The following is a 62275-nucleotide window of genomic DNA, read 5'->3' as shown; positions in this document are numbered from 1 at the left end:
GCTATTTGGTAATCCTGCAGTATTTATATAATTTCCTGTGATTGTGGAAGCAATCATTATAAAACCATTCCTATCTCCACCCCCTCTCTCCGGCTCCGACCAATTGGGATTAAAATTGAATATTTTAAGCCAAAGGAATTAGGAATAATGGTAAGATGCCACTTTTTTCTCTTTCTGGCGAATGTGAAATAGCGGCTTCATACCCATCATCTTGTTTACTGCCTCGAGTTCGAGTCTCGAATTCCTTTATTTGTAAAGAATGCAAATTGTTTAAGTTCTCGTCCAGCTTATTAAAAACAATAGAATGCATTATTTGCCAACGGCGACCAATCAGAGGCAGCGAATTGGGTCACGTAGCGAGGGAAATTTGAAGCATTGATTTGGGCGTGCTTGAATACAACACACATGCAGTCATTCAAAAATATTCGTTGTTGAAAGAAGACGTTTTGGGCAAATTTCTGCGGAGAAAACTAAAAGAAGCGAACGTTTCATGATCAACGAACAAGACGTCTATCTTGTTTGCGCTGTAGAAGGGAATATCTCTACAGGTAAAAGCAAGTGATTTCTAAATGTTCTCCGCTACGGATCGACGCGTTTTGTTGAATTTGAACGGCAAACATTAGCATTGTGCTTTGGGCGTGAGCATATAAAATAGGTTTACGAATTTCTTTTCTTCTGTATTTGGAACTATATGTAATGTGTAAACTTACAATGATTTTGTTTTGCTGAATTTGGTGAAATTTATTGATTTTTTTAAACTAAAACTAAGTTTAATGTTGACGCAGTGAAGGACACGAAGCGTATATAGTCTATACTCAGTCGGGTTTTGGTTATCATTCTATGGTTTTGCCTATGGCCATTAAGGCAGTCGATGTGGAGGCCGGGTATAAATGTAATAGAGATGGACAGTTTTTCGTCTAAGGATCACTCTAAGCATCTAAGATATAACTTTGAGTCTTTGACGGATAAAATATACCCACAGTGCCGATAAAGCCAAACTTAAAACCCCCATTAAACTTGCATAATTAACGTTACTGAATACAGCAATATCATGCAATGGCGTGTTATAATATTACATCAGAATATCTGTAGTTCCGCACGCGTAAGGTCCAGATGATAACTATATAATTATAAATTATTTTGATATGCTTTTCATCAGTTATGTATATTTAGATTTAATTGCGAAATTTGATAACTAATTTCGTTTCCGTTTTTCGACTTTTTAGAAAGAATCGTTCGCTTCAACGAAGGAAAAGCCCTAAGAAAGGTGACTAGAGGCAATCCCTAAGTGCACGCAAATGCGAAAACGTTTCTACTAAAAAATTACACGTGCCACTTTTAAGGTCAAGGAAATTGATGATAGCAAGTGAGACTTCAATGGGGTGAGGGCTTGTGGGTTATTTTATTTTTGTGCATTGTTGGCCTTTTGTGCAAATTTTAGATGCTTTCAGGATTTCAGTTGTGCTCTTGAAGTAGGAATCTTTGTGGTCGTTCTTGTGACCTCCCAGTTCAGTTACCTGCACCAAAGCATGCTTCGAACGCTTGACTGTGTTGTTGATTTTCCCCGGGTGTCAGTTGTGTGCATGTGGGGGGAGGCGCCGCCTTTCGTGTGTACATCTTTCGGGAGGCCTGCGGGCCCAACTGATATTCAGGGAGAGTCGGCATCACAGCCGAGTGTCCGGAGCGTGTTTCGGTGCAAGCGACTGAACTGCGAAGTCACTGGAGTGTTTACGAAAGCTTGTATTTTAAGAGCACATCTGAAACCTCAAAAGTATCTGGAATTTGAACGGAAGGTCTACAATGTACAACGATGGAATAATTTGCAGAAACTTTCCAGATTGAAGTCTGGCTTGTTTGAGTCTTTGGAGATGTCCTTTTGATTGGCATTTGTACACGTTCCCAGACCTTTGCTATATGCTCATGGTCAAATATCAGCCTTTTTTTCCAGACCTTGCTAAATGCCCACGGTCATTTTTGAGATTCACTTTAAGACAAAGCTCTGTGCCTTCGGTGACTGAATATCAGACCTGCTTTTCGGACCACGGTCATGTTATGCATTTTTGCAGACCTTAATAAATTATATGCTCTCAGCCATTTATTTATTTGTACAATTTGTTATACGAGTTAGGGTAGAAATTCAACACGCGAGTCATTTCTAACGGGAACATTTTCTCTCCTTGTTTGGCATTTGATACGAACATTATTCATGAGGCATGCAATGTGATGATGCCTCGACTATTGCGTTATATTCTGTCTACCTTCCTTGAGTTTCAATTTTCGAACTAAACAGTATAAGCTTACAACCAGTTGGATTTGACTGACTGCTTCTATGATGAAATACGGGTGAAAGGGGCCCCTCATTTGTATTTCTGTGTTGAAGCAATAACTATAAGCAAAACTATCCGCATGACAAACGATCTTTGCAAGGGGTTTACAGTATATAATGCTTTAGTCATGCACCATCGGTTTAAAATGAAAAAAAACACACGCAAGTATTCATGATACATGCAGCTTGCATCAAAATGCCTAAAATCTTGAGAAACTAAATGTAGGATTTCCAGTTGCGTTCTGGCTATATGCAGGGGAAAAAATTCATTTCAACCATCTTGAAAAAGAACAAGGAATTTTTAAGTATTATTTTGGCTTAGGATTTTCAACAAAAATGTAGGTCAAATTGCATTTGCGCGCGTGTGTGATTGCCTTTACATCCGATCTTAACATAAAGTATCAAGTGGTGATGAAATAAAAAGTGAATGAAATCATCAGCCATGGAACAACATGTGAGGAATGAAGTCAAGATATCGGATGAAATGAGGTCAAAATGTTTCTGTTGGCTAAAACTGAACATTCTAAAGATGTTAACACTGGTCCAGCAACAAACCGCACAAAACTGGATTGATGATCTTTCCACGCCAGAGAAAGACTGTTGACGTATCATATACTGCTATCAAGGTTCTATGCTGAGACCTGAACTGAAGTCTGAACTACGCGAACTGAAGTTCTAAAAGCGACTGAACAAAATTTCCGAATAACGAACTGTTCACGATTTTTCCACGCGTTACCTTCCAGCAAGACGACCGACGACGAGTTTCGACGGCGACGACCGAGGACAAATCGACGACCGATCGACCACCACCGATACGACGACTTCCTGTGAGACGACGTCAAAGAGATGACAGATGAAGATGATGACTACTCTCAGGTTCATACTACAGGTTATACTACTGTTGTTCAACTCGAATCCAGGACTTCAGTTAATTTGAATTTCAATCAAAAGGCTATTGTGAGTCCGGTTCGAGATCTCCTGGTGGTTTAGTCAAATTTGTTACACACTTGGTTAACTCTTCCCCACCTCTTGGCATGCACGTTAAATTTGATCTGATTGTTGAAACTTGTCCCGTGTAAACATTGGCTATCGTAAAATTTCAAAACTTGGTGCATGGTTTTCAAGGTAAAATCTGAAATGAAATTGAGAGTTAAGGTGCATGGTTCCTCGGTCGCACGTGCGAGGTTTGAGTTAGTTGCATGCATGCATGATACCTCAACTAGCTATGTTTGGCATAAAGGTTTTTGAAAAAATTTCGGCCGCGCAAAAAGAGTTGGCGGAATCAGATTCCAACTTGGTAATCGACGACGACTTTTTAAAAGCAGCGCGCGTAGTCTTTTAAACCACCAGGAACCTCTGAGGAAGACCAAGCACAGCCGCAAAATTCGTTTAAAAACTGGTTTGCAAACATTTAGCTTGCATGGTTGTTCTTGATCTTCAGTCAGACGAGCGGTATCGTAGTGCGCGCGTTCGGTCAACGTTGTGCTCCGAGATATTTTTCACTTAGAATCTAAACTGAAAGCTGTCTTCAGGAATACACGTTATAAGCGCCGTTAGCAGCATTTTTCCATTTGAAAAATTGTTGTGGCGCCAAGTACCAAGCTGTAATGATTTTTCGCGCTGGAGCACCTGCTCTGTAGTGTTCTCAATATGGAGCAGAGTGTCTTCAGCTGCACGCTGCGCACTTTCGGATGAAGATTTCTGCCTTTAAATCTTCGCCGGAGTAAGTGGAGTTCGCACGGTCTGACTTAGGAACTATTGACGACACGATTAAAACAACTGTCACAATACGTAATCTGTTTCGGCCGACAACGACATTCATGCATGATCCGGATTCATTCAGACCGTTGACGCGGCGCTCGCAAATGCAGCGAAAATTAAAAAATAAATGAAATGAAACGGGTGATATCGATACTTGGTACTTGAATACTTCCGTGAATCGTAATTCTGCGGGAACATACAATTGTGTAAACGTTGGAATGAAAATTCGATGAGAGTATGCGACGCACTAAATGAAGAACGGCATTTTAAGGCTAAAATGTTGGTTCTGCGCACGAAGGATGGATGGGAGTTTGACTGACGAACAATCATCATATAAGGGAATGGCAACCCAGTTTGTGGAGGATCACCAGGGTGCGATGTAGGATGCACTATAGGTTAAGTTAGGTTAGGAGCATGATTGAGAATCCACATCTGGGTTTATCTGACACGACGTACATTGCGCGCGCTAATTCCCATTTCAACCTTCAAAAATGGCGATTCAAATATTCGAAGGGGTGACGAACAATTTTTTTTCATCAAACAATATATTTACGTTCTTTTTTTCAGGCTGTAGTTTGTAAATAGATATGTAAATTGTAAATAACAAATTAAAATGTAAACTTTTTATGTACATTTTTGAGGGGTTTAATGTTGGGGGTTCCCCATAGGTTTCGGAACTCCGGTATTTCAATTTCGGGACTTCGACTATTTCGGCTTCGGCATTTCGGCATTTCGGCATTTCGATTTCGGTGGAGGGTTTTTCTCCGGGTACTCCGGTTTCCCTCCTTAAAAAACAGTGTCCATGTCTGGGGCCAAGGTTGTTGACCCGGTTTTCGATTGTGAAATAAACCTGTCGATCCTGATAGTACACAAAAATCGTTTTCATGAGTGGTCACTTTGATTATTTGGAGACATTTCAGAATGCTACATAGTGCTACATATCAGATGCGTCTGGCAAAAAAGTACCTATTTTTCGATAAAAATGATAAAGATTAATACGGCTCAAACTGAAAATCTTGCTGCAAATATTTGTTACTGGCCTCTGGGTTCAACTCCCAGAACACTGAGTAATAATCGTGCACTTCAAAGATCTCCGAACAAAATTCTGGTGGCCAATTAGCCTTTCTCACGATGACGAATATGCCACCATTTTGGGGGTACTTTTTAGCAACACTGTGAGCGAATGACTTAGTAACGGCGGCTGCGTTTAATTTTTGGCTGGAGTTATTCAAATATGGTCGGTTGATTATATTTTTTGATCACATTTGAGAAAACGCCGTACCCCCAAAAACGCGTACCCCCAAAAACGTCATCATTAGAAAGGCCAATTAGCTGGCGAACCAAAAGGGGGACGTTTAAAAGCAAAGCTTTTGCAGCCTCAGAAACAGTCGAAAATCCAAATGCTCTTTTCAATGTAGCCTCTCAAAAAGTCGATCGATGAATCATCAACTTCTCTTTACTTCGGGAAGAGTGTAAGGTTATTTGTAGTTCGAAGCCGCTCGAGGAGTTAAATCATACGAAGAGTCGAGTATTATCAGCTTCTTTTGAGGAAGAGGCCGGAGGCTGAAGAGGCGAAAATGATGTAATGTAATTTTTTATTCTGTGCTTTTGATGCCTGATAGAACAACGGGGTGGTCCATGGATCTGATTTTTGAAGACTTAGGCAAATACAAGTTTTACAACCCCCAATGACAAAAAGGGAAATGCCTAGGAAACGAGGTTGAGGCAATTAAAGCTTTGTGTGAAAACTCGGCAAGTTGCAGAGCTAAGATCCAGGGGGCAAAGAAGAAGAACAAAATATGATTAAATAACCTGCCGTGCATGAAGATAGCGGAGATTTTTAAACCAACGTTTTGATTGTCCATAAATGTTTCGTGCATTTTATTTCAAATCGTAAGGTAAGAACTTGTTTCTTTGCATAATTATACACAATCGTAAAGTAAAGTAAAATCTTTAAGGCTCGGACTAGTATTTCTTTAGTTGAATAAATACACGCAATTTTATAGTACTTACAATTCTCTCTGGTTTTTAAGAAAAACCTTAAGTTTGTTTTTCCAAATTTAGTTCGGCCTCACAAAGACTTGAAAATACCAGAAACAAAGTTAAAACCCATAAATTCAGGGCAAAGAATGTCTTACTGCACTCGGACATAGCTGACTCTTTGTTAAATGGTTCGCAAATCAGATCATATCGAACTATATATAAATAAGAAAAGGAAGAAATTATTGAAAAGAAAATTAGTTTAAAATTAGAATATTTAATTAAAAACTAGCCTATTATGCCATTTTCAATTTTTTTATTAGGGGGGAAAAATTTAGGACAAAGTTGTCAGTGTATATTAATAACTTTAGAATAGCAAGTAATGAGTATATATAGAATAAGATATGAGAGTGAATTATTTCGAGTTAGGGGGGGGGGGGTTCATTAGGAAAAAGGGGCATCGCAAAGTAGAAATGTTGATCGTGACCAAGTGGGGAAATTTTTTAATTGTATTGTTTAATTTTAAAATATGTTTTTGTGCTCGGCAGATATTATTGGAATTACGTTCAACAAAGGTTGGCTTACAGACCTGACTAAATTATTAATAAGTCTACATGAGCGCAGAAGTATGGATGAATTTGACTGGAACATTTTTAGTATAAATTCCGAGGTGGCTATCAATTTTCCTGCATTCTGATTGGTGAAGAATGATTGGTTGGAACTAAACTTTATCCGTGTCTTTTATTGTGATACTTCATTGAAATCATTTTCTTGTTGCATGCATCGTGGACATGAAAAATTATATAACCTGTGATGTAGAGAAAAACAACTGACATTCTTGCAGCCAAACCTGTGTTTAGTTTTTATTTTATTTCTTAAAACTTGTCTATATAAATATCTTTATATACTTACAGATTTTTGAAGAAAACAACGATCGAGAGTCAATTATTTCTCATTCATTCCGATATCCATTTAAAGCTCAATACTTACGACTTATGGTCGTGGCAAAATTCTAACCCATGAAGCCCTAATTTCCAAACAAAAATCCGTCACAGAAATGCAAGTAGTATAAGTTGGTTAAATTGCCTATATACAATGGTTGCGGATTTCGAATGTTTCAAAAGTTTAAGGTATTATAAAAATACTGCAATACATTTTGGTATAGAGAAATTTTGACTTGATGGATTTATTAGCCTTTATAGTTACGTGACATATATGATGTCAAATCGGGAGTTTTACAAAACAGTTTTCTTTTGTTTATATTCCACAAATTTTTGATAGCTTTAGAATCCATTGATATATTCAAAAATCGCAAGTTAATGTAATCTCTGTATCTCGCATCACTTGTAAATGTTAAAAAACCTTCCTAAAATTCATAACGTGCAATGACACGCAATGTAAACACAAGCATTATTCTATGAATTTGACAATGTTATAAAATGCTATATATATATTGTATATACAGATCGACACATTAAACATGCAAGTATAATTTTCCGACTTACAGCTAGTTTAGTAATGTTTACCGTATCTTAATTTTTTTAAAATATGAGACTATATAATGGTGCCTCTATCACGCGGCCTCATGCACACATTCCGTTTTCACGCCAAAACAGTCTCAAACACCGTCAATTTAGCTAGAAGTTGAAGGTAATTTAACATATTAAGCATATTTCTCAATTCTCATTGGATCCTGTGAACAAGGCGTCAAAACAATAAAATGGAAAAAGTTTTGGGAACGCTTGAAAACGACGCTCGTGTGCAAATAGCCTAGTTACATTATTTGAGACTTGAAATAGCTTTTTATATCAGAGTTAGTTTGTCGTCATTTGATTCATTTGTAAAATGAAAATGCGGTTCCTCTGATGCTAGTCTGAGGCTGATATATAGCCAATGTATTCTATACTAACCACTCTGAGGGATAATTACATGCACATGCAACACTCTGTTGCATAATAATATAATATGATAGACACATTGGGCTTGTTTTAAAATTAGGTTTCTAATTTTTCACTATGTCCATGTCAACACAGCTGCAACGTTGTTTTTATCTCCGTTCAGTAATTATTCATAATTCAATATTTTATTAAAATTATTTGCCCCAATAAATCATTTACCAAAGAACGATGCCCGAAAGCAGAAAAATATTGTGTGCTATGGCGTTGTGTATTTTATCACTTTTTCTTGTATTTTTAAGTCTTTGTGAAGCGGAGCTAGGTTTAGACAGGCAAAGATTTTTCAAAAAGACGAAAGAGCATTGTAAGTACTATAAAAATTGTATGCTTATAAAATTTAATTAAAAAGATTAAAAATACAGTTATATTTGTCTTGCACTCCTTCAGGTTTTTTACACTAAATCCCCGTTTACACTACTCTCAATTTACTGCCATTGCATAGCTACTAGAAATACATGCATGCAGCATCCCCTTGGCCTTGCCATTTCAAACGAAGCAAAATATTTCCTGAGCTTACCCTAAATAAACCGATAGCTGATGTTTCACGTATTTCGGAAACAAACACAATCGTAAAGGCGAAGTAAAACCACCAGTTTTCCTGCTGCATTTAGCCACAGTTTATGTGAGAGTTAATACTTACTTCACTATAGCTAAATCTTCAAAACATCAAAACAGAACAAATTAAATCGCCAAGCACTAAACGTCGACTGTTTTTTTTTTCAATTTTGAATTTATAATTATGCAATGATTGCAATCGAATCTTTGTAAGCTTGAAAGTAAAATTTGTTTTTTCAAAACTCCGAATTACGGTTTCAAGAACTCTTTTTAAAGTTTAAGCGATGACGTAATCATGTAGAAAGCCCTAAATAGGTTAGGTCATTGCTAAACTTAACGACATACCAAGCCCATACTTATGATTATGAAATGCATTCTTACTGCAAACACGAGATAAACAAAATAGACACTTACTAATTCAAGGATTATAAACTCGAGTCGTGGATCGTCTGTGGTTTCACCAACTGTTTTTGTTTTCTTCTGATAATCTTTTAAACTTTTCTCAGTGTTTGTATAATTTAATTTGATTCCATATTCTATTTTGATCAGAGTAAAATTTACGAAACATGTTTTAAAAATATCTTTTAGAAAAAATAGTTTGCAAAATGACAGTTAATCATTATATGCTGACGTTTTCATTGAAATACAAACTTTTTGTCTTACGCTTAGCTAATCAGCAAGTTGTAGATTACCGTTAATTACTCGTTCAAATTTCACGCATGCGTACAAAAACCATGACCATTGAAGGTCTAATATTCATGACGTTTGGGCAACTTTGGAATCCGCTATGCCCGTAACAGCTCGGGGAAAATGAACACGCGCGTACCCAATTTTCTAGTGCTCAGGGGCCGGTTGTATTAAAGCCGGATAGCATTATCCATCGGATAGTGGATTTTTCAGTCGCTCTAAAATCGTCCGTTGTTGGCTGAAACTTTGATAAAACCTTAGTATTCCTAAATTGAGAATCCTCTTCAATGATTGTTGCTTCGAAAACAAAGATTTTGTTTCAAGGGTTTTGCTCAAGGGTTGAAAAAATTACTATCCGGTGGATATAGCGCTATCCGGCTTTGATACAACGGGCCCCAGGTTAACAATACAAATGCCCGGCACGGATAAAATGGCCACGGGTACCCACTTTAGCCGTGCCGTGTCAATAAGTTGAGAGTAGTGTAGTCTCTTATCCAAAAAATATAAATTTGGCGAAGGAAAGTAATCTGCTATGTTATAAAAGAAAATCATCGTCAAAGATCAGCCGTATAGCCGAGGCTTAAGTAATTGATTATGTTTTTCCCCGTCCCATGCGAGTTTTAAAAGATGCACCATGCAAATCTACGACGCGGACGTGACATGAAAATTGCTACTAGTGTTAGGAAACCATGCAGTATTATTGCACTCATGAAGGCGCGGGTTAACGGACCGAAAGCTTTGCAGTATTAAATACTTACGTGGTGTACTTACAAGCTAAATTACAGTAATAATTTATTTTAGATACATATTTGTTTTACTGACTTTGTTTATGTTTATCAAAAGGAGTCTATAATTTTCATCCCTTTTGGAAAACTGTGGAAATTAGAGCAGTATATTTTACGTCCGCGTCGTGGACTTGGTTAATTTTAAACTCTCTATTGTTAAAAAAATTCATAACTTCAAAGGTTCTTGATCAGCTTCAACAGCTATTCCCGCTCTTTTTTATGTCCTATTTGACTAATGGATATAGCCAAATACTTTAAATTTATCCCCCAAAACAGGCGCCTCATTAGCAGCTGAAGATCTTTTATCAAGTCATCATGTCCATGAAGAAGCGGAATGCTCCTTGAAGTGCCTTGAAGAAGAAACATGTGTAGCTTACAACTACAAACCTAAAACAGCAGCAGACGAAATCAACTGTCAAATTACTAATACTACTTCACAAAAAAATTTGGAAGCTTTTGGAAAGGGAGAGTGGACGTTTTTCCAAGATTTGGAAACATTGCCCGTAAGTACACGACACGTAACATCTTGGTTAAATATATCAGGCATTATATTAACTTTGACGGGCATTGCGGTGTAATTTGCGAGCTAAAATGATAAATTTGCCGGGCTGAAATATATTTTAGCCCGCTGGTCTAAGCCAATCAGAAGAATTACTAAAGTGTTTACCCATTGCATATTTTTTTATTCAAAAGCTGCCCTTTAAAGTTAATATATAATAGTAATACAGTCGATGTTCGTATGTCCAAGAACTTCTAGGGCATAAATGGGACTAAAATAATTAATAGTCACGCTAGCTACGCTTTTTCGTAGCTATAGCGTAAGTTTATTTTTTGAAATCAGACACGCGTGATCTCTTCATTGATAGGCCCAATTTCAGCAGCAAATTGCTGTTTTTTATGTTATTGGCATTATAACTAATTTTGGCAGTGAGTATTGTTAAAAGCAAGATAGATAGAAATTTTGTAAAGTTGTTGCTTTAAAGTAGTCTCCTTTCGTTGGATGAGGAAATCTTGTCACTTTATCTTCTTCCAATCCTGTAGTAGGCCTATTCTCTTTTTTACCATGATACAGCTTGCAAAGAATATCTCGCCTTTTTCTAATTCGTATATACAACAATACACTATATACATGCATAAATTTTATTCCAGAAATTCTTCGACCCATCTACTACCGAGTGGACCCTGATTGCTCGGTTTTCAAATGCTGATACTAAATACTGGATAAAAGACAGTCTCTTTTGGTATGACAAAATCACTCCAGAGGGGGATGTAACAAGTCCGTATGAAAATACGGATATGATTTCTAGTGCTTTTTGGGAGATGGAAGGATGTGAAATCAAGATTAGCAGGAGTGACGATTTCAGTCATACGGCGTTATTAAAGACCACTTCCGACTGTCTTCAAGGTTGGTCTAATAATATTTCGGATAATGCTATGGTTTCCAACCATATATGAATATTTTCTACCCAAAGCGATCCTAAAAATCTAGTCAGACTTCCCCCCTCTTTTTGTAATTATTAAAATCAGGTGTATTTGCATGACTTATTGTAGTAATAAAAATTACTACTGTGTGTAGAATGATAAAATAAGAAACTGTCAATGGATAGAAACATAATTTGAGCAGGTTACTACGTGCGCAAGCACTCTTTTTTAGCATGATCCATACACAGTGGCGTAGTTAACATCGCATGGTGATTGGAGAGGTGTGTGGCATATTCACATATTCATCTTAACAGATTGTAAACATAAATATATGAATAAATATGAGCAATAGACGAGGATATTTAATACTCGGTAGTTCCTTTTCAAAGGTTAAGCTGGTCTAAAAAATATACTAGTTCGTCGAAATGATATGAAACCACTTAATCATGCATAAATCTATTCATAATAGTTTTTTTCACTGAAACTGCAGCTATATTCAAATAGGATGTAATATAGGATGTAATAACATTTATAGTATGCGCGTGCTGATTATTCAAAAAGCGCTTTTCTATAACTGTATTTCTATACAGGACATGCACACGGGAGTTTTCCCGCCGAATTTGACTAGCGAAGCGATGTAATGAAAATTTGTTATTGATCGAATTATAATATTTGTACCAAATCGAGTTGTATCACAAAAGAAATAGAAAACATTTTCTCCTGTGTTACTATAGTTGTTATAGAAACACTTGTGGACTCTATCGTTATAGAAACACTCGATATAACAGGATATATATATATCTATATATATATATATATATATATAATGCAATTCTAATTAGATTTCGAGTATCTATCTATCTATCTACCTTCGACCAACGTTTTTGCAAATGGTTGTATATATATATATATATATATATATATATATATATATATATATATATATATATACACCCATTTGCAAAAACGTTGGCCGCAGATAGATAGATAGATAGATACTCGAAATCTAATTAGAATTGCATATGATTACATTTGCATGGGATTTCAATCATATTACACAACATATGCAATTCTAATTAGATTTCGGGTATCTATCTATCTATCTATCTGCGGACAACGTTTTGCAAACGGGTGTATATATTATATATATATATATATATATATTATATATATAATATATTATATATATATATATCAAACACAAAGTCTACTACGAATCAAAGTATATTTGAATATAAATATTAAAGCTTATATATTAAATTTTCGATTGTATTCCACAACCTTCATCAGAACTAAGGTCTTAGTTCATGGATTTCCCATAAAATTAACGTATGCAGTAAAATCACGTGACTGATATTTACGTATTTATATATATTTCAATATGACAACCTTTTTGATAACGACTATATATATATATATATAATATATTATATATATAATATATAATATATATATATATATATATATATTAATATATATATATATATAGATATCATGTTTATATAAAACATCAATTCTGTTTTCAAGGTGATACATTCAGATCTGAAATCACAGGTTATGGTGACTTTCGAAATTCACCGTGGGGGAGTTCGCGTTGTCTGAAAAGTTGTCCAGTGGCCTATGGCGGTCAGTACAAAAGTACGGCAGGTTTTCAGCATTATAACTGCAGTAGTGATATACAAAGCAGCAATTTCATCGGGTTTTGGTGTCATTGGGGAAGCAGTGGTGCAGTAATGATGATTGGTGGGGGAGGAACAGGCTGTTCTAAAGCAGATCATGGTATTGGAATAACAGAGCGAAAGAATGCAGGTTTTGGTGGTGTAAGAGCTAAGTATGACTTTGGTTCAAACGCTAAAGAAGGCGAGGAGACAACTTCAATTTATTCCCTCAACTTGTGGATATTGGGTAGAACAGGTACCACATGTGCTATACTAGATCCATTAACATGAAACTAAAAAAAACTAGAACTATTTTAACTTACAGGACCCCCCTGAAAAACACTTAGGTGATGGGGGTACGATGGATAAATATAATTATAGAAAAGCTAAATAACCACTCCTACCTTTAATTAAGTCAATAGACTCAATGCATAAAAATGTTCGATTTCCGGTAATTTGCGACAACCTGAACATTTCAGTTGACGAATAAAGATATAAATTATTCAAATTATCAAACAAAACAAAATATTTCCTGACTCAGTAGCTAGACTTATAAATAGCTTATGATTCTTACAAAAATGTTTCAAGAAATGACAATGTGTAGCTGACTCATCTGATAATACACTGGACAAAGCAATTATATAATATAATAAACTTCATGAGCTGTACATCAATCCTAAAGTCATATTATGATACGATGCTGATGAAAAATTATTGACGAATTTGGCTTGGTTCTGGGTCTGCGGAAGTTCATTAATAAGGTCTTCAATTTTTGTAGGTATAGTTGCTATACCCAGTGTACTATCAGATCAGTAGTTAAATTAGAATTTTTTGGCCGGTGAAGTTGTTTTCCAATTAAAGTAGTTTTTTTTATTTTGCCAGCCCAATGTTCTGATCCTAAGGCACTAGGAATGGAAAGTGGTGCAATAGCTAACGATGCTATCACAGCCTCCACCATTTATGGTAGCAATTACCAAGCGTATTTTGCAAGATTGAATCACAATGGCGGTTCGTGTTCATGGACGACTACAACCGCTGCAAAAACGAACTCGTGGCATCAGACCGATCTTGGTCAAAAGACAATTGTAACCGGAATAACAACCCAAGGAACTTGTTATAACCGTGAAGAATGGACGATGTCTTACTCGGTGTCGTACAGCATTGATGGAATTACTTGGATCTATTACAAAGAATTAGGAATTGAGAAGGTATAGTATAAAAGCTTGGTATTTCTTAAATGATTAGTTTCTAAACTGTTAAGAGACTTTTAAATGACATTTTTTTCAGACCGATAATATGCTAGGTCAAACTTAAGTAGGGTTCGTTTTTATTGTCTAATAATGATCCTATACAATTATGGTACATTCTCTACAGATAATGTTGTTTAGTAGCACGATAAAACACGTAGGAATATAAATTTTTTAATTGCCTATGATGCGAAATTCCACCTGAATTTTTGTATTAAAGAGGGGTTTAGGACTAAGGATCCACCATTCTTTCTTCTTGCCAATTTTATTTCAAATTGCTCGGAAACTGGAAAAAGACCTTCCTACACAGCATTGGTTACATGCAGCGCTGCTATCAAGCCCGCTAGCAAAAATTTATTTTGGGATCACTTACTTAGGAGGTTTGTGTAACCGCAGCTGTTTGATTCATTTTCCACATTGAGAACCATAAATAGTCGTAAAATAGACCTAAACTACGTTGTGCTTTCGCAAGGATTCGTTAAGGCGAGAGATCATAAGTGCTGAGTGCGAGCGAAATATCCCGGCTCAAAACCATATAAAGCACTATTACTTTTACCTCTTTTCTACCTTTTAAATTTTTTTTCCGAACGCAAAATCTAAGCTCCCAACGAAAGTGATCCCACAACAAATTTGTGCAGCCCGCTATGGCACCGCCGTTGCACAAAACATCACCCTGCATAACACATTTTAAAACGCAATATTTAGTCTGAACTAAATATTCTTTCAAGAAATAATTATATAAAAACAAATTCGAAAAAAGAATATCGCATATTGTCGGTCGCGAGGCAAAATTTAATGGCGTACAGTAATAGATCTTAATGACGTATCAAGCCGTGACGCCTGCAGAGAATTCTAGATCTGTTTTAAAAAAATTCAAACTTTTAAATTTCCCACCCGAGACTACTAAGACCAGAATCCTTATAGTATACACACAAGAAGCCAGCCTTAGTACATATATAGCTATTACATAATAATCATTGACTTATACATTCAGAAACTATTTTGATAAACACATTACGATGCTGAGTCATGCACTAGCTGACTATATCTTTATTTATAGGTTTTTCCAGCAAACATTGACAAAAGCTCAGCCGTCACGAACACATTTCTCTGCCCTATTCAAGTTCGGTACATACGTGTGTTGCCAAAGACATGGAAAGGTTGGCCTACGATGAGGCTCGAGTATTATGGTTGTCGTCTGTAGAATTTGGAATGAAATTGACACAAAGCGAGGATGCTTTAATTCATGTTAATTGAATTTAGTTTTGTAGCACCCCACTTGTTTGAATTTTAAAACTAGGCTTCAGTATATTTGAAGCATTTTACACGGCCACGAAAATTCCACTAGTTAGCTGTAGTTAAGGACCTTTAACTGTAGTTAAGGACAGAATTGCCAAAACACAGAGATGGCGGACAATGAAGCCTCTCTTGTTGGTATGATCCAGGCCTCTGGAGCGAAAATTTCAAAGGTAAAATGATAATTGCCGCAATATTACCTACTAAATTTCTGCTTGCATGGAGGCCTGGATCATACCTACAAGAAAGGCTTCAAAATTCCGACAAAGTGAGCGTTCCAGTCTTATTTGAGTTCACTGGACCAGTGTCGCTCGTATCATAGCAGCAGCTAAAAGAAAAATTATATAATAATATCGTTCAAAAATTACTCTACGAAATTGATGAACTTCATCGCGTTGGCTCAGCACGATTGGATCGGGAAAGAACAAAAGTTACTCATATATGCATAATAAATAGAAATTCATGGTTGGCGAGTACGTACGATTTCCATAATAAAAATATGGTACAAATGAGCCAATTGATAGTTAATTATTTTTATGGGGTTGAAATCGATCATTTTTTATGTTGTACTTGCCCGCCGGCTGTATGGGGAAGGGGAGTTTTCGATGTTTAATGACGAGTTCTTATTAATACCTGCTTATAGGCAAATATTTCTCATGCATACACCTGTCGGCGAATTTGCAAAGTAATCAAAAGAGGTACTCTTCCAATAATTAGGATTGATATTACGCGTAATGCTTGAAAAATTTGCACAATTTTGTTTACATTGGGAAATTATTTTTTTAATTTTACTGTAGCTGCTGCAATCGAACAATTTTATAAGGGTAACAATAATTTGTGAAAAAGTGCAGATAATTTCGAATCGATAACGTCTTGGGTGATTAAGCAGAGAACTAATGTCTATTCAGTAATATTCACCCAAGTTTGTTCTCTTAGCACAAAAGTTTACGTTGAATTTACACAAAATATTCATGATAGAACATAGTCTTAACGCCCGTCAATTTCCGGTGATTATTGATAGAAGCACACCTGCCGGAAAGAAACTTCAACTGGCTTTGATATTTGTATTTTGCCGTCATATTGTATTTTTTGTCTTCGCCGGAACACCTGTATGGAAACGGGCTAAGAATGGATTCTTTCAAAATATTTATAGAATTGTTAGTTTTATTCGCATCCATATCAAAGCAACGTCTAGCAGACGCATCACTTACCCAGAGGTATTTCAAGAAGGCACATGATAATGGCGAGTACTTTATACTTTGTTTTACATTAGTATACACGAATTGTCGGAATATTAGAACAAATTAGAGTTTACCTTTCAATCCCTGAACGATTCACCAATGTGATGCTCTTTTTCCAAACTGAAATACTGAATAAATTATAAATTACACAACGATATAATTATAAACGTGATCTTTAAACTAACTGGAAATATATATCAACGCTATGACCTTTGCAAATCTAGAATGCACGACAGAGACCATGAAAAATTTGCTAATTGATATTTGACAAAACTATCCAACGTCGACCTGTCCACGATGTACAATTTGGAAGACTCGGAAGATTTGGCACTGCTGCATTGTGCCACAATACCCAGAAGTTAGTTTGCAAGGCGCCTCTCACCGGTTTGGGAATAAAGCCGCGGCCACAAGGGAGATTTTCTCTTTCTAGCGTATGCTATTGTGTGAATTGTGTACACAATTCTATGAGCTTGGCGAAGGAAAGTAATCTACGCTGTTATCTTTACTTACTAGCATGCACCAGGAGAAGAAAATTGCCAAAAGAAAATTTTTTTTTCCCGTCCCATGCAAAAAGCGAGTTTAAGATGCACCAAATCTACGACGCGGAAGTGACATGAACATTGCTACTATACAATGTTAAGGGAGCCAGTATTAATTTGTTTTTGCATACGGCTCTGACTTTTTTTCGAAAAGAGTCTAACTCTAAATATTATATCTCAACTGTAAATCATGCAATCAGAAAGCTCGATTTGTACCATGTGATCAGTAAATTAATCATGGAGATCCATCGAATTTTTTCACATTATGCTATAAAAGTCGAATACCCCGCTGCAGCGGGGTATTCAAGTTTGCATGTACCACGCGTGGATGCCTCGCACACGACTCGAGGTTGTCAACAATTTCAAAATGGAGGCAAAAGAAGCCATTTCACCCAGCTTTTGCGCTGCCTACACGTTGTTTCGATATGATATATAATTTATAGACCTTCCGCTCGGGGAATTCGACGAAATATTACCCCCTCGGGAAGATATATCCCTCGGGCGAAGCCTTCGGGATATATCTTCCCTTTGGGGTAATATTTCGTCGAATTCCCCTCGTTCCAGGTCTATATAGAAATGATAAGTATAACTTTCATCCCTGTTGGAAAACTGTGAAAATTATAGAGCAGAATTGGGCCTTCTTCACGTCTGCCCCGTAGATTTGGTGCATCTTAAACTCACTATTGTAAGAAATTCATATTTTCAAAGGTTCTTGATGTACCTGGACTAATGAATATATAGCCAAATACTTTAAATTTATCTTAAAAACAGGCGCCTCATTAGCAGCTGAAGATCTTTTATCAAGTCATCATGTCCATGAAGAAGCGGAATGCTCCTTGAAGTGCCTTGAAGAAGAAACATGTGTAGCTTACAACTACAAACCTAAAACAGCAGCAGACGAAATCAACTGTCAAATTACTAATACTACTTCACAAAAAAATTTGGAAGCTTTTGGAAAGGGAGAGTGGACGTTTTTCCAAGATTTGGAAACATTGCCCGTAAGTACACGACACGTAACATCTTGGTTAAATATATCAGGCATTATATTAACTTTGACGGGCATTGCGGTGTAATTTGCGAGCTAAAATGATAAATTTGCCGGGCTGAAATATATTTTAGCCCGCTGGTCTAAGCCAATCAGAAGAATTACTAAAGTGTTTACCCATTGCATATTTTTTTATTCAAAAGCTGCCCTTTAAAGTTAATATATAATAGTAATACAGTCGATGTTCGTATGTCCAAGAACTTCTAGGGCATAAATGGGACTAAAATAATTAATAGTCACGCTAGCTACGCTTTTTCGTAGCTATAGCGTAAGTTATTTTTGAAATCAGACACGCGTGATCTCTTCATTGATAGGCCCAATTTCAGCAGCAAATTGCTGTTTTTTATGTTATTGGCATTATAACTAATTTTGGCAGTGAGTATTGTTAAAAGCAAGATAGATAGAAATTTTGTAAAGTTGTTGCTTTAAAGTAGTCTCCTTTCGTTGGATGAGGAAATCTTGTCACTTTATCTTCTTCCAATCCTGTAGTAGGCCTATTCTCTTTTTTACCATGATACAGCTTGCAAAGAATATCTCGCCTTTTTCTAATTCGTATATACAACAATACACTATATACATGCATAAATTTTATTCCAGAAATTCTTCGACCCATCTACTACCGAGTGGACCCTGATTGCTCGGTTTTCAAATGCTGATACTAAATACTGGATAAAAGACAGTCTCTTTTGGTATGACAAAATCACTCCAGAGGGGGATGTAACAAGTCCGTATGAAAATACGGATATGATTTCTACTGCTTTTTGGGAGATGGAAGGATGTGAAATCAAGATTAGCAGGAGTGACGATTTCAGTCATACGGCGTTATTAAAAACCACTTCCGATTGTCTTCAAGGTTGGTCTAATATAGTATTTCTGATCATATTATGGTTTCTGAAACGATATAATTTATGAATACTTTATACCCAAAGCTCCTCAAAATCTAGTTCAGTAAACTGCCCCTCCTAGTATAGATTTTGTAATTATTAAAATCAGGTGTATTTACATGACCGAATCTAGTAATAAAAATTACTACACTGTTGAGAATGATAAAATAAAAAGCTGTTATGGGGAGAAACATAATTACAGCCGCAGTTACTGCGTATATACGCATGAACTCTTATATAGCATGATCCGCAGTGGCCTAGTTAACATCGCATGGTGATTGGATCATTGGAGAGGAGTGTGGCATATTCACATAAATATATTTACATAAATATATGAATAAATCTACGCCACTGATAGGCCGAAACATTTCACCAAAATATATCATTATAATGAGATCATTATTGAAACGCTTGGAAACGAAGTTACAAAACCATGATGGCGGAAAGTCCGGAACGTGAAGAACCAAGTCCTGAAAGGTTATAAAAAGAGTATAAAGTGGAGGGAAATGTTCATTTGCACCAGTGAAACCTAGTCTAAACGGTCCTAAAAACGTGGTCATGAAATGCTTACAAACTCGTATCCAGGTCCTTTACCAAAAAGCAATATTTTTATCACTAAGTTAATTTTTCATTGCAAAATTTCCAGCTAGCTAGAATAATTATTTTCAGAGATGACATAGAGAATCACGAAACCTGAAGTCTAAAGTATGTAATATATGTGCCCTGGCTATTTGAAATTATTCGAAGAAATGAAACGAGGATATTTATACTCAGTAGTTCCTTTAATCCTTTTCTAAGGTTAAGCTGGTCTACAAAAATATACTTGTTCGTACAAATGATATGAAACCACTTAATCATGAATAAGTCCATTGATAATAGTTTAATTTATTCACTGGTACTGCAGCTATATTCGAAATATGATGTATATTGTTAAAACAGAACGATTAATATTTATTATAATATCACATATACATTATAGTATGCACGTGCTGATTGGTCAAAAACCTTATTTCAATAATTGTATAGAATACACGGGACTTTTCCACCCGAACTTGATAAGTGAAGCGATGTAATGAGAATTTGTAATTGATCAAATTATAATATTTGTACAAAATCGAGTTATATCATAAAAGAAATAGATAACATTTTTTCCTGTGTGTTCTATAGTAGTTATAGAAACACTTGTGGACTCTATCGTTATAAAAACACTCGAAATAACGCTATAGTTATAACCTGTGTTTCTATAACACTATAGCTGTAGACGCACCCTACGGGCTCATTTTCTAACTAATTATTTCTCGTACTCCCAAACTCCCACGCGTGTTTCTATAACTGTATATAAAAGCGGAAAATTTTTTCTATTAATTTTCTCAAATACTGCATGCATTGAATCAAAATTGATGTAATTGAAATTAATCAAGATCAATCTACTTATTTTCAGCACATAATTATGCCAAATATTATTTCGATTTAGCACGCAAAAATATCATGTTTATATAAAACACCAATTCTTTTTCCAAGGTGGTACATTCAGATCTAAAATCACAGGTTATGGTGACTTTCGAAATTCTTCATGGGGAAGTTCGCGTTGTCTGGAAAGTTGTCCAGTGACCTATGGCGGTCAGTACAAAAGTACAGCAGGTTTTCAGCATTATAACTGCAGTAGTGATATACAAAGCAGCAATTTCATCGGGTTTTGGTGTCATTGGGGAAGCAGTGGTGCAGTAATGATGATTGGTGGAGGAGGAACAGGCTGTTCTAAAGCAGATCATGGTATTGGAATAACAGAGCGAAAGAATGCAGGTTTTGGTGGTGGAAAAGCTAAGTATGACTTTGGTTCAAACGCTAAAGAAGGCGAGGAGACAACTTCAATTTATTCGCTGAACTTGTGGATATTGGGTAGAACAGGTACCACATGTGGAATACTAGATCCAATAACATGAAACTAAAAAAAACCTAGAACTGTTTTAACTTACAGGACAGGACCCCACTGAAAAACACTTAGGTGATGGGGGTATGATTGATAAATATAATTATAAAAAAGCTAAATAACCACTCCTACTTTCAATTAAGTCAATAGACTCAATGCATAAAAAATGTTCGATTTCCAGTAATTTGCGACAACATGAACATTTCAGTACGACGAATAAAGATATAAATTATTTAAATTATCTAAAAAAGCAAATTATTTCCTGACTCAGTACCTAGACTTATAATTAATAGCTTATAATTCTTAAAAATTATAATTCTTAAAAAATATTTCAAATTAATCAATAGCTAATATTTACATCAATCGGTAGAAATGACAATGTGTAGCTGACTCATCTGATAATACACTGGACGAAGCAATTATTTAATTTATAATAAACTTCACGAGCTGTACATGAATTCTATAAAGTCGTATGATGGTACGATGCTGATGAATTGATGAATTTGTCTTGGTTCTGGGTCCCCGAAAGCTCATTAATTAGGTCTTAAATTTTGTAGGTATATTTGCTATATCCAGTGTATACTGTCAGATCAGTAGTGAACTTAGAATTTTTTTGTCCCGTGAAGTTATGTTCCATGAAATCGAAGTGTTTTATTTTTATTTTGGCAGCCCAATGTTCTGATCCTAAGGCATTAGGAATGGAAAGTGGTACAATAGCTAACGATGCTATCACAGCCTCCACTATTTATGGTAGCAATTACCAAGCGCATTTTGCAAGATTGAATCACAATGGTGGTTCTTGTTCATGGACGACTACAGCCGCTACAAAAACGAACTCTTGGCATCAGACTGATCTTGGTCAAAAGACAATTGTAACCGGGATAACAACCCAAGGAACTTGTTATACCCAAGAAGAATGGACGAAGTCTTACTCGGTGTCGTACAGCATTGATGGAATTACTTGGATCTATTACAAAGAATTAGGAATTGAGAAGGTATTGATTTAAGAAGAGCTATAGCTGTTTAATTACTTCATGGAGATTGAGTATCAACATACTGAAAACATGCGCAGGGAAGTATATAAAAGCTTGGTCTTTCTTGAGTGGTTAGCTTCTATACTGTTAAGACACTTTTAAATGACATTTTTTTCAGACCGATAATATGCTAGGTCAAACTTAAGTAGGGTTCGTTTGATAATTGTTTAATAATGATCCTATACATGGTACATTCTGTACAGATAATGATCTTTAGTAAGATAAAACACGTAAGAATATTAATTCTTTAAGTTGCCTATGATGCAAAATTCTACCTGAACTTTATACTTAAGGGGGGTTTTGGAGTAAGGATTCACCATTCTTTCTTCTTGCCAACTTTAATTCAAATTGCTCCGTAACTGGAAAAAACTTCCTACACAGCATTGGTTACATGCAGCGCTGCTATCAAGCCGGCTTGCAAAAATTTATTTTGGGATCACTTACTTGGGAGATTTGTAACCGCGCCTGTTTGATTCATTTTCTACCTTGAGCACTATAAAATTAATAGACCTAAACTACGCTGTGCTTTCGCAAGGATTTGTTAGGCGAGAGATCGTAAGTGCTGACTGCGTTCGAAATATCCCGGTTCAAATCCACATAAAGCACTATTACTTTTACCTCTTTTTCTACCTTTTTAAATCTTTTTTTCGAAATTGAACGCAGTACCATTTGGTTAGTTTAGGGTTTATGTGTAGGGCAGGTTTGTTTTTTTAATTATTTGTTTCATAATTTAAGCACTGTATTTAAACTCCGAACGCAAAATTTACGCTCCCAACGAAAGTGATCCCACAACAAATTTGTGCAGCCCGCTATGGGACCGCCGTTGCACAAAACATCACCCTGCATAAGACATTTTAAAAACGCAATATTTAGTCTGAACTAAATATTCTTTCAAGAAATAATTATATAAAAACAAATTCAAAAAACAGGATATCGCATATTTTCGGTGGCGAGGCAAAATTTAATGGCGTACAGTAGTAGATCTTAATGACGTATCAGGCCGCGACGCCTGCAGGGAATTCAGGTTTAGTAGTCACATCGAAAAATTCAAACTTTTAAATTTCCCACCCGAGACTACTAAGACCAGAATCCTTATAGTACACACAAGAAGCCAGCCTTAGTACATATATAGGTATTACATAATAATCATTGACTTACATTCAGGAACTATTTTGATAAACACATTACGATGCTGAGTCATGCACTAACTATATCTTTATTTATAGGTTTTTCCAGCAAACATTGACAAAAGCTCAGCCGTCACGAACACATTTCTCTGCCCTATTCAAGTTCGGTACATACGTGTGTTGCCAAAGACATGGAAAGGTTGGCCTACGATGAGGCTCGAGTATTATGGTTGTCGTCTGTAGAATTTGGAATGAAATTGATACAAAATGAGGGTGCTTTAATTCATGTTAATTGAATTTAGTTTTGTAGCATCCAACTTGTTTGAATTTTTAAACTAGGCTTCAGTATATTTCAAGCATTTTACACGGCCGCGAAAATTCCACGAGGTAGCTTTAGTTAAGGACCTTCTCACCTTCAACTGTTGTTCAGGACAGAATTGGCCAATCAGAGTTGTGTATTTCTGATTTTCGTGGTCAGAAATGCAGGCCGGCAAGCGGCGAGGTGTGTGGGCTCATGCGGTCCAGCTTTTCAGTGCATCATACAGACCAGTGCAGTGAACTCAAATAAGACTGGAACGCACAATCTCTGGCTTTCCCTCATAAATGAGTGAAGCCAAGATGGCGAACAATGAGGCCTCTCTTGTTGGTATGATCCAGGCCTCTAGTGCGAAAATTTCAAAGGTAAAATCATAATTGCCGCATTATTACCTACGAAATATCCACGTGGAGGCCAGAAAGAAAGGCTTCAAACTGCCGACAAACTGAGCGTTCCAGTCTTATTTGAGTTCACTGGACCAGTGTCGCTTGTATCATAGCAACAGCTAAAGAAAACAATGGCGTTCAAAAATTACTCTACGAAATTGATGAACTTCATCACGTTGGCTCTGCACGATTGGATTCGGAAACAACAAAAGTTACTCATATGCATAATAAATAAAGATTATTTCATGGTTGGCGAGTACGTACGATTTCCATAATAAAAATCGTACAAACGAACCCACCATGAAGTAATTTGTTCACTGTACATAATGTTTGAAACTGTAATAGACTACGTATGTTTGATATGTAATTATTTTGATGGCGTTGAAATCGATCATTTCTTATGTTGTAGCTACTTGCGTGCCGGCTGTATGGGGAAGAGGAGTTTTTGACGATTTCTTATTAATACCTGCTTATAGGCAAATATTTCTCATGCATACACCTGTCGGCGAATTTGCAAAATAATCATCAGAGATGCTCGTCCTATAATAAAGATTAATATTACGGGTAATGCTTCAAAAATTTGCAACAAAATTTTGTTTACATTGGGAAATTATTTTTTTAATTTTACTGTAGTAGCTGCAATCGAAGAATTTTATCAGGTTAACAATAATTTGTGAAATAGTGCGGAACATATCGAATCGATAACGTCTTGGGTGATTAAGCAGAGAACTATAATGTCTATTCAGTAATATTCGCCAAAGTTTGTTCTCTTAGCACAAAAATTCATGCTGAATTTATCCAAAACATTCATGATAGAATCAACATAGTCTTATAGCGTCCGTCAGTTTCGAGTAATTATTGATGAAAGCACACCTGCCGGGAAGGAACTTCAACTGACTTTGATATTTGTATTTTGCCGTCATATTGTATGCTTTGTCTTCGCAGGAACACCTGTATGGAAACGGGCTAAGAATGGATTCTTTCAAAATATTTATAGAATTGTTAGTTTTATTCGCATCCATATCAAAGCAACGTCTAGCAGACGCATCACTTACCCAGAGGTATTTCAAGAAGGCACATGATAATGGCGAGTACTTTATACTTCGTTTTACATTAGTATATACACGAATTGTCCGGAATATTAGAACAAATTAAAGTTTATCTTTCAATCCCTGAACGATTCACCAATGTGACGCTCTTATTTCTGAACTGAAATACTGAATAAATTATATATATTATAAATTATACAACGATCGATAAACGTGATCTTTAAACTAATAGAAAGTATTAGTAATATATCAACGCTATGACCTTTGCAAATCTAGCATGCACGACAGAGACCATGAAGGGAGACATACCTTCTTCGACCTATTCTCAATGATATAAAGCTTTTGTCGTAGGTAGTTTTTGGCCTAATTTCACCAGAATCTCTTAAAGCCTGCTTTTATCTTATATTTGCCGTTATATCGTACCTCCATTCCGGCACAGAAAAGTAAAAACGTTATATTAATTTCATTACTGTTTTCTAATATTGATCATTCATTGATAAACATTATAGTTTTTTGTTTTTTTTCAACTTTTTCGGATATATAGGAATTTATAGAAAACGTGTATAACCATATTGAAAATATGAGTTAAAATATCAAAGTGCATATTTCTCATGAAACAAAAATATGTAACAATTCTTATGAAACTAAACATTTGACAGGAGGGAATTTGCGAAATTTCGGTCTTATCTAAGCAAACCTCAGAACTCTCCCATTCATCAAACTGTTTTGATGCTCCGACTGAAATACTTTACAACAACAAACGATATACGCAGCTGAAGCGAGATTAAAATGGGGCATTTTCATAAGATCCAAAATGAAAGGTAAAATTTAATTGCCAAAATTGGTTTCAATCAATTCCTGATCTAATCAAATTGATTGCAAATGAAATTGATTACTTGAGATATTACAATTTTTTAATAAGATTAAACATGACATATTCTGATCTTTCACATCTCCGGTCCATGGCCGAAGAATGTTATTGAAGTAAATAAATAAATATCGTGCACTTTTATACAAATATTGAGCGTAAAGCTCAAAATTTTCTTGATTGACTATTTTTAAATTCAACAATTCATGAATAAACATTTTGAAACAAAAAACAAGAGTTTCCAGCGAGCTGAAGATTTAGGACGGTCATGCACGTTACAACAATTAACTGCTAATTAAACTGATATAGCTAATTAAACTGATATAGCTAATCCTTCAAATTATTGATCGCAAACCTGCCCTATGCTATAAATTAGTACAACAGTAAATGTTAATGGTACGATCGAGTCTGAACGTCGCTTAAGGGAGGTGAATATCTTTTAAGCGGATTTGATGTTGTACTTATGAAGGCTTTGAATGCTGATGTTTTACATGAGACGGAAAAGTCTGTGATTGGTTGCGTTGTAAACAGCGGAAACTGAACTCTGATGGGACTTTAAATATACATTGATTTGTTCATCCTTTACACGAGCGTCCTCGTTCGTGACGTCATAGAGTCCCGATCATTGTAATATCAATCAATTTTCATAATTGTCAGGCATACATTGACTGATTGACTATTTCATTCATAATGGCCATCTCTCATGATGATCCCTTGATCGCACCAAGCTCGCAAAAATCCATGCCGAGATCAGTGCGCGCGTCTTGTTATTAATTTTATACTTTCACCGCATGTTCCAGCGAATACGGCAAGAAATTGCGGATTTCATTATATCTGAAGTTATTTTGGCATTTTTTGTTAAATAAGGTGAAAGATTGATGGAATAAGACATTTATTTGTCTTTTTATAGAACTTCACTGAGGTCAAAAAATAGACTAGAAAAACAATGATTTATTCATTGCGTCTCACGGGAGTCTGATTTTGTAGTGTTGTAACTGGTCTGGTATTCGGCGGCATTTATCGCGAAAACAGGCAAAAAATGCGTCGCGACATTTCTCTTCGGTTTCAACGGTATACCAATGCATGGTGTTTAACGCTGTTTCATGAACATTTGTTATCGTCTTGTCGAGTTCAGATAATCGCTCTTTCAGTAGGTTTTTTTGTTTGTTTATTAGCGATGTATGTAGGATTTACAAATGCTATTTGTCATTAATATTGAAAAAGGAAGGTCTTCCAACTCTTTGCGAACGTTTTCCTTGTGTCCAAAAAGTTGATATCACACTAAAACAAAGAAAACATTAATTTTGTATTGCTGAAAGGCCGCCATTTAATTTACATAGACGCACAGAATAAATTTGAATAAATCTAAATCCAATTTACCCAAAACTTGAAATGGATGTGACGTCGGCCGGGCAAGTTTTTAATTTCCTCGTTGATTTGTAGACCCTTTTGTGGTTGATGGGTCTATGACGTAGGTTAGCGGTAACGCAACTTCATCAGCTTTTAAGAAAAAAGACTTTTTATTCAAACTGCCAAACGATAATAAATAAGTGTCAGGCAGAGCAACATGCTTTTCGACGCTTGAAATTCCATAAAAAAGCCATATTTTTATCTTCACCGCTTGTTTTTAATGCGCTCTAGGCAGCTCGGTATGGATTTCTATCTGAGAAGGTTCAATTTTGCTCTGATTGACTCAGATCACCTGGTGAACCGCTTGTTTCAATCTATATTTTAATGTTAAATACGAATACTTTCTTTCACTTCTTTGATACAATAGATTGTGTACGGCGATTGCATCATACTATCGGTCCTTTGCTTATTTTTAAGAGCTTTTTTCTATCCAGGCGTCTCATTGGCCCCTGATGATCTTATTTCCAGTCATACAGTCCTTTCCAAACTTGATTGTTCTTTGAAATGTCTTCAAAAAGCAAAATGCGTTGGGTACAACTACAGATCAAAAACACACAAAAATGAAATTAATTGCCAAATCAGCAGTAAGGCTCAAGATAATGATGCGAAGCGGGATGAAAAAAAGGGAGTCTGGGTTTTTTACCAGAATGTTGCCGAAGTTCAATATGTAAGTAAAATAGGCTATGTAATCCTTTTTACCTTTACTGCTGTATGTCATAGAAAAGCAGGTTAATAGCTTCCGCAGTACAAAGTAACTGAACTCTGTTAAAATTCCTTATTGTTTTGACCAATGTGACCCGCAATGTCAATGGCAGATATATTACCAACTCTCTAGATGTATTTCAAAAAGTCATCATAGCATGTGTCAAGGTAATTTTCCTTGAAATTAGGCAACCAAAATGCAAACCGTTATTATTTTGTTTCGATCCCGGGGAACTTAAATTTAAAATTTTTTCAAGATTTTGAAATTTATGAATAAACAATTAATAGAGATTTTTTTAATATGATTTATTGAGTGACAGTTTTTGTATAAATACTTTAAACATACCGAAAAACACATAGCCTAGATATCTAGCTATATAATTATCATTTTGAAAAGAGAATAAATAACAAAATTATTGTTGTTGAAGAAAGGATTAGTAGCCATGCGCATAGTATTGCTTGAACGTAATAATTATTATAATGGAAGAGGAAATTTTAAAAAATTAAATGCTATCGAGTTTTGAAACGATTTATTACAATCTTTCATTTATGTTACATATAATTTTATATAATATATAAACCTGATGCAAGTTATATTTCCTTAGGATATATTCCCTTATCTTGCTGATTTTACGCTTTGTACGAAAACCACAAATAGTAAAGTTAGTTGGAAATATAACTCTTAACAATTCCCTAAATATAGGAAGAACAAAACAACAAGATCAGCCCAGACCAATCAGAGTGGACTCCCATTGCGCGCTTCTCGAGCAGTGACTCGAAACTTTGGATAACTAATGGTTCCTTCTGGTATGATAGAGTCACTCCGTATGGGAATGTTAATGATCCAGTGAACAATTTAACTATGATTTCGACCGCTTTCTGGGAGTTGAAAGGACAAGAAATCAAAATTACAAGAAGTGATGATTCCAGTCATACGGCATTGTTACAGACCACTTCAAATTGCCTTCAAGGTAAAAGTAAAACTATATACCTTATGGTATATATCGTTAAGATTTGTATTCAAGTAATTAAGAGAAGGTAAATATAACCTGGAATTGTTGCTGCTCAAGAAAATTTACTGAAATTCTACATAAAATTTGTTCAAACGAGTTAAACTCGAGCTCCGAGTTTTTGACAGTGAATCTTAATACCATAACACCATTTTACTTTAAATATACCCATACATGCAACATTACAACGAAAACAATTAATTGAATTTTTACTGATACAAATAAACATTCGGTGCAATGACTGTAATCTCTCTTCCCAAGGTTTTAAGGGCGTTAGAAGTGACGTACGCTGTCATTAGCAAAGGGAAAGTCGATTAATAGAAAATCCTTTCTTTAAAAGTTTCAATGTACTTCTTTGCTAAATCTTTTGAATATCATATAACTATGCGTAATGTCTCATTACTTGCATGCACTTAAAACTCGTATTGGCCAAATTTTACTTCAGCCAACACTTGCATGCATGTCCAATATACGAAGCGTTTATTTAAAACTATTTAGGTATGACTTTCCGATCCAAAATAACAAGTTATGGAGATTTTCGCAACGTTAAAGCTTGGGCGGTTGACGAATGCCTGGGGAGATGTCCTGTTATTTACGGAGGTCAGTACAGAACAACGGCCGGATTTAAAGAGCACAGCTGCAGTAGTGATATACAGAACAGCAGCTACATTGGATTTTGGTGTGATTGGAGTTCAGGTGATGGTGCTATAATGATGATTGGTGGAGGAGGAAGTGGTTGTAATAGAGCAGATCATGGTATTGGAATAACTGAGAAAAATGATGCAAATTTTGGTGCGTCAGATGGTTATAATTTCGGAGATGACGCCAATGGTTTCCAACCTACAACATATGCACTGAACCTGTGGGTTCGATAAAACAACATTCCTTGTACTTTTCGCAGTAATTTAGGGAGATATTGGTAGATTAGAAGTCGTATATTCATCATTTTTTCGCTTATTTTCCCTTATACTTTTGGTTACTTGTTAATTGCAGTCAAGGGAATGCCGCCAAGGAACTCTCACATGCGTTTGAAAAGATAATCACGCAAAAATGTTTGTTTGATCGATAGTGGAACTAAAGCTCACGTGCCATATTGTGTTGGAAATGTGATATTACAGTTACTTTGTATAATGATTTGGCGCCGACTTCGTATTTTGCTTTCAGAATGGGTATAGTTCGATGAAAAACGTTCTTCGGAAGTAGCTCAGTGAAGAGACATTGGCTTTGCGCGAAGCTTTGTGAGAAGATTAATGCATGTATTGCGGCGAAGTTTAATGCATGTATGCTGCACATGCAAGACAATGCAAAATTAATAAGCTATAGCAGGCATAAACTCAGTGATTCTATCGAGGTTATAATTTTTTCCCATGTATTTGCCATACCTTAAGAGGTATTGTGATTTTGCTAATCCTTGCAAATTTTATTGTTTTCCTATTTAGGTCCATGCATTTATAATAGGGAGCTTTAACATGCAGTGACTACGAGTAGGAGATTCGTCATTCTCGCGCGTTGTTTGCTTACACCATCAGCCAAACTCGTAGTCGCCGAACTTTTAAGTACGAATTTTTTTTATAAATCTCGTACTCGAAAGCCTAACGACTACGACTTTTGGCTGATGGCGTAATCAAACTACGCGTGAGAATGTGATGAATCTCGTACTCGTATATATAGTCGCTGCTAAAGCTCTCTAATATCGTCCTGGGGCCGATTGTATAAAACTCTGAACTACATTTTAAGTGCAGTTAAATCGTAGTTAACTAGAAAATACATTATTTTGATTGGCTAATTCTGCCAGTAACTACATGTAGTAAAAGTTAAGTACGTTTTTATACAACTGGCCCCTGAAATATATATTATGCATAATTTGGTAACAAACGTTTAACTACTGTATAATTTAAAGGGCAATTTATGTTTAATATATTATTGATTGAACTCGTTTTGAATTTTTAATATACATAAAAGCTTGAAGACATGATTTAGAATTAAATTGACAAAATTTCTCATGTTTTGAGTTTCTTTAAACATGAACTCTGTGTTTTATTCATTAGAAATATAGTGAACTGAAACGGGTAATACTGAAGTATTCTGACATGACAGGATATTATAGAAATAATAGTATTAGTATATAGCGAATAGTAGCAACTCAATATGTTGTCTGCATGGCGTTTGTTCACATTACCAACTTTAACCCATGTTTAATTACTTCATGGAGCCCTCAAGTATCGACTATATACTTTAAAAATAAATATATTTCGTCTCTACGATAGTCATTAATACATATCAACGTTCAACGCCAACATTATTTTGTTAAATAAAACGTAAAAAATTAATTGTATTTCTATATGCGAAATGCTAAAACCTAGCTGCTGATGAATATATAGCCTGGAAATCCCTTTTGCACTGCAATAAAACCGCCTCTTGCGAGTTGCGACCATGTATTTTCTGTTAATTTTTAACATGTGCTGTTTAACGAATTAAGGGAATCATGTCCATGTATGGAAATTTATAGAGTCAGACAGTGTTTATACGTTAATTTCTTTCCACGGAATTCTCGCAAAATTATGTTTATTTAAACATATATTATATAGTGTTAAAGTCGTCAATGCCATTTAATTGCTTCTGCAAGCACACCTGCCAGGAGCTTTGCGGCCTTGCCTGAACCGGATTATCATTTCGCATTCATATTTCATTCTTTCTCTCCGCAAGAACACATCAAACAATACGGAACGATGAAGTATGTCAAAATGAAACCAAACATGTTATTTTTCCTCGCAATTATACCTCAGCAATATCTGTCAGAGGCATCTATTACCGAAACGAATTTTAAGAAAATACACAATGATGGTAAGTTCAAAATGTATACACGATATATACAAGATATATATAATTTTCATGTACAGATGCAAAATATTAGTTAAACTGTTGGTCTGGGAAACCAATCAACTCTGCACTGATTGTATTAGAAACTTTTTCTATATACACAAAATTAGAAGTAATAATTCCATTTTAATTGTACTATTATTATGTGATAAACGCGATCTATATAAATTATTATAGTAAAAGATGAATGTATATATAGCTATATAAATACAGCAATAGATAGCTAAGCCTCTTGTGAATCCAGCATTAATGTACAGGGGCCAGTAGCACTCTTACATCTTCCATTTCTCTTGAATATCATTCAACTTAAACACGCTGCACACAATAGTTTTTTATATATGTAGCTATAGTTGTAAACATTGTCGTTAGTATTAAAGTATAAAAACGTTTTAGTTTGCTTGTTGAATAAAACAGTAGATTTTGAGCTTAACCACCGGTTAAGCCAAACAGGCTTGATACCGCAACCGGCTATTGAATGAGAAAACGACACTTCTTTGCTTTAATATCTCGTCCCGTTTGATTGTTTGTGTCTTACCGTTCCAAGAAGGAATATTCGATTTGAAACGAACTGAAACGTGGCTCATCGTGGGAAAGTTTTATTGAATGAGTAGCTATATATCCAAATCTCTAGGCCTGTTGATATCTCAAGGCGATTTTGCTTCATGAATTCGATTTTAAAAATCAGAGGATTCACAATGCCCCTATATTTGCCATAAATATTAATCGCAACTAAAATTGCAGCCATAAGTCTGTAAACGGGCTTTCAAATTATAGACTATTTTTCTTAGCATAAAGAATATATATACACGCGCGAGACTCCATTTTTTTCATCATCCTAAAAAAAGTTTATCTTAGTTTAAATTCAATATCATTTGAAGTCATTGTACATGCTGTGAAAATAAATGAAAAGCAATTAAATTTTAATTTCCGAATCCCACTTAAGTCATCAATTCTCATTTAAGTCACTTTTTTTATAAGACGTCCTTTTTTTTAAGACGTCGAGTGTTTCATTCTAATTTTACTTTAACATTAATATGCCGCTTCAATATAATACATCATTTGTCGTTATGCACTATTAATGAGTTGTGAAGAAAAACAGTTGCGCATGCTGATATTAATTCACTTTTAAAATTTATACGGATTCAGTCTTACACCTTGACAATTAAAAAGTATTCATTGACAACAGTTGCAAGCTGAAATTATAACCAAATATTAATTGTTATCAATTGACTGATTCTGTCATTCGTAATGCCATAGATAGACCGCTTATTGCGGCAAATATTGATATATTCATATTATATAGTAACAAAAGCGTACAAAAAAAGGGGGAACACATGCAGGGAAACTTAATTGGGGGGGCGTGTGTATATTCCATAGAAACAATAGACATAGAATGCGTACTGATACCTCTTCCCTTATAAAAATTTGTCTCCAAAGATGGCGGATTTATAAGGGCATTTTTCCTCGTTTCATACTCCTGCGAGGAGTTTTTTGTGCGCGGTCGCGACGAGCGAGATATGAATGTGAGTGAGTTTGAGAGAAAAGCTTGTTTTTGTTTTTGTTTTTTTCACGCACTGGAGCACTAACTATATAGTTTTGGTTTTGATAACATTGTGTGATGAATGTACTGATGGAGGCTGATCAGCTGTTCCTAGCTTTCGATCAATCTTGTTTCAAGCGTACATAAGTCATAATACGGAAAAAATGGAATCCTGCTTCGCTGTCGACATTATAACGCAGTATTTACTGTGTGAAAAATAAAAAATCACCTACACAAAGACAAGGCATAACTTTTAGAGTGTGGAGTACATAAATAACATTTGATCTCCTCTGGTACTGAGGTACGCTAAATGATGTTTTTTATTGTATTCAACTCGTTTTATGTGTTCTTATTTATTCACAAAATGCTCGAGAAGCGAAATAAAATATTATAGTCATAGTCATTTCTCTTCCCACGGCTTCAACTATTTATGCAGAAATCGCTCGTTTTAAAGTGGAAACCTGTTAAAAAAAAAAGAGTGATATGTTTTTCGTAGCTAGGCAAAAAGGTTTTTAACCATTTATCGTTGCATCAAAGCAAGGTCATGGGACAAATAATCAAGCTCAAGCCAAATAGCAATTTATGTAAACAAACGGTTGCATGTAAAAAACGCGAAAATCCTCAAAAAACAAAGCACAGTTGAAAAATTCGCTAGACAATAGTAATTGACAACCTATTACAATAAGCATTATTCTCTACTAACTATGTTTCCTACACAACAATGCATATGAATACAGTATATATGGCGATAAACCGGTGGTTTGTCAGTTGTGTGCTCAACGGTGAAAATCGACTCTTTCTCGATTATCGATCATCGCTTGTCGCTTTTTCTGTTTTTCTGGGGTTTTTTTTCTGTTCTGCAACTTAATGCCGAACTGGGTTTGGCATTTTTGCCTCTGTGTGCTAATAATTGTCTGTAAAATATGCGCTTATACCTAAAATTTAAGTTTTGAGTTTAAAGTTTTTTTGAAAGATTTTTCACTCCTGGCGAGATTCAAAATGGCGCATTTATAGGGCACAGCATGAAAAAAATATGGGACACGTATTCGTGATATGTACGCATTCTATATCTATTATTTCTATGGTATATTCATATATATTCGTCCTATGCCCGGCTGATTTCTTTTGTACGCTATTGTTCCTACGGTATATAAACATGAATGTATGAATATACACCCCTCCATTAAGCGGTTTAGCTGCGGCCCTGCGGACATAAGAGGAATATAAGGATATAAATTATCTAAACTCCCAATTACTAGAAATACATGCATGCAGCAACCCCTCGCCTCGGTTAAGCGAAATTAGTTAAGCATAGGGATGGTGACATGATAGTTGGAAAATTTTGTGTGGGTTGGGGTGTTTGGAGGGTACTTGGTATTGTTGGTATGTGAGAAGAGAAGTATGGAAATATATTTCTGGAAGCGGAAGCACTGTAGTCATAGCAACTCGCAACCAATATCGCAACGGCCGAATATTTTCAAAGAATACAGTTTACCCTCATATTTTTGTGGAAAAAAGGCAAAAATACGACAAGATTCTAACCATTTTCTGGAAGTTAAGTTACTCATATATAGTCACTGTTATGGTAAATAATTTAAATTATTAATTACGATTAAATATAACATCAGACGTCTCATACGACTTCCGAAGTTTTATAAATGAAATTATAATGTCGTCTATCACATAACACATTCAGATTTGTAGTGAAATACGTTTGAGAATTGAGAATACTAAAGTTGTGTTTACCACAAAAGAATGACTTTTTATACCTGTGCCGGGTATTATTTTCAAGTGTAAAATCTTCCGACTTCATTATACACGGTGAATTCGGTCGAAAATTTAGTCTTGTTTTTTTTTTGTTAAACCGTAAAAACTAAAAAGTCGTGACCACATTTGAGTTTCCCTCTAATGTAATTAAAAAATATATATACTTCATATTTATGAAAGTATAAATAATATGAAAATATATTTATAAGTTTCTTCAAAATTTTGCGAAATGACAGTTATGCAGGTTTAAAAATACAAATATTTGTCTCGACCAATCAAGAGCTTAGTAGTTTACACTGGCGCATGCGCATAACGTAGAAGACCGTCCATGGCGTGAGGTTCATTGCATAATGGCGGACAACTTTGATTTCGCCTTTGCACATCGTGGGTGTAAATATCCGAGCGGAATTAGTTATCTCGCACGGTGCTCCGCACCGGCTCGGGGATGATATCGACTTTTTCAAAACTATATGTATTAGTTTACTTTATACTAGAAATACATGCGTCTTAAACGAAGCAAAATATTTCCTGAGCCAGCTGCCAGCCAGACCTTACCCTTCAGATTACTTTGCTTTATTAAAACATAAACTAAATGTCGGCGGTGTCTCAGAAGAAGGAGAGCTTCGAGACAAATCTCAATTAAACGTGCAAAATGCCAATCTTAATAAGTGATATATTTGTAGAACAAGATTTATTTGAATTTCCAAGGGGACTGCTTCAGAATTGCAATCAATGAACCGCGTAGACGGGTGGGCTTGGGGGTTGCTTTAGCCCGCCATAAAACTTTTCCTATAGATGTTTTCACTTCCGCGTTGAGATAAATAGGGCTAAGCAACATTTTAATTAAAGCTTATACATGAAGTTCACAGAGGTGACAGAGCACACAACCACATGAAGGCTCGGAAAAACTTCATTATAATTATTAATTTTATTCATCACCGAGCCAGTGCGGAGAGCAGTGCGAGGGTACAAATACCTTTAAGATTGTGTTTGTTTCAGAATCGGCTACATCAGCTATCGGGTTATTTACGTCATTTCATTAACTTATTTACGTTGTGCATGTGTTTAGTTGGAAGTGATTATGAGAGTCAATTTTCTTGATTGCTTTATGACGATGGTCTCAGAATTTTTAGAAGTTTTAGCATGAAAGATTTACTTATAGAAAATTAAAATTTTACTGGGGATTCTATTTAGGACTTTGATTTTCCCCTCAACACTCTCTAACTCTCTGCGCACCATTCAGCAAAACTGGGCATATGAGTAGGCTTGCTTCTTCTTCGAGAACACCAGTTGCGTTTCCTGAAACGCTCCCGGTTTGATATAAAAATTATTTTTATTAGTTGATCGTTTATTTGGCGATTATTTTTCAATCAGGCGACTCATTGTCAGCTGACGTGATGATATCCAGTCACATCGTTAATTCCGTAATTGGCTGCTCATTGAAATGTCTTCAACAAACAAAGTGCGTGGGATACAATTACAGGCAAATAACAGAAAAAACTGAAACTAATTGTCAACTGAGCAACCAAACTGAAGAAACTGGCGTTAAAAAAGTGGGGAATAGAGATGGCAATTGGATGTTCTTCCAAGATATAGAAGATCGTTATGTGAGTATTACACCCTTGTGTACATAAAATTATGTAAAAAAAACTATCCAACTTTTCCCAATTTGTGAGCTGCTTTAAAATTTGCTTGTTTTCAAAGCCACAAATTCAACCAAATATTAGATAATTTCTAAAGACGAATGGAATAAATTGAAGTTGCACCTTTTATAGCACGCTGTATACATTTTATAATAATAGATAAACAGTTTTTTCTAATACTGATTAACGCAATTCAATGTGATCAAATTGAAGCTTTAAGTTGCCTATATTAGTCCACTATATCAAATGAATATTGTTTTAACCTCTAAATTGACCTTATCCAACTTTTCAGTTTGAGTCTTGTTTATTTTAAGAATAACCTGGACGAGAAGAAATGGACTCTCATTGCGCGCTTCTCGAGCAGTGACTCTAAATTTTGGATTAAGGATGGTTCCTTCTGGTATGATAGAGTCACGCCGTATGGAAATGTTAATGATCCAGTGAACAACTTAACTATGATTTCGACCGCTTTCTGGGAGTTGAAAGGACATGAAATGAAAATTACAAGAAGCGATGATTCCAGTCATACGGCGTTATTACAGACCACTTCAAATTGTCTTCAAGGTAAAAGTAAAACTATACACGCGTATGGTATGGTTACGATTTGTATTAAGTAAGCGAAGGTAAATAGCCTTGTTGATGCTTAAGAAAATTTTCTGAAATTCATAAAATATGTTCAAAGTGGTTGAACTAGAGCTTTTACCATTTTACTTTAAATATACCCACACGACATTACAACGAAAACAATTAATTGAATTTTTACTGATACAATTAAACATTCGGCGCAATGACTGTAATCTCTCTTCCCCAAGGTTCTAAGGGCGTTAGAAGTGACGTACACTTTCATGATTAGAGCGAAAGTCAATGAATAGAAATTAACTTCTTTGCTAAATCTTTTGAATATCATATAATTATCCGTAATGTCCCATTACTTGCATGCACTGAAAACTCGCATTGGCCAAATTCTACCTTGCATGCATGTCCAATGTACGAAGCGTTTATTTAAAACTATTTAGGTATGACATTCCGATCCAAAATAACAAGTTATGGAGATTTTCGTAACGTTAAAGCTTGGGCGGCCGACAAATGCCTGGGGAGATGTTCGGTTATTTACGGAGGTCAGTACAGAACAACAGCCGGTTTTAAAGAGCACAGCTGCAGTAGCGATATACAGAGCAGCAGCTACATTGGATTTTGGTGTGATTGGAAATCAGGTGATGGTGCTGTAATGATGATTGGTGGAGGAGGAAGTGGTTGTAATAGAGCAGATCATGGTATTGGAATAACTGAGAAAAATTATGCAAGTTTTGGCGCGTCAGAGGGTTATAATTTCGGAGATGACGCCAATGGTTTCCAACCTACAACATATGCACTGAACCTGTGGGTTCGATGAAACAACATTCCTTGTACTTTTCACAATTAGGGAGATGTGGGTAGATTAGAAGTCGTATATTCATAATTTTTTCGCTTATTCTTCGAAACTTTTCGCTTATTTTCCCTTATACTTTTGCTTACTTGTTAATTGTGACCGGTCAAGGCAATGCCACCAAGGAACTCTCACATGCGTTTGAAAAGAAAATAACGCAAAAAAGTTTTTTCGATCGATAGTGGAACTAAAGCTCATGTGCCATATTGTGTTGAAAGTATAATGTTATAGTTACTTTGCATAATGATTTGGCGCCGACTTCGTATTTTGCTTTTAGAATGGTGCATGCATAGTAATAAACAAAAACGAAATTCGGGCATAGCTCGATGAAAAACGTTCTTCGCGAGTAGCTCAGTAAAGCGACATTGGCTTTGCGCGAAGCTTTGTGAGAAGATTAATGCATGTATTGCGGCGAAGTTTAATGCATGTATGCTGCACATGCAAGAGAATGCAAAATTAATAAGCTATAGTAGGCATAAAGTCAGTGATTCTATCAAGGTTATAATTTTTCCCATGTATTTGCCATACCGTAAGAGGTATTGTGATTTAGCTAATCCTTGCAAATTTATTGTTTTCCTATTTAGGTCCATGCATTTATAATCGTTTTGAATTTTTAATATACATAAAAGCTTGAAGACATATGCATGATTTAAAAATAAATTGCCTAAATTTCTCATGTTTTGAGTTCTTTAAACATGAACTCTGTATTCACTCAGAAATATAGTGAACTGAAATAGTAATAAGTATTCTGACATGATTTTGTTAAATAAAAGGTATAAAAAATTAATTGTATTTCTATATGCGAAATGCTAAAACCAAGCTGCTGATAAATATATAGCCTGGCAATCCCTTTTGCACTACAATAAAACCACCTCTTGCGACCATGTATTTTCTCTTAATTTTTAACATGTACTGTTTAACGAATTAAGGGATTCATGTCCATGTATGGAAATTTATAGAGCCAGACAGTGTTTATACGTCAATTTCTTTCCACAGAATTCTCGCAAAATTATGTTTATTTAAACATATATTATAGTGTTAAAGTCGTCAATGCCATTTAATTGCTTTTGCAAGCACACCTGCCAGGAGCTTTGCGGCCTTGCCTGAACCGGATTATCATTTCGCATTCATATTTCATTCTTTCTCTTCGCAAGAACACATCAAACAATACGGAACGATGAAGTATGTCAAAATGAAACTGAATATGTTATTTTTCCTTGCATTTATACCTCAGCAATATCTGTCAGAGGCATCTATTACCGAAACGAATTTTAAGAAAATACACAATGATGGTAAGTACAAAATGAATACACGATATATACAAAATATATATAATTTTCATGCACAGATGCAAAATATTAGTTAAAATGTTGGTCTGGGAAACCAATCAACTCTGCACTGATTGCATTAGAAACTTTTTCTACATGCACCAAATTAGAAGTAATAATTCCATTTTAATTGTATATTATTCTGTGATAAACGCGATCTCCATATGATAGTAAAAGATGAATGTATATATAGCTATATAAATACAGCAATAGATAGCTACCTACGCCTGTTGGGAATCCAGCCTTGTACATGCAGGGGCCAGTAACATTCTTACATTGTACATCTCTCTTGAATCATTCAACTTGAAAATGCTGCACTGAATTTTTTTATGTATTGTTGTAAACATTGTCGTTGTATTAAAGTATAAAAACGTTTTAGTTTGCTTGTTGAATAAAACAGTAGATTTTGAGCTTAACCACCGTTTAAGCCAAACAAGCTTGATACCGCAACCGGCTCCTGAATGACAAAACGACACTTCTGTCCCTATTTCCCATCAATATTAATCGCAACTAAAATTGCAGCCATAACTCCAACTGCAAACGGGCTTTCACATAATTATAGACTATTTTTCTTAGAATAAAGAACATATATACAGGCGCGGGGCTCCAATATTTTACATCATCCTAAAAAAATTGCGAAGTTTAAATTCAATATCATTTGAAGTCATTGTACATGCTGTGAAAATTAATGAAAAGCAATTAAATTTTACTTTCCGTATCCCACTTAAGTCATGAATACTCATTAAATTTTACTTTTCTAAAATCCTGCTTTATAAGACGTCGAGTGTTTCATTCTAATTTTACTTTAACATTAATATGCCGCTTCAACATAATACATCGTTTGTCGTTTATGCACTATTAATGAGTTGAGAAGAAAAACAGTTGCGCACGCTGGTATTAATTCATTTTTAAAACGTGTACGGATTCAGTCTTACACCTTGACAAAAAGTTTTCATTGACAACAGTTCTGTCATTCGCAATGCCATAGATAGACCACTTTTGAGGTGAATATTCATATATTTATATCATAGTAACAATAGCGTACAAAATTAACCAGTCGAACACATGCAGGGCCGTAGCTAGAAACTCAATTGGGGGGCGGGTGTACATTTATATATTCGTCCTATGCCCGGCTGATTTTTTTTGTACGCTATTGTTCCTACGGTATATAAACATGAATATATGATTAAGCGGTTTACCTGCGGCCCTGCGGACATAAGATGAATAATTATAAGGATATATCTAAACTCCCAATTATGATATCGACTTTTTAAAAACTATATATTAGTTTACTAAATACTAGAAATACATGCGTGCAGCATCCCCTCGCTATCTTAAACGAAGCGAAATATTTCCTGAGCCAGCCAGACCTTACACTTTAGATTACTCTGCTTTATTAAAACATAAACTAAATGTCGGCGGTGTTTCAGAAGAAGGAGAGCTTCGAAACAAATGTCAATTAAACGTGCAAAATGCCAATCTTAATAAGTGATATATTAATTTAAAAAACAAGATTTATTTGAATTTTCATGTTCTCCCACATGTTATCGCAAGGGCACTGCTTCAGAATTGCAATCAATGGACCGCGGAGACGGGTGGGCTTGCTTTAACCCCCCATATAACTTTTTCAATAGGTATTTTCAATTCCGCGTTGAGATAAATAGGGCTGAGGAACATTTTAATTGAAGCTTACATGCAAGATGCGAAAAACGAGATTATAATTATCCCCGAGCCGGTTCGGAGCGCCGTGAGGGTACTAATTCCGCCCGGAGATTAGGAAGTTTTGATGAAACAGATATCACTTTAACGCCAATATAGAGTCAGCTGCAATCATTACAAAAATTCAATAATCGAAAAACAACATTCGACATATAAGGGGGTAAGGTCTGGCTAGCTTGGGAAATATTTTGCTTCGTATAAAATAGCGAGGGGATGCTGCATGCATGCATGTTTCTCTAGTAATTTTATATACAGTGAGCAATATTGACACAGTGGGGTTAAAGCTGCCTGTAATTTAATTTTTTTCTTGCGGGAACTTTTAATGCAAAGTTGGCGATTTTCAGTTTCTGCCTCACCCCCACTTTTAATTGCTTTATGACAATGCTCTCCGATTTTTATATTAAAGTTTCCCTTAAATGCATCTTTGTTTAGCGTGAAAGAGTTAATGATAGAAAATTAAAATTTTACTAGGGGTTCTCTACTTGGCCCCTCAACACTCTCCAACCCTACGCACCCCCTTCAGCAAAGCTATACATATTAATAGCCTTCCTTCCTTACGGCACGCTTCCGGTTTGATATAAAAATTATTTTTGTATTAGTTGTTTATAGTTGATGGTTTATTTGGCGATTATTTTTGCGCACATAGTTTGTTTGCACGTAATTAAACTTTCTCAGGTGATGGCCAGAGCTCGCGGGCCGAAAGCTTAAAAATTTAATAAATTACATTGTGTAAACCACAAGCAATTAACAACTAGATTATTTTTCAATCAGGCGACTCATTGTCAGCTGATGTTATGATATCCAGTCACATCGTTAATTCCGTAGTTGATTGCTCATTGAAATGTCTTCAACAAACAAAATGCGTGGGATACAATTACAGGCAATTAATAAAAAAGAATGAAATTAATTGTCAACTGAGCAACAAAACTGGAGAGACTGACGTTAAAAAAGCGGGAAATAGAGACTGCAATTGGATGTTCTTCCAAGATATAGAAGATCGTCATGTGAGTATTATACCCTTGTGTACATGAAATTATGTATAAAAAAACTATATGTCATGGTATACCTGTGGACTACCATGTATGGATATTAATTTGCATGCCCATAGTTATAAAGAACCGCCATGTTTGAATGTAGTTAGTTAATCTTTATACTTGATCTTTATCAGTTCTCTTTATTTTTTTTTTCTACTCAATTATATATTTATAAAACAAGAATATAAAACTATACAACTTTCCCCAAGCAATTTGTGAGCTGCTTTAAAATTTGCTTGTTTTTAAAGCCACAAATTAAACCAAATATTAGACAATTTCTAAAGACGAATGAAATAAATTGAAGTTGCACCTTTTATAGCACCCTGTACACCTTTTATAATAATAGATAAACAGTTTTTTCTAATACTGATTAACGCAACTCAATGTGATCAAATTGAAGCTTTAAGTTACCTATATTAGTTCACTATATCAAATGAATATTGTTTTAATCTCTACAATGACCTTATCCAACTTTTCAGTTTGAGTCTTGTTTATTTTAAGAATAACCTGGACCAGAAGAAATGGACTCTCATTGCGCGCTTCTCGAGCAGTGACTCTAAACTTTGGATTAAGGATGGTTCCTTCTGGTATGATAGAGTCACTCCGTATGGAAATGTTAATGATCCAATGCACAATTTAACTATGATTTCGACCGCTTTCTGGGAGTTGAAAGGACATGAAATGAAAATTACAAGAAGTGATGATTCAAGTCATGCGGCGTTATTACAGACCACTTCAAATTGCCTCGAAGGTAATTTTATATACATAGACATATTAGTAAGCTTAAGCAAGAGACGTTTTTGACACGTACGGTGACGGGAAGTAAAGTTTTTGTTTTTCACTAATCACAATCCTTGACCCACTCTTTTGACGTTACTCATTCTGTTTGTGTTGTCAAAAACGTCACTTGCTTAAGGCTCATTCAGTAGTATTAATTGGGGACATGTCGCAGCTCTCGTAAGCTTTCGTCCAATTGGATAATGCTTTTCTATGCTTTCTAAAGAACGAAGCTATGCTATTTGTTTAAACAGAAATGTATTGTAAAGTTCAGCCAATGAAAATCATTCTTGCGAGGAGCTGCGACACTACCCATTAATTGTATCGGTACTGTTTAGGTGCAAAAAACCAAAGGTAAATGTGTGACCTCCAACTTACTGTTGATGCCTAACCTTTATCTAGGAGGATAACGTATGCAATGTAAAATATATTAAAAAAATTCACTACAATTCCACGGGAAATTACACAAAATTATTTCATGATCAACTGGTATCTCTAGCACTCTGGCTCCGAGCTCACATTGAATCCATAAGTATTCCCAGTCAACCCCTCAGTGAGTCTATAAATATCCCTACACAACATTACAACGAAAGCAATAAAATTATTGGTAGGGTGTCAGAAATAGAATGGGGATTTTGTTTGAAACTCTTTAGGTATGACATTCCGGTCAAAAATTACAAGTTATGGAGATTTTCGTAATGGCACAGCCTGGGCAAGTGACAAGTGCCTAGGGAGTTGTCCAGTTATTTACGGCGGTCAGTACAGAACAACGGCTGGTTTTGGAGAGTACAACTGCAGTGATACTTTGCAGAACAGCAGCTACATTGGATTTTGGTGTGATTGGAGTTCAGGTGATGGTGCTATAATGATGAATGGTGGAGGAGGAAGTGGTTGTAATAGAGCAGATCATGGTATTGGAATAACTGAGGAAAATGAAGCAAAGTTTGGCGCGTATTGGGGTTATAATTTTGGAGACGACGCTATTCGTTTCTCACCTACAACATATGCGCTTAATCTTTGGGTTTGTTGAAATTTCTCTTCCTGTAATTATTTAAAATTGTCTTAAATAGGATAGACTTGTTAGCTGGTTTCGGCGCACTGTGTCGATAAAGTAATAAAAATAATGGATTGGTTATTGCACAGTCAAAGGTTTAAAAATGTATACAATTTATATAAAAAGTATATAAATAAATATAAAAGGACAAGGGATAGCGAAAAACAGTGAGATTAAATTTTTTTAAAGCATGTAGTTTGTAGTGTTTTACGTCCGTTTAGCGGGAGTAACAATCTCATACCATAATTTTTAGGGAGCGTTAGCAGTGACTAGGAGTGCGACTACGAGTACAAGATTCGTCATTCTCGCGTTTTGTTTGTTTACGCCATCAGCCAAGACGCGTGGTCGCCGGGTTTTTGAGTACAAGTTTTTAAAAGCTCCCTATCAGGGCGCTTATAAAGGCGGATTTCCACTTACAGCGAATTCGTTCGCTAGCAAAATATTTGTATATTTTCTTTTGAATTTTAACAGCATAAAAAAATTAGTGGGACTTGAAAATATGCAAAAAGAAAAAGAAAATATGCAAATATTTCGCTAGCGAACGATTACGCTGTAAGTGGAAATCCGCCTTAAAGAAGGTGAAAGCGCTTACTGCGCGCCGCGATCGATGTGTGATGCGGAAGTGGACTGTGGGATGAGCGTGATTTTGTCAAACTCTTGGGCAAAAGTGGCCAATAGTGTGCTTGGGATTGTTGTTATATTTTGGCTATTATCTCACTGAAGAGGGCCGTAACTAGAACGACAATTGGAGGGGGGTGTTATTCATATATTCAGTACTGCCCTACGGATTTTCAGGCCGAACTGAATATATGAATAACCTCCCCCCACCCCAATTATCGTTCTAGTTACGGCCCTGTCGACGGTTCGAGTAGTAGTCGATAAATGACATTACCGGAAGTTGAGGCCAGCTCCATGCAGCAAACTCTAATAAAATTCTACATTAATTTTGCCTCTCGCTAGTCAGGTATTCTACTCCGGACTAGCACTGGAGATGAGACACACACTTTGTGGAAGCATGGAAGTACTGAGCTATAATTTCCTTCAGTGCCTTTCAGGAAAATACTAATTATTAATACAGCAATATACATATTATAGCGTTTCACAGGCGGCGAATTGTTTTAAATGCAGTAGATGATTACAATAATTGCTACATAGAGTACAACTGTATAATTGAACACGTATATATACTTCTAATAAAAAAAACATTATGATTCTAGGACTCCTTCATACTAATTACTATAATTCACATTGTTTCGGCCGGACACGCTTGCTGGATAAACTTTCTATAGCCGCGTTTACACTACGTGCTTTGACCTGGCCTGGACCAGGCCTAGGCCTACATGACTCGCTAGATAAACAACGTTCACATCATGTGAACGTTGTTTATCTAGCAATTTAGCAAATGCACTTCTGATTACCTGTCAAAAATTCCGGCATTAAATTAAATCGAGTTATCTTTTAATGAGCAATGCTACATCATATATATTCATATTGAAATCAATGAAATCAATCATTTAAGGAGTTAAAAGTCTTGTCTAATGACTAGTATTCGGTTGAAGGACAAATTTTCTCTCTTAGCTACAGTTCTATACCATCATCACGTCGGCGATTGATCCGTAGCAATTTAGCAAATGCACTTCTGAATCTGGCAGATCTTAATGCGTAGCAGAAAAAATTAACGCTTGAATTCATCAGAGCAAACAAAATATGGATATCACGGAACCAGTGAAGAGTCGTACAACTGCAGTCTTCACAAAAAATTACGAAATATATCATCACCATAGAGGGACCATAACAGCACAGGAGAGCTATAAGAACGATTAGAAACATTTGAGTGATTTTGGCTTCCAAGAGTTGTTTCTTTGCCGCCATACAATCTACATTAAATGTTGACTGATTTTCATCATGTGAGATTTCATTTGGGTCTGCCGCGGTGGAAGAAGTTGTTTCAATTTTCAAACTGCGGGATCTTAACTTCCTTCTCATTAAAGTGCAGGTTATACAAATTATTATAACAGCAACTGAAATGGAGGTGTTGGCGAATATGAATGCGTATGCAGTGAAACCATCGTGAAAATAGATGTTGGGTAAACTTAATGAAATCAACCAAATGAAGATTGTTGTTAGAATAATTCTTTTGTTGGTCACTTTATCACGATAAGTATTCGGATTTCTCACAGCCAGATATCGTTCAACTGCCAAACTTGTAAGACTGAGGATTGACGCCGTGCATGAGATGAAGTAAGTCATGTGGGTTAAGATTAGTTCTTGAGGATCCTTATTCTTCCTGAGTCCTTCTTTAATGGTGTAATAAGCCAAGCAAGGCTCAGTAATAACTCCGACCATTAAATCAGCTACTGATAAATTAACGATCAACCAGTTGAATGGAGTTCGTAGGTTTTTGTTCGGATCAAACACAACAGCAAAAATGTTAAGAAGATTGCCTGGGATGTTGGTAAGAATGAAGGCAATTGATATGCTGGCTGTCATAAATGCTAATTCAATTGGAGGTGCGCCTGCCTGACATCTCTCTTCAAAGGTGCTTTCAATGACCATGGTAACAATTCTGCAGAATAAGAAATTAAAGACTTATCAGTGTCACTGTTTTCAGTATATAAATATAACAAAGAAGAAGTGTACATGGCTGCGTGTTCCAGCAATTTCTCATCAAATATGACCTAAGTTATACAAAACACGTCTCGTCGGTCTTGACGTTCAAATTTAGGGATAAAATAAATTATCCGTAAGTGCCCAGTAAATAGTCCTCACAAATAATGTTTTTCAGCAACATAATCTAATTCCATAATTCGGTCAAGACTTTCACAAAATAACAAAAACGTCACTATTGTACAACTGCCGTTTCGCGCCAAAACATAGCTACATAATAATATTTAAACAAAGCAGTTTCAAGCAGTAGCTACAGAGCTAGCCTGTGGTATCGTTTGCAACATGTCGTGTGAAAAAATTGTACAGCGAATTTTGGGAAGTCGGAACTGCAAAAACACTGTACCAGTAGAACTAGATTACACAATAATATAGTTAATGATATAATTAATTTATAGAGGTTTGAGGTGTCTTAATTTCAAATGGAACTATACACACTTCAAATTCAAGCCAGGAACAGTTGATTGAAAAATGAGTCAACTATAGTTCCTCCGGCAGGAATCGATGCCAGTGCAATGCTCTTGCACTGAGCTACATGCAGAGGTAGCTGACAAGAGCAAGCGTGGTTAATGTGTATAGATAGATGGTAATGCCGGGAATAGGTGAGGGAAATTCAATAATGATTTTGGCACTTCACTCGATACAGGACTCATTTTTCCATCAGCTGTTCCTGGCTTGAATTTGAAGTGTGTATAATACCACTCGAAATTAAGACTCTTAAAACCACTAGAATATTCCTGCATCGAGTGAAGTGCCAAAAATCATTAGATAATTTATACACTAGCGGTGAAAAAGAACTGCTCAAAACAAGTTAAAATGCTCTGAAATGAACGTAACTGTCCCCCTAACAATATATACGAGTAAATATAGACTAGATTACATACTAAGCTATATGAAATATTAATCCCCGAGCCGGTGCGGAGCACCGTGCAAGGGTACTAATTCCGCCCGGAGATTAGGAATTACACCCGGGACCCGGGAGAGCATAGCGGAAACCAAAGTTGCCCAAATGTCATGGACGTTCAATGGTCATGGTACTTGTGCGCATGTGCGAAATGCCAACGAGTGTAGACTGGTAATCAGCAACTTCCTGATTGGCTAAGACGAAACGTTTGTGTTTCAGTGAAAAACGTCAGCAATTTAACTGTCATTTTGCAAACTATTTTTTAAAAAAATGTTTTGAAAACAAAATATGAAATGTGGAATCAAATAACAGATAAAACACTGGAAAGAGTTTAAAATATTATCAGAACTGGAGGAATTAGCGGTGAAAAAGAACAACTCGATTATAATCCTTGAAATGGTAGGAGTCTATTTTGTTTATTTCGAGGTTTATTTCGTGTTTGCTGTACGAATACATTTTATGACGTAGGTACAGTATGTCGTTTTGATCGGTTTTGCGAAGACGTGACCGACTATTTAAGGCTTTACATCATCGTTTTAACTTCCAATAGAGTCCTTAACGACTGCAATCACTGCATGAATTTAATAATCGAAAAATAACATTCGACGTTCACTGCTTGGTTATTTATATTATTTGGGCTGTTTTGATGTTTTGAAGGTTTAGCTATAATGGAGTATAAACTCTCACTTAAACTGTGAAAGTCTATAACTTAATGCAACGGAAAGCAGCAGGAAAACGGGTGATTTCACTTCACCTTTACGACTGTGTTTGCTTCCGAAATATTTGAAATATCAGCTATCGGCTTTACATTTAGGACATTTCATATTATTGAAGGTTAGGTCTAGCTAGCTCAGGAAATATTTTGCTTCGTTTGAAATGGCGAGGGGTTGCTGCATGCATGTATTTCTAGTATTTTGTTGACTCTCCTTTGGCCTTATAATTGATGACGGCCTTACACCGGCGTGGCATACTTTCTGTTAAGGTGGTAATCTTCACGGTCAAAAGAAATTCATCCTATGGACAGTCTTTACAGCAACGCATAAATCATGGACGCTTTATGAATGAATTCCTTTCTTGCACTATCCCCTTGACATTGTCCCACAGATTTTCAATAGGGTTAAGGTCTTTTGACTGTGTAGGCCAATCCATTTCTGTCACTCCCTCTTCCTGAAACCATTGTTTAACTATATATCTTGAAAGTGTGGCGAATTGCCTTACATTACTGAAATATTGTTTAGAATAAAAGAATTATACAAAATGCCTATGAAGCTCTCTCCTATATTCGCTTCTTTTTTTATCAATTTGTATCTAAATAGTTCTTTTTGACCGCCAGTGTATATAAATAATGCATACAATTTCAAACCAACTAAGCAATTGCCTGAGCTGGGGAGGTTGAAGCTCATATTATGAAAAGTACATTAACGTACATTATTATATGGCACGCGGTCTCGTGACTAAAATCGCGTGCGCTGATTGGTTCTTTCCCAGTCTGGAATTCCCCAGTGTTAGACCGTTGCCGTAGTAACGGTCCAACTCTCATATTTTTGAACAAAAACAAGCTTGCACTTTTACTTTTGACACGAAAAATATCGACGAAGAATGGACGAAGAAGAGCATTATTTGGTACATATGAATATTATATTTATTCATCTCTGATTTTTGTGTATATTACTGTATCATTCTTATTTAACGAGTAAAAAACAAAGTTTTGGAAACCACTTTGTTGCTTGCTTGGTGACTGGCCGGCGAAAGAGCCGGCAAGATTGCTGCCGTGCATGGTATAAATGAATAAACCAAATACTGTATGCCATATAATAAATCCGGCCCTTATTAGCCGAATACGTTCCGTCTCTACTGGAAAAATATCAGACCTCGATCTTTTATGTACGGACTTTGTTATCGCTCGGTCCGCACTGTCAAGACCTCGGTCTGATATTTTTCTAGTTAGACCTCAAATTCGGTTAATAAGCACTGTATGTATAAACATCCTCCTTTTTTCTGCTGCATTAAGCAGACATTTATGGTCTCCTGTAGCTTAAGTAAACGTTAAAAATTTAAGCAAAACAAAACAATGCAAAATCTTCAAGGACTAAACATCGAATGTTATCTTTCGAATATTCAATGACAGTGAGTGCAGCTCGGATTCCACTCGACTCTATAAAACAGGTGATATTTGTGGTAACATTTACTCTATCAAAATTCAATTATATTTTACTTTCAAAAACCTTTTTGAAGCTGAAGCAATGGTGTAATAGTTTCTTATAGTCGGTCTTTGCAAAACGACATATACAAAATTCAAAAACCAATAATGCGTGTCAAAAACTTGAACTTTTTTATAATATCATGACAAGCGTATACAATATTTTATCGCGGTTATGCTGATAAGAATTCTCTCCCGAGTTGAGATCGCACATAAGTTACGTAAGTGTGAAAATGAAGTATTAGGCATTTGCATAGGATGAAACCGCTGTTCTATGTTACTTGTGCTCAAAAAATCATTCTGACAAACAAAAATCGATAAAAGTGAGATGCACGTCAAGAATATAGACGCGTACCTCTTAAAACTCTTATAAGCTACGATATATCAATCGCATCATTCCTCATTCCCGTTTATTCTAAATGTTTTCCTGGTAGTTATCTTTTAGTTTTTATCCCATTTTTTCATATTTCATTGTGTATAAAATTCATAAAACGCTTGCATAAAAAAGTTGCGAAATGACAGTCTATTTACGGACGAACTCATTGGAATGTACATTTTTGTCTTAGCCAATCTGGACGTTGTTGATTACAAATCCCTCCACGTTGAAAAGACGTGCTGGCGGAATTAGTACCCTTAGAGGGCGTTCCACGCCGAATCGGGAAAAAATATTTGTCTGGGTGAACTATCTTCAGAAGAGAAGTATGGAAATATATTTCTGGAAGCGGAAGCACTGTAGTCATAGCAACTCGCAACCAACATCGCAACGGCCGTATATTTTGATTATTTTCAAAGAATCAAAGTTTATATCCTCATATTTTGTGAAAAAAAGGCAAAAATACGACAAGATTCTAACCATTTTCTGGAAGTTAAGTTACTCATCTATGGTAAATTATTTTAATTATTAATTACCATGAAATACGTCTCATACGACTTCCGAAGTTTTATGTTACGCTTCGACTGGTTTTTGCACGCGAGAGGTCCAGGGGTGCAATTAGATAATATTGAAAACTTTTATAGCCCATTGAGGTACAATTAAGCTGATGACCTTAATGAAAAGTATATTATGCAAATATGACTCATGGTTGAAACTATACTCTTGCACTTAGTCAGCTGCCAAGCATCTTGCCCCTGAGCTTTGGCCTCTGTTTCTTTGGATTATACCTAGATATATTGTCCTGAAGACATTCAAGAAAACATTATTAATTGCATACTTTCAGTAATTCTGCAGTTCATGCAGGGTTCAAAAAAGTCTAATTGATGTCCATAAATATCCAGTTGTCCCCAAAATGTCCGACAATAGTGCCAAAAAGTTCAAGCATTTGTTATAGGAATGTATAAATAATGAAAATGTAAAAAAAACACCTGTCAGTTCGTGTCAGAATTAAAATCTTCAATTTTGTCCACAATTTTTTGACGTTTTAACATATAATTGTTCTTGCGTTGGCAATAACAGCATCTACGACTTGTATTCATCTTAAAAAAACGCTTCATATTTCAAAAAATGCAATTAATGATGTTTTCATGACTTTATATTTCAGAAAAACAAAACAAGTTTTCACGGGAATTTTTTTTATAAAGGCCAGGGGGGAGAATCTGTTGTTTACTAAATCCAGGGGGGAGAACACCCTTGTAGCGGGCTCATATTTGAGCCCGGTCAGTGGTAAATACCATGGCCAAAAGGAACCATGTGGCGTCAGCAGAGCTTCTGCGGTTGCGCAGAAGGGCGAAGTCCGCCATGTTTTTGGCGACAAAAAGATGGCGGCGAAGTTACCGAAAAATGACGAGCCGGTCCTCCAGGAATTATTATATAGCTCAGTGGTTACAAAACTATATTATAATTCCTAGAGGACCGGCTCGTCCTCATCAAGTGAAGGTGAAGCCAAAAAGATGGCGGATTTTAGGCTTTGCTGACGCCACATGGTCCTAAATGGCCTGGGTAGTTACCACTGACAAACCGCGATCCAAAGACAAAAAATGAGTCATCTCCGTCCTGGTTTTTAATAAAAAATACTTTTGGTTTTCGGTGAATAACTTTTTCCTAACTTTTTGTTTTTAAAAGAATAAATTAAAATTGTTTCTTCGTTTCCGGGCTTGCCCTGTTTTACAAATTATGCGAAGCTGTGGTTTCTTAAACTACTGGTGATGTAGTAAACGTTTTATCTGAAGAGAATCAGGTACTAATCTTTTTGAAATATTTTCGTTTCCTCCGTCTGGACTTTAGTATATAACTAATATACGACTTAAAATTAAAGCTCAAAGCCAGTAAGTCTATTAAAACTTCTGTTATGAAAAGCAAAAATGTTTGCCAACAACATATTTTGATTTCATTATAATTACTAATTCAATAAAAGTTTTATTGCTATGTTACAGGGAACTAGTTTTTTATGTCAGCTTTTTTGGTAAATTTTCATAATGCAATTTTTTCAAACAGCCAAACTTTTAGTAGAATGTATACAAGTTATAAGTTTGTGGGTAAGTGGCAGACTGTATATTTTTAGCTAAACAAGACATACTAATCACTTTATATTGATTTATTTGCCTGACCTGGCAGGGGTTCAGGCAGGTTATTTAACAACCAAGTCAGTAGAGTGGCAGTTAAAGCCTAATATTTTCTTTGACAGGATTTATATATCATGGTTTAATAGCTATAATTTTTCTACCTTGTACTCACTTTGTAACAATTAATAAAGGGTGGACTAAATTGAGTACATTCTCTTATTTTGCAAGAATATGATGCCAATTGGAACAAAAGCAAGAGATGGCTTGCATCCTTTTATTCCTTTGTTCTGAAATATTGAATTAGAGCAATTAAAATGTATCATACACATGGGCTGCTCATTGATTATGCCATATTGATTTAATTTTAACCTTTTTCTTAAAGTTTAATTCAAAAATAAAAAATACAAACATTGACTAATTGTGTGGATTGTGTCTCAAATCAATAACGAGTAACCTTTCTTAAATAATTTCTAGCTAAATCATCCCCTCCCAAGAGGGCTAGTTAATGGGGATAATTCAGGATAATTGAGAGTGAATAAGCCCAATTTCATTGTGAAAGTTCCTTTGAAACATGAAATCACTGTAACTGCAGTAAAAGAAAACCCACACCAGTTGGTGTACACATATATCAGCTATAATTTCTAAAATACAATTCTCAATATGTACTAATCATTGTCATAATGTACAATATCACAGGTATTACACTGTATCAATTAAGGTGCATCCATGGTCAGGAATGCTAAATGAGCAATGCTATAAATCAAATATGACTTAGCTGAAATTGTATTTTCTGCACATAAAATGTTGATAAATGCATTAGAGTTTAGAAAACTTCAATTTATCTCCATAAAAGATCCAAACAATTTCTGGCATACAAAAAGTTAAGAAATTCTTAGACGTTTACTCTAGAAGTTCAAAAATCAATTGGCGTTGACGTTTTTTCCCATATTTTTTGAAGTTATAATACTTATTTTACCTGGTATTGGTAAAAACAACGTGTACGACTTGTATACATCTTGAAATAATTTTTTTTCGTATTATGGTTAATAAAATATATCGAAAACAACGAGGTTTCGCACAAAATATTTTTTTTTAAAAAATCCAGGAGGGGAATGTTTTCGAAGCGGGCTAAGATTTGAGCCTGATCAGTAGTAACTACCATGGCCATTTAGAACCATGTGGCGTCAGCAGAGCTTCTACGCATGCGTAGAAGGGCGAAGTCCGCCATGTTTTCGGCTTCAAAAAGATGGCGGCGAAGTTACCGAAAAATGAAGAGCAGGTCTTCCAGGAATTATATTATAGCTCAGTGCGTGAGGACAACTTTGATTTCGCCTTTGTACATCATGGGTGTAAACATCCGAGCGGAATTAGTACCCTCGCACGGTGCTCCGCACCGGCTCGGGCACAATGAGTGATTTCAATAGTTTGCTATTTTTTAGACACCCTGTAGATTCCGGTAAAATGCTCTCAAGCAGATGATCATAATTCATAATTCCAACTAACCGTAGACGGAGTATTCGGGCGGCCGGAGTATTCGGGCCGCATTATAGATTCATAAAATGTACAACCTGGTAGAAACACCAATTAAGTTGACTGCATGAATACCATGTTGAACAAAATAATAGAATAACCGCTTTCAGTCTCATAATGCATGCGATAACTGGAATTGTCTATTTAAAACTTTTCGTCTCATTATCATTATCAATGCATGTCTTAATACCAATCAGCGCTACAAAAGTGCGATGTCTAAATCATGCCTAAGTGAAATTCTGATTGTTGAAAGTGTAAATCTAAGCGAGGAAAGTTTCAGCCCAAAAAAAGGCCCGTGAAAGAACATTGTTAGATTTCACTTAATCCCTAGTTACCTTGTTGTCAAAAGCTTTTAGCAATAAATAGGTTTAAATTTGACATTTTTCGGTTCAAAACTTACCTCGCAATCCCTTCCTTTGAAGAAATTTTCGAATGAAGCAAAAGTATTAGGTCAGTATAACGAGATTGCGGCTGTATAAATTTTAAAAACCGTATGGTAAAAATATACTTCTTCGACGGATGCCAACTTTATCGCAACAACTTGCAGCTGAATCTTGATGCATTTAAAATTTGTCAATTATCCGTTAAACGAAAAAGACATTTTAATTTAACAGTCAAGTACTTGTACTCATGTATCAAACACTATACATATAACTGTTTAACACATTTAAACAAAAGTGAAATTTGATCGCTTACTCTGAAATTGAAAATGTATCAATTTTAAGCAAGTTTTGGAAGATACTTTGTAATTTGTAATTTCTCGAATCGTTGAGGTTAGGTAGTTAAGGCAAAATTGTCCAAAAAGAGCAGCGCATACGTTTTTTTAGCGAGTTGGCGTGTACATTTGCTTTTCTCTCTATTACCTGTCAAAAAAATTCATTAAATTAAATCGAGTTATCTTTTAATAAGCAATGCTACCCACTACCTAGTGATCTCTATACAACTGAAACGATAGCTTCTGACAAACAACTCTATTCCGAACAAAAAAACGAGGAATTTTCAGATATTTTTTAGATATTTCCCTTTAAGTTAAAGCCTGGAAATTTCTAAATATAAAAGCACCTCCATGAATTAACATAGAGTTTGTATTCATGCCATTTTATAGTCCAGATTTTAATTCCAATGGCTTTAATTCCAATTCCTCCAAGACCTCACCACCGTCATTGTGATGAAATGGACAATTGGTCATAACTATGACATCACCAGCTTCCAAGCACGGTCGTCCAGTACTTAGATCCAACGACTGAAATGCATCTTCAAAGAATCGTATAAATTCTAAAGTTTTTGACGGACCGTTTACTGTGCACGCGTACGTAACCGCTGTCAAACTGCACAAAAGGCTAAGTGTTACATTGGCTGTTTGGGAGCATAATCATACGACCCTTTTTTTATATATACCCACCTCGACTGCTCTCTTTTCGACTTTGGCGTGACCATAATCTCGTGATCCATTACCTGGAAGCTTTATTCCACACTCATCAAAATACTTAAGCGTATACGGATCTTTTCCGTACAGATAGTCCACGAAAAGCTGCGTATAAGCCATGTTAGCAATTGTGAAACGTTCTTCAGCCACAGTCGTAATTTTTTCAACGAAAATTGTCCACGCGGTAATTTATATTGGACCGGACTAGGGCCTAATTCCACGAGCGCTTTTTCTCGGCGAAATTCGAAATATTTCGCCAGTTTGTTTTGAATTGTGACCACTTAAATACACTACTTAATCTGCTTGATTTCTCACAATTCAAAACGAGCAGGCAAATAATTTTATATCGAATTTCCCTTCAAAATTTTGCCGTGGAACCAGGGCTTTACAGAGAGAGGTTACCGACGTATTTGCCTTCTGGTAGATCTCCGAACTCAAATATAAGCACTCCATAATTTCTGAATTTGTAATAGACCGATACTGCGTTTTTAGAATATCGATCATGCAACTGAATATCACCATCGGACAAACCGGGCGGCGCCATAGTTTTGATACTATCGCATTAGAATCTGAGCGAAACTCCCTATAAAAGCACCTGTACCTTTATTGCCTCCCCTATAAATAGGATTTCGTCAATAATACTACTTCTTCTGTTAGGCGAGAGGGCCTTCCCATTTTGAAAACAACGACCTTTCTTGTTTGTTCGCCACATTCTATATTAATCCAACTAACGTAAGTCCACCCTTAGTAACGATGTCATTTGACCCGAGAGACTGAGTCGAAGGCTGAGTAAAAACAGATTTCTGGCCTACCTATGGCCAATGAGGACGCTGTTGATTACAAATCCCTCCACGTAGACAACACGTGCACGCGCATAATTACCAACAAAACGCCCAACGTCGACCATGCACTAAATACCCGGGTGTAATAAATCTCTCAGCGGAATTAGTACCCTCGGAGGGCGTTCCACGCCGGATCGGAAAAGGCACTTACTGATCGCTTTTTAAATGGAAAATGAGAAATAGTCGTTCTCGAATGCAGGTTTTTGCCGAACAAGCTTCACCCCCACTTGGGTAAGACAACATTTATTTCGTAATCTTCTTGGTATGGATTCCGATAAAATCTTCTCAAGCAGATGATCATAAAAAAGTTTCGAATGAATCAAAGGTATAAGGCGAATATGAAAGCGTATGCAGTTAAACCAGCGTGAAAATAGATGTTGGGTAAACTTAATGAAATCAACCAAATGAAGATTGATGTCAGAATAATTCTTTTGTTGGTCACTTTAATTATCACGATAAGTATTCGGTCTTCTCGCAGCCAGATATCGTTCAACTGCCAAACTTGTAAGACTGAGGATCGATGCCGTGCGTGACTTAAAGTAAGCCATGTGGGTTAAGATTAGTTCTTGAGGATCTTTATTCTTCCTGAGTCCTTCTTTAATGGTATAATAAGGCAAGTAAGGCTCGGTAATAACTCCAACAATTAAATCAGCTACTGATAGATTAACGATCAACCAGTTGAATGAAGTTTTTGTACGGATCAAATACAACAGCAAAAATGTTAAGAAGATTGCCTGGGATGTTGGTAAGAATGAAGGCAATTGATACGCTGGCTGTCGTAAATGCTAATTCAATTGGAGGTGCGCCTGCCTGACATCTTTCTTCAAAGGTGTTTTCGATGACCATGCATGGTAACAATTCTGCAGAATAAGAAATTAATGACTTATCAGTGTCACTGTTTTCGGTACATGAATATAACAAAGGAGCAGTGTAGCTGCGTGTTCCAGCAATTTCTCATCAAATATGACTTAAGTTATACAAAACGCGTCTCGACGTTCCAATTGAGAGATGAAATAAACGATCCGTAAGTTCCCAGTAAATAGTCCTCACAAAAATTGCTTTTCAGCTACATAATCTAGTTCCACAGTTCGGTCAAGACTTTCACAAAATAACAAAAATCTCACTATTGTACAACTTTTGCGCCAAAACATAGCTACATAATATATGTAAACAAAGCAGCTTCAAGCAGTAGTTCTGTGCCTGTGGTATTGTTTGCAACATGTCGTGTAAAAAATTGTACAGGGAATCGGGAAGTCGGAACTGCAAAGACCCTGTGGAACTAGATTACATAATATAGTTAACTATATAATTTATTAATAAATACATGCATTCAATTTCAAACCAACGAAGCAATTTCTTGAGCTGGGGAGATTAAAGCTCATATTATGAAATAACGCAAATGATTTGATAGCTATACGATTTAGTGCAAAATTAGTCATTAACGTACAGTATAAAAATCACCCGTTTTTCTGCTTCAAGCAGACTTTTATGGACTCCCGCAGCTTAAGTAAACGTTAAAAATTTAAGCTTCTAACCATCAAAACAGTACAAAATCTTCAAGGACTAAACGTCGAATGTTATCTTTCGAATATTTATTCAATGACAATGAGTGCAGCTCGGATTCTAGTCGACTCAATAAAACTGGTGACATTTGTGGTGACATTTACTCAATTATTCAATTATTTTTTACTTTCAAAAACCTTTTTGAAGCTAAAGCAATGGTGTAATAGCCTTTCATAGTCGGTCTTGTCTTTTCAAAACGACTTAAAATGATACAAAATTCAAAAATCATTATGGCGAGTCAAAAACGTAGCTTGAACTAGTTTATAATATGATGATAAGCGTATACAATATTTTATCGCGGTTATGCTGATAAGAATTCTCTCCCGAGTTAAGATCGCACATAAGTTACGTAAGTGCGAAAATGAAGTATCAGGCACTTGCATAGGATGAAACCGCTGTTCTATTGTACTTGTGCTCAAAAAATCATCCTGACAAGCAAAAATCAATGAAGTAAATTAGTACCCTTGGAGGGCGTTCCACGCCGAATCGGGAAAAAATATTTGTCTTGGTGAACTATTTTATGGGCATTTATCAATCGATTTTGTAGCTCGAAAAGTGCGAAAAGTCGTTCTCGAATGCGGTTTTTTCCGAACATGCTTCACCCCCGCTTGGGTACGACAACATTTATTTCGCAATCTTCTCGTTATAGATTCCGATAAAATCTTTTCAAGCAGTTGATCATAACTGTGACTAATTCTAGGCAGAGTATTCGGGCGGCCCGCATTATTGATTCATAAAATGTACGACCTAGTATAAAAACCAAGTTGACTGCGCGCGTGAACACTAGCCTCCTTCGCAGGCATCTCTTATGTATTTATATTAGGCATTTATATTTGGCTTGGGTTAGCTGTGTCGGGGAAGGCGAGAAAAAAAAATTTGCCACATTTTTCCTCGCCTTCCCCGACACAGCTAACCGAAGCTAAATATAAATGCCTAATATAAATACATAAGAGATGCCTGCGGAGGAGGCTACGTGAACACAATGTTTAACGAAATAAATTAATAACCGCTTTCAGTGTTACTTATTTAAAACTTGTCGTCTCATTATCATTATCAATGTCTTAATACCAATTAGCGCTACAAAAGTGCCTTGTCTAAATCATACCCAATGGAAATTCTGAATGTTGAACGTGTAAATCCAAGCAAGAAAATTTTCAGCCCAAAAAAAGCTTGAAAGATCATTGTAAAATTTCACTTAATCCCTAGTTATCTTGTTGACAAAAGCTTTTAGCAATAAATACGTTTAAATTTGACATTTTTATCGATTTTATAACTTACCCCGCAGTTCTTTCCTTTGAAAAATTTTTCGAAGGAATCAAAGGTATAAGGTCAGTATAATTAGTTTGTGGCTATAGAAATTTTAAAAACCATGTGATAAAACGGTTTACTGAAGCCTATGATTTATACTTTTACGATGGATGCAGCTGAATCTTCATGCATATAAAATTTGTCAATTATCCGTTGGGCGAATAAGACATTTTAATTTAACAGTCAAGTACATGTACTCATGTAGCAAACACTATACATATAAATGTTTAACACATGCACCTAAACAAAAGTTAAATTTGGTCGCTTACTCTCAAATACATCGATTTTGAGCAAGTTTCATACTGTATTTGAAATTGGTATTCTCTCAAATCATTAAGGTTAGATAGTTAAAGCGAAATTGTCCAACGATAGCGGCGTTCTACGTTTTCTTGGCGAGTTGGCGTATACATTTGCTTTTCGCTCTATTACCTGTCAATAATTCATTAAATTAAATCGAGTTATCTTTTAATAAGCAATGCTACATCATATATTCATATTGAAATCAATGATTTTCATAATTATTTTCTAAACTCTTTACGTCTTAGCTACATAGTTACCCGCAGTATTCGGTTGAAGGACAAATTTTCTATCTTAGCTACAGTTCTATACCATCATCACGTCGACGATTGATCCGTAGCAATTTAGCAAATGCACTTCTGAATCTGGGAGATCTTAAAGCATAGCAGAAAAAGTTAACAGATGAATTCATCAAAGCAAACAAAATATGGATATCACGGAACCAGTGAAGAGTCGTACAACTGCAGCCTTCACAAAAATTTACGAAATATATCATCACCGTAGAGGGACCATAACAGCACAGGAGAGCTATAAGAACGATCAGAAACATTTGAGTGATTTTGGCTTCCAAGAGTTGTTTCTTTGCTGCCATACAATCTACATTGAATGTTGACTGATTTTCATCATGTGAGATTTCATTTGCGTCTGCTGAGGTGGAAGAAGTTGTTTCAATTCTCAAACTGCGGGATCTTAACTTTCTCCTCATTAAAGTGTAGGTTATGCAAATTATCATAAAAGCAACTGCAATGGAGGTGTTGGCGAATATGAATGCGTATGCAGTGAAACCAACGTGAAAATAGATGTTGGGTAAACTTAATGAAATCAACCAAATGAAGATTGTTGTCAGAATAATTCTTTTGTTGGTCACTTTGTCACGATAAGTATTCGGATTTCTCACAGCCAGATATCGTTCAACTGCCAAACTTGTAAGACTGAGGATCGACGCCGTGCATGAGATGAAGTAAGCCATGTGGGTTAAGGTTAGTTCCTTAGGATCTTCATTCCTCCTGAGTCCTTCTTTAATGGTGTAATAAGCCAAGTAAGGCTCAGTAATAACTCCGACAATCAAATCAGCTACTGATAGATTAACGATTAACCAGTTGAATGGAGTTCGTAGGTTTTTGTTCGGATCAAATACAACCGCAAAAATGTTAAGAAGATTGCCTGGGATGTTGGTAAGAATGAAGGCAATTGATATGCTGGCAGTCATAAATGCTAATTCAATTGGAGGTGCGCCGGCCTGACATCTTTCGTCAAAGGTGCTTTCGATGACCATGGTAGCAATTCTGCAGAATAAAAAATTAAAGAATTATCAGTGTCGTCACTGTTAGCAGTGTGGCTACATGTTCGAGCAACTTCTTACCAATGGCCTAAAAGCTGCTTTCCAATGTCACATTTTTTGCACGTATACGTACACGGACGTAAAAGCTTAAAACCTTTCAAGTCGTTGTATAATTTACGCCAGAAAAAAACACATACTAAATCATCAACGGTGTCCAACACAACGTATCTATTCAATCGTTGATTTCATAACTCATAAATATCGTTTAAATTATTTCAAACTTATACGTACGTCTACGCGTAAGTACAAAAAACGCGACAGGGGAAAACAGCCGTAAGATAGAACGTCTCGGCGTTCCGACACTAGCATTTTTGGTTGTTTACGGCTATCGCTGCTTCCGGAGTTTGGGCAGACAGGTCTAATTTTAATGTCCGAGACACGATGAATACGAGAGGTTTATCGTGAGGTTTAACACACCTGCAGCAGGGACGAAACTAGAGCGATGATGATTGGGGGAATGAAATTCTGCAAGTTAAAGGCGTGAAAGAATAGTGGCTTCCATGTAAATTAAATTCATGGTTGCGTTGATGACGAAAGCTTTTAGAGGTTAATATACTTATATACTTATAATATACTTATATTTTGAAATTTTTACTTAAAAACTTACCTCAGAGTTCTTTCTATGAAAAGCTATTCGAATGGAACAAAAGTAAGGTCTGTAAGAAAAGTTTACTGCCGTGACTTTTAACAATTACTTGCCGGTAAGTAGATAACCCCCCCCATATAGCTAGCAAAGGGTGCCGACACAATAGGTTCACGTGAACAAAAATCACGATTCACGTGGAGAAAGACCATGCGTTTGCACGTGGGCATGGGTCTTGGATCATGTGAACAAAGAAGCCATGATTCACGTGGACAATGACCATGAGGTACATGTGAACAGGGATCATAGATCATGTGGGATGGAGATTTTCCATCACGTGAATAGGGATCATTGAACATACAGTAGGATGCATTTAGAGTGTAAATGAGATCATTTACAATTATTTTAATATGTTATAAAATTTAAAAGATAATTCACAAATTTCTTCTGCTTTTGCCTCGTTCACGGAGATCCATACCAGCCAAGAAGTATTTTATAATTTTAATATAGTATAAACCTTTTTTTAAAAAAACCCGACTATTCTTACATGGAATATTTCGGTTCACAAACACAAAAAAAATATAGTCCAAGAAATACTCCAAACATTTTGCTAAATTAGTTCCTTTCTGCCTAGAGTATACGTCCATCAATTGCAAGTATGGCAGCGCGAATATTTGTTCAAATTCTGTTTTGTGGGTTTGCTGTACTTTAGCACATCATATGCTTCGCCAACTGC

General features: G+C 35.8%; 6 protein-coding genes across 6 annotated transcripts; 5 read left to right on the top strand and 1 right to left on the bottom strand.

The window, feature by feature from the left end:
• Positions 1-8193: 8193 nt before the first annotated feature.
• On the top strand, positions 8194-15582 carry LOC114533411. Its single transcript, XM_028554923.1, has 6 exons — positions 8194-8326; positions 10326-10552; positions 11199-11454; positions 12999-13385; positions 14012-14337; positions 15437-15582. The coding sequence occupies exons 1-6, from the start codon at positions 8194-8196 to the stop codon at positions 15578-15580; spliced, it is 1473 nt and encodes a 490-aa protein (XP_028410724.1). The 3' UTR covers positions 15581-15582.
• Positions 15583-17210: 1628 nt separating this feature from the next.
• LOC114533410 lies at positions 17211-23742 on the top strand. The gene is made up of 6 exons (XM_028554922.1): positions 17211-17271; positions 18224-18450; positions 19095-19350; positions 20903-21289; positions 21981-22306; positions 23572-23742. The coding sequence occupies exons 1-6, from the start codon at positions 17211-17213 to the stop codon at positions 23713-23715; spliced, it is 1401 nt and encodes a 466-aa protein (XP_028410723.1). The 3' UTR covers positions 23716-23742.
• Positions 23743-28948: 5206 nt separating this feature from the next.
• Positions 28949-30274, top strand: LOC114533442. Its single transcript, XM_028554960.1, has 2 exons — positions 28949-29174; positions 29712-30274. The coding sequence occupies exons 1-2, from the start codon at positions 29066-29068 to the stop codon at positions 30086-30088; spliced, it is 486 nt and encodes a 161-aa protein (XP_028410761.1). The 5' UTR covers positions 28949-29065; the 3' UTR covers positions 30089-30274.
• A 6565-nt stretch (positions 30275-36839) lies between these two features.
• LOC114533435 lies at positions 36840-38510 on the top strand. The gene is made up of 3 exons (XM_028554947.1): positions 36840-37007; positions 37358-37607; positions 38060-38510. The coding sequence occupies exons 1-3, from the start codon at positions 36978-36980 to the stop codon at positions 38434-38436; spliced, it is 657 nt and encodes a 218-aa protein (XP_028410748.1). The 5' UTR covers positions 36840-36977; the 3' UTR covers positions 38437-38510.
• Positions 38511-39625: 1115 nt separating this feature from the next.
• On the top strand, positions 39626-44443 carry LOC114533434. The gene is made up of 4 exons (XM_028554946.1): positions 39626-39761; positions 42288-42520; positions 43052-43301; positions 43981-44443. The coding sequence occupies exons 1-4, from the start codon at positions 39647-39649 to the stop codon at positions 44355-44357; spliced, it is 975 nt and encodes a 324-aa protein (XP_028410747.1). The 5' UTR covers positions 39626-39646; the 3' UTR covers positions 44358-44443.
• A 15469-nt stretch (positions 44444-59912) lies between these two features.
• Positions 59913-60890, bottom strand: LOC114533408 (histamine H2 receptor-like). The gene has a single exon (XM_028554921.1). The coding sequence runs from the start codon at positions 60888-60890 to the stop codon at positions 59913-59915; it is 978 nt and encodes a 325-aa protein (XP_028410722.1).
• Positions 60891-62275: the final 1385 nt, after the last annotated feature.

Source organism: Dendronephthya gigantea, unplaced genomic scaffold (assembly GCF_004324835.1).
Source record: "Dendronephthya gigantea isolate DGI-Jeju-01 unplaced genomic scaffold, DenGig_1.0 000090F, whole genome shotgun sequence".
Lineage (NCBI taxonomy): Eukaryota > Metazoa > Cnidaria > Anthozoa > Malacalcyonacea > Nephtheidae > Dendronephthya > Dendronephthya gigantea.
Note: the sequence above shows the minus strand (reverse complement) of the source record. Positions and strands in the feature narration are given on the sequence as shown.

Excerpts from the sequence above, each read along its gene's own strand:
- LOC114533411 (XM_028554923.1), top strand. The coding sequence starts at position 8,194 with ATGCCCGAAAGCAGAAAAATATTGTGTGCTATGGCGTTGTGTATTTTA. Across the intron at positions 8,327-10,325 it reads CAAAAAGACGAAAGAGCATT|GCGCCTCATTAGCAGCTGAA; the intron begins GTAAGTACTATA and ends CCCCCAAAACAG. Across the intron at positions 13,386-14,011 it reads GTGGATATTGGGTAGAACAG|CCCAATGTTCTGATCCTAAG; the intron begins GTACCACATGTG and ends TTATTTTGCCAG.
- LOC114533410 (XM_028554922.1), top strand. The coding sequence starts at position 17,211 with ATGTACAATTTGGAAGACTCGGAAGATTTGGCACTGCTGCATTGTGCC. Across the intron at positions 18,451-19,094 it reads AAGATTTGGAAACATTGCCC|AAATTCTTCGACCCATCTAC; the intron begins GTAAGTACACGA and ends ATTTTATTCCAG. Across the intron at positions 21,290-21,980 it reads GTGGATATTGGGTAGAACAG|CCCAATGTTCTGATCCTAAG; the intron begins GTACCACATGTG and ends TTATTTTGGCAG.
- LOC114533442 (XM_028554960.1), top strand. The coding sequence starts at position 29,066 with ATGATTTCGACCGCTTTCTGGGAGTTGAAAGGACAAGAAATCAAAATT. Across the intron at positions 29,175-29,711 it reads CACTTCAAATTGCCTTCAAG|GTATGACTTTCCGATCCAAA; the intron begins GTAAAAGTAAAA and ends AAAACTATTTAG.
- LOC114533435 (XM_028554947.1), top strand. The coding sequence starts at position 36,978 with ATGTTCTTCCAAGATATAGAAGATCGTTAT. Across the intron at positions 37,008-37,357 it reads AAGATATAGAAGATCGTTAT|AATAACCTGGACGAGAAGAA; the intron begins GTGAGTATTACA and ends GTTTATTTTAAG. Across the intron at positions 37,608-38,059 it reads CACTTCAAATTGTCTTCAAG|GTATGACATTCCGATCCAAA; the intron begins GTAAAAGTAAAA and ends AAAACTATTTAG.
- LOC114533434 (XM_028554946.1), top strand. The coding sequence starts at position 39,647 with ATGAAGTATGTCAAAATGAAACTGAATATGTTATTTTTCCTTGCATTT. Across the intron at positions 39,762-42,287 it reads TAAGAAAATACACAATGATG|GCGACTCATTGTCAGCTGAT; the intron begins GTAAGTACAAAA and ends TTTTTCAATCAG. Across the intron at positions 43,302-43,980 it reads CACTTCAAATTGCCTCGAAG|GTATGACATTCCGGTCAAAA; the intron begins GTAATTTTATAT and ends GAAACTCTTTAG.
- LOC114533408 (XM_028554921.1), bottom strand. The coding sequence starts at position 60,890 with ATGGTCATCGAAAGCACCTTTGACGAAAGATGTCAGGCCGGCGCACCT.